The following is a 65,786-nucleotide window of genomic DNA, read 5'->3' as shown; positions in this document are numbered from 1 at the left end:
GGTAAGGGGTGTTTACGCTAAAGCGGAGATGATATTAACATCGCCGTTATTGTGTTTATCTCTTGTTACCGTTTGAGATATGGTTTCCACAGGATTCAGTTTTTGTGTGATTAAGGCATGACGTTTCGTACCTTAAGTGTCATTTAACTTTCTATAAAACGGTTTTACGAAGGTAACAGAGAAGCATCAGAAAGGAATAAGGCTCTCTGCTATCATCATCATCTTCTTGTTCTTTGGTTCTGTTTGTATGATTTTCTTCTCTTATAATATTTTATCAAGGCAATCGGCAAAGATAAGTGAGTTCGAAAGACTTTCGTCAAAGTGGGGGTGAGATTTGCCTAAAGGACAATGAATACAGATTCATGCCCCAAGTTGATTATTGACTTCTTCTCTGTTTATGTTTTGATTACAGTTCTATTCATGCGAAATTATTGCATCTGTTGATTGTGATTTCATCATCTGCGGCTCTATTACATTACGGAATATTTCTAATCCCAAAAGTACAGTTTACCTACATCAATTCCACCATTTGTTTCCATACATTTGAGTGATTGCACTATTTCCACCGAAGTTTCCAACAGAAACAGAAACGAAAATTTAAAATCTTAACTCGGGGAGAGTCAAAGGAGTTTTGCTCGACTTTATAGGAAAAAAAATGCAAACTAAAGACAAGAAAGAGGCCAAGGTAAAAGGGAGTCAACTTGGGTCAGTGGCCGATGATGTGGGGGAGTTTTGAAACTAAGAGTAGGGTGTCAAAGGGTTGGATCCGATGTCAACCATAGCCACTCTACAAAAATTTAAGTTTCAAGCCTGAGAAGCTGACAATCCTACTGATTTATAAACATACTAATGAAGATCTGGTTGAGATTGGGCTTTACAAGAATCGGACTTAATGATCTCAAGTTCTCAACATATGTAGTGTTGTCTGAATCTCAAGAACCTTGTGAGAAAAAACCCGGCAAAAAGATTTCAGTCCACCAGAAAATATTTCTTCATTGATATTTTGAAGTCATCTACATTAAGAATAAGGGGAAATCCAATTGTCCTCACGATTTCAAAAGATAAACTCAGCATAAGTATAGTTGATAAGAAACAAAGCTCCCAACAAGATGAAATGAAATACCGGGATCCCAATATATAGTGAAAAAGATGAAAATAAATTAATTCAAGATGTCCACAGAAAGAACGACATACAGAAAAATGATAGAAAGCAGAGGGTATAGTGAAATGGGTTGGTAGTTAAAAGTTACCAATGGAAAGTCTTGAGTGGTTCGATGAGGAGGACGAGATTGGCGAATCCTTCGATGAGTTCTTCTATTCTTTCTGGTGGGATTTCTTCCTTGAACTTTGCTATCACAAGATGCTTCACCACCTCTTTTGGCCCTTCCATTCTCTCTCTCTCTCTGAAGCCTAAACATGACATAACGAGGCACAGTTATAATTAGGACTTGGGAGATACCTTGTGAAAGGTTAGGAAAGATTCCTAGTGGCGGCGGTCTGTCAGCTAGTATAGATGGGCCCATTCTAATCTAGAAGGATGTCTAGTACTGGGTTGTAGGCTCCACCTTTGGTTGATCTGAAACCGTTCATCTTATATGCGTCATGTTTGGTAGTCCCAATACCTAATAAATCATATTTTACTATTTTAGTCTAGTGAGAAGAGTACATGTGGGGACCACATGTTCACTCCAAACGTTTATTTGTTGGACCCATTATGCCTCCAGAATCTCAACCGTGAACAATTTTACACTCCCATTTGTTAGAAAGTTTTCTTGCTGACTGTGAACCATTGCCTCTTTGTTTTCTCTATCCAAAGAAGGGTCATTTGGGATAGGGTCCATCAGTTTCTGGGACCCACAAATGAATGGCTTAGATCATCTATTAGGTGGGTCCCCCACACTTTAGTACTAAAGCTTTAGACAAAATAATACAACGAGTTTAGGAGCTTGCGGGCCATGAGTCCGCGATCTCTTTCTCAGTCCAAATCCACCATGAGGAGGCCAGAGGGTAGCTGCCGGCGGGCGGGCGTGTAATTCTTCTTCTTTTCATCTATATCATAAACAGAAAGCGGATACATTTGGTGTAGTCAAATTGCAATCGGGTTCAATATTGTGACTCAGATCACACAATGTTCTTGCATATCTTATAATTGTTTCTTCTGTACACTATTTGAATTTGCTTGAGTCTGTTTCTGAATCTTGAGTCTTTACAGTTGGACTTCTTGAAATGGAACACTTAGGAGGAAAAACAAATATTCCCAAACGTTGCAAGGGAAAAAAGCTAACCAAGGTTTGAAACTCCTAACATATTTGAAGAAGACTACTACCTTGTCCTTTATTATTTAACCAGCAGCCAAATGATATTAGAATTCCTGTTAGGGAAATGATATATTCACCCCTATTTACTTGGGTCGACATTCCCCTCTAGTGTAAAAGATTAGTCATAAATAGACTAGAAGGGGTTGTTCCAAGTAAAAAAAGGACCAATATATCATTTCCCCTCTCAGCAGCCAATTAGAAAAGATAAGGTGAGTTTTTCTCCTTATGAAGACATGGCACTGCAAATATCAGTAACCTATAAAAATAAAAAATATTTAAATTCATGATTCTGATGCATCATGAGTCAAGATCACTGAAAATTCGCTTCTTTGTCTTTGATTTTTAATCCTCTGTACATTTGTTGACCTCCTCGGTATAGAGGCTCAGCCAGCCCCTCCTTTTTAATAATATACTTTTGCAACCCTTCAAAAAAAGTCAATAGGCAAAATGTGTAATGTGCCTTCCTGCAACACCTAAATGATGCACTTAAATCCATATAAGAGTTTTCAGATGAATTGTTAGAGACAAATCCTTCTTTTCAGTCTCAGTTCAGTTGTAGGAGAGTTCAATGTTAAAGGTGGATAGAATCTGTAGGCAAGTGAGTATTACGTTTGTAAATGGTGTCAAGAGAGTCTGTGCCTGACCATTTTTCGGATGATCTCTGACTTCCAGCCCCTGGCCTGAGCTCCAGCATACCTCTAGTGGGCTGATGCACATGCCAACAACTAGCGAAGAGAAGGGAGTTCGAGTATCTTCTCAAATAGTCAAATATAATTGACCCTACCTCACATTTTTTTATATGTTAGTGTCAGCTTTTAAGGAATTTTAAGTAATCAGCCGTATAGGTTCTATCTACTTATGTTGAACACAATTAGGGTTTAGGGTTAGAAAAAAGAGACCCACAAATCGCCATCGATTTTGAGATGCAAAATAAAATATTATTTGCGATTTTGAGAAAGTATTTTGAATGTTACTAAGATAGCCCTCTTAGATGGACATAAGTGAATGAAAAAATATGAAAGATCTTTTTGTACATGACAACCTCCTTTCGGATCTTGGCCTCTCCATCAGATCTTTTAGCTACGTCTAGGTTACCATGTCACGATCCGAAATAATTTCGATTCATAGGATATGGATCCTATGGAGGCAATCAGATCGTGGTACTGATCCAAAATCCTGTCCATCAACGCTCTATTAGGATATGTGAGATCCGACTATTGGATTGGGTGTAGATCTCATCGTTAGATGAGTTGGTGGATGAGGAAGGTAGGCTAGAGTAGGGAACGAGCTAAATTTAGGATTATCTTCCTAAATCTTGTTGTTTATCTCTAATTAAGTGTTTTATATGAGCATTGATTACGTTCAGATCATTTGGATTTGTGGGCTTCGGGCTGATTGACAACCATATTCCTCGTCTTATAAATGTATTTAGGCTATTGATATCTGCACGACCATGGTTCGGTAATTGGACGACTTCTTTGTTTTTCATTTCCCACTTTGGCCATTGAGAGGTTTTTTCTGGAATTATAGTCTTTGACAGCTGGTTGATATTTTCACTTCTGTTGGTCTTTTCCTAAAAACGAATTCGTATTTATTTCCTTTTGTCTTTTCTGAAAATGACATTATTTTCAGTAAAAAAAAAAGTACAAATGGGTTTGGCAATATCATTCCCTTTGGACAGGATACGATACTTTATCCTTTCAAATTTAGCATGATGAAAGGAAACTGACATCCCACACAATCACATACCATATATTTGACAATCAAAATACGGTGCCTATTTAAGACATGATAAATGCTAATTAAGACATAAAGGTTGTGACTACTTAGGACATGATACCATTTGTTAGGCCAAAAATCGGTAACAGGTACGGCAGTGACGTAAGAGCTGAGCTGGATGACCAGAGGAACTGAGTCCTAAAGGACCGGAGTGAAGAGACTGAATCCTGCTGAGAGAGCTGAGTCCTGCACAAAGGCAAGCGAGGTCAGAAGACCAACCCGGGTGTTACTCTGGACAGGCCCTTCGATACTCAAGTCAGCATAAGCAGGAGTGCAGAGCTAGTTTAAGAGTTTTAGGTGGAGAGGAGGTTTTTCATTACCCTTGGTTTGAGCTTTGAACTCCCTTTTATAGAGGGAGAGTTGGTGACGTGGGGATTACCTGCTCTAGGACAGGTGGCAGCCTGCTATAGGCTGGAGTTCACCTACTCCAGGACAGGTGGTGGTCTGTGATAGGCTTGAGCTCGCCTACTCCAGGACAGGTGGCAGCCTGCTATAGACTGGAGTCCACCTACTCCAGGACAGGTGGTGGCCTGTGATAGGCTTGATTTCACCTACTCCAAGACAGGTGACAGCCTGCTATAGGCTGGAGTTTACCTACTCCAGGACAGGTGGTGGCCTGTGATAGGCTTGAGTTTTTACACCCCATCACCATCTTTTGAATTCTGATACACACAATCATTGAGTTTTTATATGATGCCTGACTGTGAAAAATTACAAGGGCAGGGTTTTGAAACCATGCAAACCCTGCCCTTGATTTTTAACCTTGTCAAATCACCTTTTTTAACTACCCACTTGGATCAAAAATCAAAGGAGCAAGGTTTTGACACCCTTTCACAGTCAGCCGCCATATAAATTCTCTCAAGAAGTAAATGATTTATCCTATTATCAGAACATGGTTGTGCCTATTTAAGACATAATGAATGCTATTGAATATAGGCACGCACTACCATATTTTGCGTCGATATATTTCTTGGGAAATGGCATCAAGAAAGACAGCTGGATTTGTTCAAATACCAAAATATGGTTGTGCTGATAACATTTCCCTATTTTTGAGCTCTTCTATTTTTATCATATAAAAATTTAGAGAAAGTCTAGACTCATTTGAGCCCTTGCGGAATAAAGTGGAAAGGAGACCTCATTATGCTATACTCCCTTGCGGAATAAAGTGGAAAGGGGACCCCATTAAGCTCTACTTTGCATAAAAATACTTGTACATATGGATCAAAGGATTTGTTAGGGACCATCACAGAAGGCATTTTGGGGGCCAGCTGTTGCATGAGAGAGCAGCCACATAGGCTCACTTTTTCAAAAAAATATGTGTCTTATTTGATTTATTTTATTTCATAATAATCTTTTTCTTATAATACTATAATGCTATTTGCAAATATTCCACAAAAACCCATACAAGAAACAAAGGAAAAGAAAGAAAAGGGTACACTATCATTTATATATCAATCCTTTTTCCACAAACAAACCATATGTACCCTGACCCAACTTTCAAATACTCTATTATTTACTGTTAGAAATAGACGCGCGCGTGAGATTTAGCAGAGTCCTCAAGCAGCAGACGGGGCCGTTATGTAGTTAACGACTCCACCTTCGGTCATGGCGGCTAGGAACGCAGGCAAATCTCCACCGTTGGCTGGTTTATAATCCAACGACTCATCGTTGTACACGTCCCACCACTTTTTCACCAACACCTTTATATCTTCTCTCTGCATGTTCTCTTCCTTCCCCGTGTACCTCCATGGCTTCGAGCCCTACACACAATGGTAATCTCGTAATTATCAGCACCATTTGATAAAATGACCATTTTAACCCTGAAATTTAATGGGATTTTTATTAGCTCTTAGGTGGCCTTCTCTTTCTATTTTTTTATTCTTTTTCCCCTTAAAATGGGGTTTTACTAGAAGATATTTTTCAGCATCAGACAAGATAACGACGACCTTATTACCTCACATCGTTTATTTGGGTTATTTCCACCCATAATTTTGGAAGAAGTGGCTTTCTCATTCTCATTTATCCCTAAATTAATGGGCTTTCCTTTTCATAAAGATATTTATGAGAGATTAATTAATTAACAAACTCACCGCAGCACAGTAGTGCACGACTTTGACCTTGTCGAGCTCTACGTTCTCAGGGTGACGCCATAACATTGCTAGAACCAGGTTGAAGATGAGAGGGATAGGCTTGTAAATATCTTTAAAGAACATGTTCAAAAAGTCCTGCAAAACGAAAATTAAAAATACCCATATCATTTTCTTTTCATTCTAAACAAAACCCTATAGCTTAACTTTTATGCTTACCCTTATCTTTTACTCGACAAGATTTTACCCTCTGTTGAGGAGATTATACCTGCTCGGCAAAAGGCGTGGGTGGAGTGATCTGGAGAGTGTGAAGGAGGGCATTGCAGGTCTTTTCGCTAGGCTCAAAGACGAACATTCCTGCGTTGAAGTAGAGGGAGGGAGGTGGGCCCATCTCGGTAGGCCACGTCACCTTATCAGGGCACTGCTGGCAGTAGCCAATCTGATACTGACGCGTGTGGCTCCACGTCTTCTCGCAAAAGCAATCCATCACGGCATAAAAATGGCCGTCCGGATAATCAAAGAGGTAGTCAATGTTATCATACACTTGGATGTCTGCGTCTAAATATATCATTTTTGAGTATTCTTCAAACTGCATTAAAAATAAGACTCGTCTGTCAGAAGCTGTCAAATGACTAAAATGCCCTCTAATTACTAAAAAAAATATGCTTCAATCCTCAGACTGCATGAAAAGTAAGGGCTCGTTTATCAGAAGCTATCAAATGACTAAAAAGCCCTCTAATTACTAAAAAGACCCAATTCACATATTCCTCAGACTGCATGAAAAGTTAAAAAAAGACTAGTCTATCAGAAACTTCTCGATCAAAGGCTGTAAATGACTAAAATGCCCTCCAATGACTAGAATATGGAGACAGAGATTCATCAAACTGCATGAAAAAAAGGAGATCTCATATGACGTGTGCGCGTTAAGTGCAGTAGTTTTCAGAATAAAGTGGGGCCCACTTCTTAGGATGATCTAAACCGTTCATTTGATGGGCCAAAACTATTTATCCCATAAATCATCTCTATAGGATGATCCCAGCCCACCAATACTTAGAGGTTTCTATAAGGTACAGTCCCATTACAGATCTGAGGGGGTTAAGATCATTCATTCTATATAGATGATTTACATGATACAGTTTTGATCAACTATCAAATGAACGGTTCTCATATGATCCTACGAAGTAGATCAAATGAACGGTACTCATACAGGTTTCTACGTACATCCTGAAAAAATCCCTACTTCAAACGCCCACATAATATAGAATCTCTAAAAAAAGATTCATCATTCAGAAACTTCTACGCCAAAGATTGTGATATTGTATAGAACTAAAGGCCCTGGAATTACTAACAAAATAAAAGGACTTGTAACACTGCATGCATATAGATTTTGATACGTACAGCCCATATCCTAAGCTTAGAGTAGTTGATGACGTAATAGGCCATGGCAAACTGAGTGTGGTTTTCCGGCGGGTAGACGGGCTCTATCTCTCTGACAATACAGCCCTGAGATTTCAAAATCCGGCGGTGTTCCTCCGGCACGTCAGGCAAAACCGCCACCACTAACGGATAAGCGGTTTTGACTTTCCTCAGCCCTTTTGCAAGCCCCACCGCTCCTTTTATATAGTCACCATTACCAGCCAAGAAAGTCACGTAAGCCTTTCTCGGGAAACCGCTTACCGGTTTTTCCAGAAGGTCGGTTTTGCTGCTCAAGATTTCTAAAGCCATTTGAGTTGTAAAAGTAAGAAGGGATTTCGAATGAGGAGAAAAATGAAGCAATGGAATTCTTTGGAAATGTAGTGAATTGGAAGGATGGAGGGTTCGTGGCCTTAAATAAGCGCCAAATGACAGTGAAATGAAGCTAAATGACGGGGATGTGAATTTGGAGGGGATTGATCTCTGGTATTTTGACGACGCGTGGATTTTAGTGGTGATCGAACGGTTATTACTTATTAGGAGGGTGTTTGGGAAAGTTCTGGCCGGACAGCGAGTCATACAGAAGATGGTAGAAGGACTTGGGATCGGCGAGTAATTCAATTCATCGCCTACTCGTGAATCTTTTGAAAGAAAAAAAAAAGACGATTATTGGTACTTCTTTCCTTACCATCACGTTTGGGGCCCATATGAATCGTCTGAGCTCTGATCTGATAACCACACGACCTTAATATATTATTCAATGTTAGAGAATTTATATGGTTTGATTTTTCTAAGCTTTTTTAGTAGTATTGATCTCAACGGTGATGATGATAAGGCTATATGAGTGTAGTCGTGGTGGGCTAATCTCAGCCGCACCCAGAGAGAGAAGAATATAAAAAAGGCAAAAGGTAACTCGACAAAAGGAGAACATGAATTTCACAAACTAGTCGCTGTCCCTTCCATAATAGAAAAAGGAAAGATTTTATACGGTGTGGTCATAAAAGGAAAGATCTCCTGAAATATTTTTTCAGAGAGTACAGTTGCGGCAGGGCCTCACGGATGATCCAAACCGTTCATTTGTCGGGCTAGAACGAACTAGACGGATCGTACATTGTGTAAACTTCTATAGATCAGGGGATTATGATCATTTCCTCTTTAAAATTCCTTCTTTCATAAAGCCTTTTATTTCTAGAGAGAGAAAGAGAGAAAAAAAAAAAAAAAAAAGGAGATTCCTACGGATATAGTGGAAGGGTTAATGAAGGTAGAGATTTGAGGGATTTGCTTAATATAATTAAGGGTGAAATAGGTAGTGAAAACAAGTTAAAAGCTACTTAAGGCACGTGATGATTTTATTGGTAGTTTAAAAAAAAAATTTGGGGGATTCATGTTCTAATTTAGGGGGTTTTTAGTAGTTTTCCCTAACATAAATTCGGAGATAAAAATAGAAAGTTACATTGATAAGTATGGATAGAGAATATCGTAATCGAACATAGTTGTGTAATCCATCCATCTTGGTTACCTAGTCTAACCTACTTGCCTCATCTACCACCCAAAAAATTCAACAGTAAGTTATTACCAAATGTTATATAAATAAAAGATGAATGATAGATGCAAGGGAGCCCTTGCATAAAGAGCTAAAATAGGGTTCTTGATTGGTTCCACATCATTGAGTGTAACCGTTTAAAATCAGTTGAAAAAGTAAATTCGGTTACACGACGTGGAACCAATCACGGGCCCTTTTCTTTTACGGCTCTTTATGCAAGGGCTCCCTTGCATCTATCATTGCTCTAAATAAAATGACAAAAAATAATGTAAAACTTTGTAAAGAGAATTCTTGCCTGATAGACCGTGACCATTATTAGGGAACTAGCTGAGTTGACCCGGTTGGCTCGAGAAAAAGCCAGTGGGTGAAATCCAACCTGATTTTCAGAATTAGCCAAGTAGATGATGACTGAGGTTGAGTTAAATTAGTCAATTTTGTTAGATTAGGATTGTCTCTCTTTAAGTTTTATTTTTCATCCATTTTCTTGTTTGTTCTTGTAAGAGGTTTGTATAAGCACTATTTAGGCCCTCTTTGTTTTAGATTGTGGAGTCCCCAACCAATTAATTGCACTAAATTTGAGTCCAATAATCAGCTGAGGACTCCACAATCGGTTGTCATAATCTAAAACAAACAGGCCCTAAGGTTCAGTGTTAGTAATCCGAGATTAGCAAAAGTCTTTTCATATAAGATGGTATCCGTCAAGGTTAATCGGACCATGCCATGGACCCTGGTCACAAATATTAGTGAGCCGGTCCGACGGCAGAGATCCAGCTAAGTTTTAAATGAGGAGAATTAAGAAGAATACATTATAAGATAAAGAGAAGATCTCGAGTGTATTTCTGTCTACTCACTGTAAGAGGGTGGCCATTGGAAGAAAAGGGAGCGAATATCTCATTTCCCAATTCATTTACTTTTTTTGTGAAATGGTAAAATTTCCTTTGATGGCCTCTCCGGTTTACTTATCGTACGTCCATTTAAAAGGCCATTGATTAGATGATTTCTGGGTCCTGAATGATGAATAGTAATACTGACTTTTACACTCCTTCCTTAAAGGCATATGTTGGGCCCCACTTCTCCCTTCGTTTGTGCACTCAAATAGGTTGACTCGAATGGATGATGTTGAGAACACCTGATGAGGTGATCCTAGCCGCTTGATCCATCAAGACTCATCTAAGGATCTTCCAGTCCAAGATAAACCGTTGATTTTTCATATCCCTTTATCTATGCATGGGATATCCATTCATGTAGGGGCAAAGACCATGTGAGTCATCTCGTGATGTTCTACAAGATCAACGGTCTTGATCTCTCATACACCTCCACAATCCCTTATGTTCCCTTGTGGTATCTAAAAATTGCCTTTTACCATTGTAAGAACTCTAAACTGAAGGGCGCCCTCTCAAAATTCCAGCTATAAGGCGCTCGATTGGACCATCTCATCAAATCACATTTATCTATTTTCTGTGCTTTAGTGAGATGATTAATGGGGGCGTTCTTGTAGGTGCTTTTTTGCAAAGGCGTCCTTCATTTTAGCATTTCACATACTATGATTGCAAAAGTGACTTTCTGCGTGAATCCCGTAAGATTCAAATATGCCCAAAATTTACTTTTGGAGTAATGCTAGGGAGACCCAGAGTCGGACCGAACAAATTATTTCACGCCACAACATCACTAGTGACGTGAGCAATCCCTTAACTTTAGGAAAATAATAAAAAAGTAAAATTTTCTTTTAACACATGGCATATTTTCATTGCAGGTCCCGTTTTAGGTCCTACTCTAGGTCTCCACCTCATTTTCCTTACTTTTTTCAAGCTATTGTATTTCCTTAAAAAATATAAGCTTGCCAAAAAAAGAACGACAGGTTGGGAAGAATGACAGGATATGGAAATATCAATTAAGAGTAGTGCAAATATCATAACAAGGGAATGCGAATATCAATTTCGTTGAACATATTTCATATTTGTGCTGAAAACGAGGTGGATAAGCCTTTGAACATCCGACATGTGTCCCATCATCTTATCTTTTAGAGGCTATCCCATTGCCACGTGGCATTTCAACATTTTCCTCGAAGCACCTCGGGGAACACTTTTTTCCTTTCTTCCACTCTCTCTTCTACACTTGTCAAACGGAGGCAAAAGAAGGCAAAATACAACAACATATTTTCGGCCCATTTTCTTCCATTGGCCAACCCATTTTAGTGCATTTATGACCACTTTTTTACAATAGAAGGGGGTGGCTCGGCTAAGAAAAGAGAGCCCCTATTTTGTCTTTATTATTACCGTGGGACCATCTTCGTGGCCATAGTTTGAGTCACGAAACGTTCTTTCCAAAAATTTCCAATTTCCTATAGCAATCCACCGTCAAAAAATAATAATTAACAATTAGGCCGACTAAAGTCTGAGAAAGATCTACAAGTGGCAAATATTTAATTAGAGAAACGTGAAGGTGCACATATTTTTTAAAAATACAACGGGCCCCACATTTTTCTAAGATCTAAACCATTCAGCTGTTGGGCCCAGACGTAAACAGGTCGTACCTTGCAAATCATCTACAGATTGGATGGTCGGGATCATCTTATTGAGATTATATTTGGAGACCAATCTATTTACATAGAGGCCCGACAAATGAATGGTTAGGATGTTTGAACAAGCTGGGCCCCACTTCTTTTTCGAAAAATATTCGCTCCTGAATGAACCCAATCACTAGATCGACACTTTACTCGTAAAAGAGTGGGCCCTATTGAAGATAGAGATTGATGCAGGTGATAATTTTGGTTGCAGTCGCAAGTGACCTTAGCTTTTCCATAGAAGATACGTCGGTAGTTAGTTGTTACCGACCTAGCTGTGTGGAAAGATAATCTTTTTTAATGTACTCGTATCTTCGTACATCTTTTCTTTTCAACTGTTTCATCATTCTACTATAGAAGATAATCCTTTTTAATGTAGTCAAATGAATCTTCCCCAGTCTTCTTTTCTTTCCATTTTCTCTTTTTGGAAGTTTCTAAGCAATTCCCCAAAACATTTTAGCAGGAGAAGAAGTGCCACCTCACATGAATTCAATTAATAAGACAAATTAAGATATGAGGTGGCTCTTTTGCTTGAAAAAGAGCAGTTTCAACTTGAGTAATGCTAGGGAAACCAAGAGTAGGGGACTTGATTCACGCCACACTAGGGGTGTCAATTTTGGCTCGGGCTCGGAAGCTCGCTCGAGCTCGGCTCGAAAAAAGCTCGGCTCGAGCTCGGCTCGAATTCTTAACGAGCCGAGCCGAGCCGGCTTGCCAGGCTCGTTAAGCTTAACGAGCCGAGCCCGATTTAGGCCAGGCTCGGCTCGGCTCGGCTCGGCTCGTTAAGGCTCGTATAAAAATATATAGTAATTTTTTTCCGTAATAAATATAATACAGTAGTAGTAAACAGTAGTAGGAAACAGTAGGAAACATCTGTGACAGCGCATAATCATGACTTTTGTCTACTTTTTTAGTAATTGTAATAACTTGCAAACTTTTGTTCGTATTTTTTTCCTAATTGTCATAACTTGCCAACTTTTATTCGTAATTTTTCATTTAAAACTTTAGCTATTTTACTTTTTCAGTAATGATTACTTTTTTTCTTTTTCGTTTTGCTAGCGAACTTTTCCGGAGACACCTTTTTCTTTTTAAAATAACCCAACCACTTTTTTCTTTTTGCTAGCGGCCTTTGCGAGACATCTTTTTCTTTTTAAAATAGCCAACCAGCCAAGCTCGATAAGGCTAGCGAGCGGCTCGCGAGCCTAGCCGAGCCTGGCCGAGCCGAGCCGAGCCGAGCCTGGTTCGAGCCCGAGCCCAAGCCGAGCCTAACATTTTAGCTTAACGAGCCAGGCTCGGCTCGGCTCGGCTCGGCTCGTTTACACCCCTACGCCACACCATCATAAGTGACGTGAGATTTCCCTTAAGTTTAGGAAAATCAATACATTTTTTTTTAACCCATGGCATCTTCTTCTAACTGCGGGTCGGTGCTAGGTGGTACTATAGTAGGTCTCATATCATTTTCCTTTCAAATTTGATTTTGTTCCGAGTTGGTTTGGCACTTCATTTTTTTAATCTTCGAAAGTATTCCCTTTTCTTCTTCCCTCCTCCCCAATTCCCATTACCAAATTTGCTTTTGAACTTCCCATTTCTTTTTCTTTTTTTGTCCCTATTTCTTTCCGTATCTAACTCCTGAATATTTTTTACACGTGTCCGATGAGTCATGACAATACAATAGGGCCCACCACAAAGAACTCTAACAACTAACATCATGTGTTGTGGGCTCCATTTGTACAACACTAATTATAATTCATTTCGGGGTGATGATTTTTTCACCCCCTTTAGGATTATGCGCCCCTTTGTAAAGTGAACTGTGGAAAACTTTAACGTTTTTTTATGCCAAATCAGGTTACAAAGGAGGTGCATAATACTACGCCGGGGGTTAAAAAATCATCTTTGTACATTTCATTTATCAAATTTATTTAATGGATTATGCCCAGCTGAAATGATATTGGCACTCCCCCAGAGGAGGGGTATTTACGTCATTTTATTAGAAGCCAGATTCCGTGACTGTTTGAACCATTTTATTTGTCGTGTTATGCACGTGTCATAGTTTTGAGCGTTTGTCTCTTTAAGAAATGGGTCCTGTCTTCCAAGTCTGATGCCACGTGGCACGCCCCACACTTTCCTCGAAGGAACAGTGGGATAGACCTCGATCCTGTTTGAGATTTGCGGTGGGACCCACCCGTATGGATATGAAAAAGGGCCGGCCACCATCCCTTTTCTTGAACAGTCATCTTCTTCTTTCATTTGCCAACTCTATGACATTTATTCCAACCCAATCCTGAAATTTTGCCTCTCCACCGACTAAATTAAATTACTACATTGCCTTGACCGTCTATGAAGACTACAAGTAGTAGATGTGAATATTTCTTTAATTACTTAAAGATGAAGTTGACCCACCCTAATTTTCACGGAACACGTTCCTACCTTATATTGGGACCTCTAGCGAATACTTCTTATTCATTTGATCTGGGGCTCATAAGCCATAGTTTTCATTTCGGCAAATATCTCAATTTTGGCCTTTGTAGATACCTAATTTAGGGAAATGATATATCCGCCCCTTTTGATCACCAGGAATGTCACGCCCCAAACCGAGTTTTCGGTCTAGGCACACAACAGCGCCACATATTCATTAACTACGAATATGCAATGCATTCATACTAGAACCATGAAATAAACAGAGCTACTAAAATTAACTAATTAATTATCTGTCAGAGTAGTCAATGCGGAAACTAAATATCTTTGTCCGACGGACTACATCAATTTAAACCAAATTAAATAACTAATTGTTCATTCCAACTAAAGCTACTGTTTCAATAACTGAAAATAATAAATCCTAAACTGTCGCCCTTGCTCACCACCAAGCCCACGAAATCAAGCATCTACTGTTCTCCACATGTAACATACAATGCGTGGAAATAGCTAATGCCCAGTGAAATAAACATGTCTACACTAATAACATAATACTAATTAATAAAAACAGAGTAATTGGCAATGTATGTAATTCTGTAATTGGTATAACAATCTAGCTAGCAAAACTGTATAGCTGGCATAACCATGCATAACTGTATCTGTAACTGTATCTTTTAACTGTGCCTGACGCCTAGTGTAGTGAGACTGGTACTGCTAGATTACGTAGTCAATGGAACCTGCCTACTAACTTGTAGAAAGCCGAATTCCAACGATTTCGTACAGGATTTCACCCTTGAAAATACTGCGAAAGGTAATACTGCGGCTTGATCCGTGACTTTCCTTCGACGGCCTAGAAAAAGTCTCATGCACTAGTAATCATGCAAACAACTTCGTCTCAATAGACGTTAACTGTTGCATCCTCACTTGGACTACACAATATCCCGATGCAAAAACTGTGACTATAAAATCCAACTGGCACATACGTGCATATGGTAGATCTGAATTAGGAGTCAATACCACACTATAAATATTGACTCTCGTGTACACTAACACAGTCAGTATCAATCAGAAACATGCATAAACTTGCATAAATAATCATATTCAACATATATAATAACTGTGGTAGAACAAGTCTACTCACATGTGGTACTCGTGTGAATCGTTTTCCATGAACAAGATCTTTAAATCAGTGGGTAGTATCACCTACAATTCACATTAATCCTTAATTAACACTTTGGATTAATATCAAGGTCTCACGGAACAAATCTGTGTCATCCAAAACTTATTGGAAAACATTCCAAAAATCGACCCAAAAATAGTGTGTTTGGGCGTCCAAGACTCGCGATTTAGGTTTTCCCAATTCGCGTAAGAACACTAGTTTCCTTTGATTTTCTACGTAAAAACCCTTTTTTCTCCTTTCTTTAAGCATATTAAAATATCTTAATAAATTCCTTTTTGATTTCCTCAATCGATTAGGGCATGAAACGCGGAAAGTCGCGAAGATCTTCTGGAAAAACCAATTTTCCTCAATCCTAATCAATGATTATTTACTCGAGGAACACAGAATTTTCACCTCGAATCTATGGTTGTTATTTTCAAATCCAACAACCCTAGATTAAACTTTTAATCTTCTCTTCAAGAGATCTTGAATCTCGGTGGAGAATAGAATTAATTATAAAATTAAGTTTTGCATACCTTTGTTGGTGATTTCCTCAAGAATTCGTTACGCTCTTCTTCCTCCAAGAGTCCCACACGTTCTCTTTCTCTCTTTAGGGTTAAAATTCTGAAATCTATGGCGTAAGTCTGTTTTTTTTTTTTTAATAGATTCTTGTTTTTTTAAGAGCACTAAGGTTGTCTTTTAGAAACCCTAACCTATTCTAATTAGGAAACTAGTTTATCCCTCTTTAAAAAAAAAACTAATTAAAGTTTAATTATAATTTTTGGGACAAAAATACCCCCTCCAAACGTTACATTTTGGGGTATTTCAAGGAACACCCCCTGTCAGTGTATAATGACTAAAGAGGGGCTATTGTACTTATGTCAGAAAAATTCAATGCCCCTGATTGCCACAAACACTGATATGGGGTGTTCCCGGTGATCAAAATGGGCGGATATATCACTTCCCATAATTTATACTCTTCTATTTCTAATACTTAATACAAAAGTGGTGATATAAGATATAAGAGAGTACCTTAGGAACTGACGTAAGTACATGTGATATGTAAGTACATACTTTATGTTCGTACACATGAAACGTTCATCAATCTCGTTGTTGGAATCTACATTAGTGATCATGATATTCATGAACTCTAGCATGACAGGGACAGTGGCATCTATGGCTGATACATGCAGGGACAGTGGCAATAACAATGAGAGGTCACCGAGTTTTCCTATTGACAGACATATATGTATGAAACATGGTGCACAAGAAACGTGAGTAAATTAAGGAGAAGAGTTGACGAAGTCCAGCATGGCTAGGGACAACGGATAGGAGTGATCGATGAGACCTATCTGATGATTAATAGTCTCCAAGAACTGAAATAAAATGCGGTCACTAGTAATATTAATTATTATAGCATCGACTGTATTTATATTGACTATTACAGATCAAATGACCCAATAGATCAGTCGATAAATATTTGTTTGATAGGTTACAACAAAATGATTTGCTGTGCAGAAAATTCATGCAAAAAGTACATGCCCTGTGACTAAATTTTTATAGAGACAAATCCTTTAATTTAAGGTATTTAAAGCTGTAAAGAAATTTACACTTGTAAATTATTTAAATGGTAAAAAAGGAATTTACATGTAATGAACATTTAACAATTATAAAGAATTTTACATTTATAAGGTATATAATAGTTAAAAGGAAATTTATATTTCCCAAAGTTTCCTATTGCTATAAATTAATCGGTATTTATAAGGTATTTAATAGCTTATGGAATTTGCATTTTGGAATTGTAGTTGGGTCGACTGGAAATTAAGAGTTGTTGGTGAACGCACATGTTAAATGTACACCATTTTCCATTCTGCTATGTAGTAATAGATAGATCTATGTTAACAAAAAATATTTATTCTTTCAAAGTCTACATTTTATTTTTTGGAACTTTGTTTTCTTGGGTTTTCAAAAAATAAAATAAAATAAAATCAAGTGGACCGGTGTCCCTCCCTTCAAAATTTATTTTCTCCTTCTCTCTACTTATTTTTCTTTTTTGTTTCTCATTAATCTTTCCATTAGGTTCATTTTCTTTGTCAAATTCTAATTAAATCTTGGAAACTAAGTGCTTTTAAACTCATCTTCAGGTATTCTGTAAAGTCTAATGTGTACTGAACCTACATAATCTGAATTAGTATCTACTCATATATAATCTAATTCATTATTTACGATTGATTCACAACTTTTATGGTGTTAATTTCTGTTTTTTTTTTGAAAAAGACGCTTGGAGGTGGTCTCTTTTGACTTTGGTGTAGGGAATAGTCTGGTTATCTTCATGGAGAAGATTAAAAGTGAAATAAACAAGATGGAAAAACAAGAAGGGAAGTCTCAGTGCAAATCCTACCCAACTACAGGCCAACACCTGTCTAAAGGCACAGGGAAGAGACAAAGTTTAACCCAATCAGAGGCTGGCACCTGTCCACAGGGGTAAAACGGTAAACCCATACCCAAGCCTCCATTACTATTCATAGTATTTACATCAGCATTACATCATCTGTTGCAGTCACTGACTTAAGCATCGGTGGGCCTTCCCAGAGAAACCACTCGGAGTTGGCCATCTGACCGTCAGTTACTTTGTGCAGAGTACAGCACATCATAGCTACCTTGCCTCCACATCAGCTCTTCTGAAGCGACATTAGCAGATCACCAATTTTGACCGCAACAGTCATCATTATCATTACATGCATATTCCTAGTTACATCTTTATGATCACTCAAAGCTGAAAATAACAAATAGTTGTCTCCATCCCTGCCCTGAATAGATGTTTTAGCTAAGTTTAAGGTGAAGCGGAGCACTACGGAGATTATGTAAACCTAGATCTATTAAAATTATATTAATCTAACCATGCAAACACTAGAATACAAAAGGGATTAAAAACTCAACTCAATCAGCCATGACTGTTGATCGATCTGGGCTAGATCTTGTACCTCCTCTCTCAGATGACCTGATCTATGATGGAAAAGATCTCCTTATGGTCAGTCAGATAACAGCAGAGATCAACCCCTCATAGCAAAACATATCAAATGAATCAAAAGCAGAACCCACTATACCTTAGTGGACATTCCTCATTCTAGTGCTATATCATGACACCATTCCTCCGTAGTGAGTTGTGAGATATGACTAGCAAGAGTTGCATCTTGATGAACCAACGGCCGTGATCCAAATGTCTATTTGATCTAATGGTGAGTATTTCCCATCTACTTTGATCTTATTGGACCATGGTCTACAGTGGGAGTGAGGTAGATGAATGGTCTGGATATCACAATTCTTGCATCCACTACGCACCCTCTCAAACCTTATCTCACCCAAAATTAGTAAAAAAGAAAATCCACCAAATGAACAAAACAGAGGCTTGTATCCACCTCTCCCTCTCTCGGAGAGTCTTGTTTGGATAAGTTTTTTATCTCTGAAAATGGGGACTTTAGCACATCAGTTCGCAGGCCTAAAATGCCCACCTCTATCATCTTATTCACCTCTCTCAAAGCCCACCTCTGCTAAGCCCCAAAAGGTGTCCTTCTCTCCCATAATCTCTGCACTGGCAATCTCCAATGCCCAAACGAGAGAGCGTCAAAAGCTCAAGGAAATCTTCGAAGAAGCCTACGAGCGATGCAGAACGGCCCCCATGGAAGGAATTTCTTTCACCGTTGAAGATTTCCACGCCGCCCTCGATAAGTACGACTTCGATTCCGAAATTGGCACCAAGGTTACACCTTTCCCTTCTATTTTCAATTTCTACAACTCAAAATTCATTTTCCTATTAAACTTCTCAACCTTAAATCCGACGACTTACCATTTTTTCAAACTTTGCCTCTCTCAAGCAATTTCACAAACACATTGTGTTCGGAACTCGGATGTTCTGATACTACTTGTTGCTGCAAGAACCTACAGCTAGAAATCTTTTTACCGGCAACTACTTAAAGCAAAAACAACAAATAGCCACTGGTAACCCACGGAAAAGGGCCAAACAAGTTTGTGCAACACTTTCTTATCCTTGACTTGGAGCTTTTGTTATGGATATCTTTTCTCCCAATGATGAAAAAATAACAAAATTGTGACCAATCCAAAAAAACAAAAACAGCAAAATTGTATAAATTGGTTCTTGTGTTTGAGCTGGGTTGAGTATTTGTTGTTGAATTGGACTGATTTGTCGACTCATATGCCTGAATTTTTCTTCTTCAATTGAGAGAAATAAGGAGAAGGATATAGATCGTTATGGCTATATGTTTCAGTGAGAAATTGTTGCTGAATTGAGTCAATTCATTTACCCATTTCCAAACTTTTAGTTATTGTTTTCAAATTTTGATCTAGAAGCAAAGAAAATGTGTCACGAATTGAAATCGGTTCTCAATGTGATTGATCTTCTTAGAGGGAAGATCAGCCTCTTGACCCACTTCGAGGGAAGGCTCAGTCCTCCTTTATGTGTAAAGACATAACTATCGGGATAAATTTTGTTCATTCATTTGAAAAAAGACTACTTACATGTTATTTATACCAAATAAAAAACCCACTTGGCATCCACTTGTAGACCACTTTATCTAAAGTTCCTGCCCAACCCAATCTAGATGCTGTAATCCTTATCTCTGAGACTCCTACTCATACCAAACACTATAGCGCAAACTCCACATGATACAAAAATTTAAACTAATTTATTCCACCCTGAGGACCCATCTAGGCACGTAACATTCCACCCCCTTTGTGGCTCTTTGGCTTAAAGTCATGAGTATGATCCCCAGTGACGAGAGTTCAAATCCCCCTATAGTAAAACCGATGCGCGTTGTTTACGACCCCCCCCCCCCCCCCCCCCCCAAAAAAAAAAAAAAAAAAAAAAAAAATAGAGAAAAAGAAAAAGAAAATAAAAATGGGGTGGGGATACCCTATGTCATAAAAAAAACATTCCATCCCCTTTGAAATCAACCACGTCCACAAGGTTGGAGATTAAGCTTTGTCCAATTGTTAAGGAGTTCATAGAGTCTTTATCTTGGTTAAGATATTTCTCAATGTCACAATGGACACCCCAATTCATATGCCCCCAAGCAGTGATCCCAAAATCCTTTTGACTCCAACTTGAGGTGATGTTCTTGTGCAAAACTTTCCAAAATTCTTCCCTCTTCCGTCTTTTCTTTTTCTTTTTCCCTCCGACTTCATTTCTTTTTCCCTCTCACTTCATTTATTTTTTATCACTTAGTCGCCATTATCCTTTTCTTACAATTAGTCGCCATTTCGCATGCCGTCATCAAGGGTTGAGGCAGCTCCATTTTCAAGCTGATGTCATTTTGTTGTTCATCAATTCATCAAAGCTGCTTTGCTATGCTTTATTTGGAATGATTGAGATTTAGACAAGCAGACGGTTGTGGGTGAGGATCTTCTTGATCACGTTGGACAATTTGAGATGAATAACAGATTTTCTAGAGACAACCTTGTCAAAATTGAGAAAGCTTAAAACCGTCAATTCCTATATTTTCTGTTTTCTTTTCTTTTCTTCTATTTGCTTTCTCTCTCTCTTCTTTTCTCCACTTTTTCTATTTCGTCTTTTCTTTTTCGTTGTGCAAGCCTTCTTGATGGTGCTCTCGCCGAACTCTCCACTTCACTTCTTCATAAATGGAGGTTCTTCTAACTTTGTTCTAAGCGACAATGCTATCTTGTTGAACTTGGCATTCATATAAGCTAGATACCTTTTGATCTCTCTCGTTGGCTTCTCCCAATGATCCCGATTTGCTTCTATCCGAGATTGTGCTGCTCTGATACCTAGGGGTGTTCATTCTGTTATAACTGAACCGAATAGACCGAAATTTGATAACCGAAATAATTTCGGTTATCAAATTTCGATCTCCGAAACCGAACCGAAATTTTTAAAAACCGAACCGATTAAAAATTTGGTTATTCGGTTATAACCGAATAGTGGGAGAAAAAGAGGGAAAAAAGCAGAATCTTGGTTTGGATTGGAGGGCTAGGATTATCCTATCGAAATGATTTGTTGAGCACAACCTAATTAAGTTGTGATCAATCAAATTGACGGTTTTGATCATCCTACAGAGTGCCCATATAGCACTTTTTTTTTGGAAAAATAATGGTTTTTATCCATAATTTCGGTTATTTGGTGAGCCGATTTTTTTTGGAGATAACTGAACCCGAACTGAAATAACCGAATTTCCAAAAAAAAAAACCGAAACCGAACCGAAAAGGGAAAAAATCAAACCAATTCGGTTCGGTTCGGTTATTCGGTTATAACTGAATAATGAACACCCCTACTACCAATTGTTACGAACCCAAAACAGTTCATAACGTGATTGATCTTCTTATAGGAAAGATTAGCCTTTTGACCCAATTCGAGGAAAGGTTCGTTCCTCCTTTGTGTGCAAAGATACAATAACAGATAAATTTCTTCATTCATTTGAAAAAAGGCTACTTACATGTTATTTATGCCAAATGAGAAACCCACTTGGCAGCCACTTGATAACTTCATCAAAAACTACTACCCAAGCCAAATCTAGGCACCGTAACACTTATCTCTGAGACTCCTACTCATACCAAACACTACAGAGCAAACTCCACAAGATACAAAACTCTAAACTAATTTATCCCACCTTGAGTGGGACCCATCTAGGCATGTAATAAAATGATACAAACCAGGGAGTTGAATGACTAATTCTCACTATATTGGGCTGATTCATCAATCCAAATTCCTCGCTTCTGTTCTTTAGATGAGAAAGCAACTATCTAAACTGGTGGTGGATTTGCTTGCCGATCATTGTTTGGTGTTGGTCTTTGATTTGCTGTGTCCCTTAACAACTTAATTAGGTGTTTAGACTTGAGAGGATGGTTTACTTGTTTTGTCATTTCAATTGAAATCTGGTGTGATTTATCTTGGTTCTTCCTTTCTGTTCTTTTCTTTTTTTCCTATGGTCAGAGTATTTAAAAAATGGTTATGTTTATCAGTTCATGTCAGCCATTGTTTGCATGGATTAGTCTAGGATTTCCTTACAAACTTGTCGTGCATAGTGGACTTGGAATTGATAACTCAAGTATTTCCTGTTGGCCACGAAGTCTTTATAGAGGAAGCAATTTGTTAAGGTCTTGGTAAGCTTTGTGTCATTTACTGGTTAACTATGAGGCATTTCCTTGAAGTGTCCCGCTATCATTGTCACACTCCATATGCTGCTGTATCCCTAAGTACCCTAACAGGGTTTCATTTTGAAACCTTTGTGTTTCAATGCCCAACTCACCAGTTGTTTTTTTTTATTATTGCTAATTTTTTTTTGTTGACTAAGCATTTCCATGTTTAATGCAAAATCTGCATGCATACCTTCCCTGGCATAGGAGTTGCTTGTTAGCTATTCTGTCTCTTCAGTCACCCTTTTAAAATCTTTTCCTTTTAGTAGGTGGAGATTGGTAGGCTGAGAAAAAGAAGGATCTCATGTACAGTAAAACCACAAAATTTTAATTCAAAACTCTTTTTTCTGGTGATTGCATGTTCTGTGGTGTAATTGAGTTTGCATGCCAGCCACACAACATTTGCAGTTGTTCTAATTCAATGGCCAACATATAGAGTACTGTTCTTACCAGAATAAGCTGTGGCATGAGAATAATTTATTAATTTTAACCATTGTTAATTTTAAGCGATGTAAGTCACATGCTTTTGTTTTTCTTGAATCGAGAATAATTTATTAAAAAGAGCATGTACTGAGATGGATGTAGATCACATGCCTTACCTCCACACAATTCACAGCTGCAATTTCCATGACGTAATTGATGCTGCCACACGCTTTTCTCCCCACGGACCATATGAATCTGTATATTTTTCCTTGGATGTCTTGTATAATTTCTGGGTAGAGTGGTTTAATATATAATTTTGGTTCAGGTCAAAGGAACAGTTTTCTGCATAGAAAACAATGGAGCACTTATTGATATTACGGCAAAATCATCAGCATACTTACCTGTCCAAGAAGCATGTATCCACAGAATTAAGAATGTAAAAGAGGCAGGCATATTTCCAGGTTTACAAGAAGAGTTTGTAGTTATTGGTGAGAATGATTATGATGATAGCTTGATTTTGAGCCTACGGTCAATTCAATATGACCTTGCGTGGGAGAGGTGTAGACAGCTTCAGGGGGAGGATGTAGTCGTCAAGGGTAAGGTAGGTTATCACACATTAATCCTGCTAGTTTTGGTTTCTTGGCTCCTTGTTAAACATTGAATCATTTATTGATTTGTATTGTTCTCCCTCAGCATTTCTTGCTACCAAATTTGGGTATCATCCATTGCAAAATGCCTGTTTGTTTGCTAGTTGGGTGATTGATTTATTTACCTCCCCACACTGATCACATTCTTGTAGTTTTTCAATTCCAATTACAGAAATAATGCTTAACAACTTACATGTAGCCGTCAAATTTCAAAAGTACCTGTTTGAGCCTTACCTGCTTACGATTGATATTAGCCTATTATCTAAATGACATTTTCACGAGTCACTATCACTTGAGCATTTGGACATGACTACATAATATACCTTAGTGTTTTCATCAGCATTGCATTGAGCAGGGATGTAATGTTTATGATTGGCAAAATGTGAGAAGTTTGAGACTAATTCCTTCTTTAGTTGACTAAATTTGATTAATCTGTTCGCAAAATGTGAGAGGTTTGAGACTAATTCCTTCCTTAATTGGCTAAATTTGATTAATCTGTTCACAGGTTCAAGTAGCATGTGTCTCAGTTAACACGCTCTGGCTATGGAATCTGAGGGTTTTAAATTATAAATCTTGGCACTTTGTCTTACATAATTTCATTTATATTTGGCTTAACTGACATTTGTTTACTATGCATGTCCTGCAGACCATATGTGATTCCAACTCGTGTTGATCTCTTATTCTACCCATCTCTTTAATATCTTAATTTTTATATCCGATTCATTTGTGTTGATATGACTGATTCTAGTTCCCTTTATCTTATCAGATTTTATCTGGTTTAAGTCGTCTCCTTTTTTTTTCTCTTATGTTCGAGTAGATAAGCTTGCAATCAAACTGCAACCTCAAGGTTCTTACTTAGAATAAAGTCCAATTGGCTGGTCATCATCAAGATCTTTTTGGGTTTGGCAGTCAATATTTTATATAGTAATTCTATTTTCTTTGTCAGGATTCATTTTGTACTCAAAATAAGATTAGCCAAACAGTTTGTCTCAGAATAATACAAAACATTTGTAAATCAATGTGGCTAGATCCAAGGATATAACTGAATCTATCATGGAAACTGGGAAGTTACACATTGAGGTTTCTCAATTTATATAAGCTGCTTATGTCCTGATTGTAAATACCTTACTTTATTTTAAATAATGCTATAGAGAAAATTCAAAAGAAACAGCCTTTATTTCAAGTATTATAGTGCATACAAGTTGGTAGTTCGTATTAGTTAGTACTACTCAGTAGTAGGAGTCGAAGTAGTAGCAGACTTCTCTTCTGTACATGTATAAAACACCATCATTCAATATGTAGCACGAACACTTGGGGAAAACCAAACCATTATTAGAGACTTTAGACATGCGTGACTTTGAAAAGCAATTTTTATAGATTATGCTGGACATTTGTACCAACTATGGTTTTAACTTTCGGTCTGAAATTTTGGATTTCAGTTGGGACCTGAAATTTCCGATTTCTCCGAAATCTGAAAATTTTGAATTTCGGTTTGGATTTCGGCCGAGATTTGGTCATTTTGACCGTAATTGTAAAAATTTCGGCTTAAATGACCGAAATATGAAAAATAAATAAATTCGGTTTCGGCGAAACCGAAATTTAAATCCATGGTACCAAGATGCATGTTAATAGTGTTTCCTGGACAATGAGAGCCATGTTTTGATCTGTAAGGCAGGATCTGGAATCCAAACACATTGACATATTTGTAGCAAAACTTGAAAGAAAGTTATTGAAGTGTTCAAGCAGAATTTTAACAAAAAATAGAAAAAGTTTTTTTTTATGGTGACAAAAAAAAAAAGAAGTGAAAATTAAATGTATTAAACTAGAACAAATTCACGAAAACTAAAAGTTCTCTATAGATCCTGAAAGGGCCACTTCATAAGTGTTAAAACCTCGCCATGTTTCAGTTGTCCTCATTTGCTGACACATTAAGGACCCTACTTTTAAACTGTCCATCTTACACAGCGTACACGACACTTTGTAACATTGACATGAGCGACAACCGACAATCTACTCTCTGTGTGTTATCTTCCACTACTAATTTTTGTTTCTAGTGCAATAACATTTCTGTATTTGTTGTACTATACATAGTATATATGTTCTAAATTCTAAACACCGTATCTGGTGATCTTACATTTCTCGCCGCACTTCTTATTTATCACACGATGAAATTCTTCAATATTCTAAAAAGTTTGAGCAAATGTACAGATTGTTGGGGCGAACAAAGGAGGAGTGGTGGCTGTTGTGGAGGGCCTTCGTGGATTTATTCCATTTTCACAGATATCAACAGTTGGTTCCTCAACTTGGCTTTTGCATGTCTTGTTTCTATTATGGGTGTTATAAACACGTCAAATTAATGTACTGCATAAAATTGCCTGGCAAATCCCATAAAAGGCAATTTAATCAACACCTAAATATAATTTATTTGTTCAGTGATAACTGGATTTCTCTATATGCCTACCAGAAATCAGCTGCGGAAGACCTCCTTGATAAGGAGCTACCACTGAAATTTGTTGAGGTCGATGAAGACCAGTCCAGGCTTATTCTCAGTAACCGGAAGGCCGTGGCTGACAGTCAGGCTCAGCTTGGAATTGGGTCGGTCGTCACTGGAACCGTTCAGAGTCTGAAACCATATGGTGCCTTTATTGACATTGGTGGAATTAACGGCCTTCTCCATGTTAGTCAGATCAGTCATGACCGTGTTTCGGACATAGGGACTGTCCTACAGCCTGGTGACATTCTCAAGGTATAAGTTTCAATTGTTTTACCCGTAAAAAATTCAGGACATTCATTTCTGATATCTAATAAATGGAGCCTTCTCATTGAAAAGGTGATGATACTGAGCCATGACCGTGAGAGAGGACGAGTGAGTCTCTCCACGAAAAAGCTAGAGCCAACACCTGGTGATATGATTCGCAATCCAAAGCTTGTTTTTGAGAAGGTAATTCTTGTAGCGGAGTCTGTTCTCCCCCATTGGGATTTGCCAAACCAGAAATCTAAATATATTATTTCCTGATCGTGTTATTACAGGCGGATGAGATGGCACAGACATTCAGGCAGAGAATAGCTCAAGCAGAAGCAATGGCCCGTGCTGACATGCTGAGGTTTCAGCCCGAGGTATTTATTCATTATTAAGCTTATAGTTATGCCTTTCCATTGAAGAAGCCCATGGATTTTTTCTCTTTTTTCTGTTTACGCCAAGTTAAAAAATCAGCACTCCTTAAGCAAACAAAAAAAAGAAGCCCATGGATGCTCTGTCTGTTCTTGTGCAGTCAGCACTCTTTAGGCAAACAGAGAATTCATGCATTTTTTTTTTCTTTTTTCTTTCTGTTAAGGCCATAATCACGCATTTTGCACAAACTAGTATTAGCTAGAAGCATTGACATGCCTTTGGATCATTTATTTATTAAATGAATTTAATCATCAAAGATATTCATGGAAACATCAATATTGTTTGCTTATATACAGGTAAATGATATCCACACTTAATTGTTTTTATAATGTCATTCCTCACTTCATAATAAAAACTTCTTTGATTCGCTGTTGGTAGCCTTTTGGGATTTGCAACTGCCTCTGACAGCTGACCATTAAAATGTAAAAAAAGAGAGGGTTGCCTTCATAAAATATGGTGTGTGGATGCCATTTTCCTACATATATACCCATGTTAATATCAACTGTCTAATCTTAAGCAAGTCAATTTAGCAGCATGTTGCTTGCATTTAGTGTCATCTTTAGAAATATCTTAGAATTTTTAATCTGAATATTGAAGCTTTGAGTTGCTTGAGTTCTTATAGCTGTTTAGCATTAATGTTTTATATCTTGGGTCTGATCTTATTTTGGGTCTGAGCTTATTGTACCGATCTTAACTTGGATGCCATTTTTAGGCTGTTAGCCTCATTTTCATTTTTTTTGTGTTCCACAGAGTGGATTAACTCTCAGCTCTGAGGGGATCTTAGGGCCTCTTACGCCAGACTTACCTGTTGATGGACTAGATTTAGGAGACATCCCTCCAGCTGAAGAGATATAAATGTGGAGTGCTATCCAGGTAAATTAGATTGCTTCCTCTATGTAATCTTGCACGCAATGGTGCTTAATCATTTCTGAAATGATGAGATTATTTTTCTCTTCGCCATTGGATTGTGTTTTAATTGAAATATGTTCATAAGAAATTTCATATGGCGATAATTTTGTCAATCAGTAACAATAACCAACTACCATATCGAAAAAGGAAAAACCAACACAGCATGTATTTGACATAGCTCAAGACTCAAGAGTGATGAAATGCTCAACCACTGGCGGACTTGTATATTTGACAGGGTAAACATGGGTGAGACAATGATCTTAATCTTCTCAGACTGAGAGCTTTTGAAGCCAGAAATGTGGGTCATCAAACTCAACGGATTCAGCTTGTCAAAACACTGGAACAGGGTTGCTCTTGATATAGCGAATATATAGATTGCAATAGCTTCAGTTACATATACAAACAGTATCATTCCAATTCGCAATGTTCTTCATAAACTAAATCTATAGAATTATCAATGCATCAGTGTTGGAGGAAGATGCAAAGGAGCTGGAAAAAGATTTTATGGGATCTCTCACCAAGGGCCATTACTCAGTGGAACTGTTGGGAGGAGCATGCAAAACTAGTAGAAAATGCCTGTGTCCTGATGCAACCATGGGAAGTTAAAAGAAGATCCAAAATCCTCCATCCTGCAAAAAGGCTTAGACCCATTTCTACAGAATTGTGGATCTAAACTAATTATTCTTTATAAGGAATCATGCAAGATCAAATGGTAATGGTGAATTTGGATATACAACATAAATTGCAATTTGGGTCTACATCCAAATGCACTCTAAGACTGCCTAGCAAGCAGGTCATCTACTCCTACGTCCTAAGTTCCATGGTTTTCAATTTCGTTCGGACCGAAAGCGAAATTGCTAATACTCAAAACGTTACTTTATTTCAACCTGTTTTTCCCCCCAAGCTTGATGCCATTTAAAGATACATCTGTGATTCTGATAAGGGGGTCAATTGTTTCTTGTCATGGGAGATGAGGTTGAGTGGTAGTTTTAAGATCGGCTGTATGATTTGTTCCTCAAATCCAGGCCACTTAAGCAGTATAATTAGAATTGAAATAACTAAACTAACAATTACCACCATCCAACTAGTTGGTGGGTGAATGGCATGCGAGTCAAATGCTGGAGGTGGCTTCTTATTCCAATTCCATCCAATTTTGGCATTTGGTTTTGATAAATGAATGGAGAAGGTTTCTCTTTATCTAATAAACCGGTAGGGGTCACCCTTTTCTCTTGACCCTATGTCCCTACGCCCTCTCTGCGTTGTTGCTGTTGAAATAGACCGTGACGGAGATGTAGGAAGGATCCGATGAATGTTAGATAAGAACTTTGAATGGAACGTGACCAAGAAAGAGCATAGGTAGGAGGTGTATCCATCCATACATCCATCCATCCGAAGGATACTATGATGACCCCTTGACATCCCATAGTAAAGGGGTTTTGGCAGAGCTGACCACCTCACTAAAACAAAAATATATGAAATAAAGAGTGCGGATATCATTTCCTAACTCTCAAATAATGAAACAGCCCCGTATATTATGGGCGCTGATATTCCCCTGCCCCCCGCTTGACGTTAAACGTGAGGATTTAACGTATATGTCACTTCCCACCATTTGACCTCTCTCTCTCTCTCTTCACACACACAACAGGAACAGTTGGTGGGCCCAACAAAACCGTTGGTGGAATGGTGGGCCCATCTTTGAACAAAGTAGGCCCCGCCCCATACCACACCATAGGATAATCCAAACCGTCCATTTGATGGGCCATAAACGTAAATAGGTTGCGTCCCAAAATATCATTTCCATAAGATCATCCTAGCCCTCCGATCTAAAAAGAAACTCCATCTTATGCAACCTCTATAGATTGTAGGGTTGTGATCATCCTATGGAAATGATTTTTGGGGCACAACCTATTTACATTATGGCCCATCAAATGAATGGTTTGGATCATTCTATGGAGTTGGTCGTAAAGTAACATTAAGGCCCGTCCACAACATAGGACGATCCAAGCCGTCCATGGTTTGGATAATCCTATGGAGTTGGTCGTGCAGTAACATTAAGGCCCAATCGTAGGCCCCACAGATATTTTCTCAAATTGAAGCGTACTGTTCACAACATAGGATGATCCAAGCCGTCCATGGTTTGGATCATCCTACGGTGTGGTTCGTACAGTAACATTAAGGCCCAATTTAGGCCCCACCTATATTTTTGAAAATGAAGTGTACCGTCCAGACCATAGGATGATCCGAGCCGTCCATTTGATGGGCCACAATGTAAATAGGTTGTGCCCCAAAAATCATTTCCATAGGATGATCACAACCCTACAATCTATAGAGGTTGCATAAGATGTAGTTTCTATTTAGATCGGAGGGCTAAGATCAGCCTATGAAAATAATATTTTGGGAAGCAACCTATTTACGTTTATGGCCCATCAAATGGACGGTTTGGATTATCCTATGGTGTGGTATGGGCGGGGCCTACGTTGTTCAAAGATGGGCCCACCATTCCACCAACGGTTTCTGTTGGCCCCACCAACTGTTCCTGTTGTGTGTGTGTGGAGAGAGACAAATGGTGGGAAAACGTTAGCCAGCCGGCCTTAGGGGGGCGGGGTGGGGAGAGGGGAATATCAGCGCCCTATATTATATATTGACGGGTAGGAATTGTTGTGATGAAAGAAAGTGGTAGGTCCCTGAGAGATGAAAGTGAGTTTGAGAATCCGATCCAGATAGAGCCAAGATCTTCTTCGTCTCCAAATGGATCTAAACTCGGTAATCTCTCTCTCTCCTTTTCATCTGTTACTTCGTTTGAATTTCGATTCCATCTTCGTCAGATCTAGTTTCTTCGGGTTAGGGAAAAATGTCGTTCATTCTTCTTCAATTCGGCGATTAATGGTAATTTTTTCCTCCAGATTTCTATCTTTACTCTCGTATCCGATCTGGATTTTATCTTTTAGGGAATTTCACGGCAAATCTCACTCCAATTGATTAGTTATCTATTATTTCCCTCAAATTTCGATTCCACCTTCGTTAGATTTAGTTTCTTAGGGTTAGGGAAAGATGTCATTGATTTTACTTCGATTCGAAGATTACTGGTAATTTTTTTGTACAGATTTCTATCTTTGCTTTCCTATCCGATCTGGATTTTATCTGTTTGGGGATTTCACGGCAAATCTCGCTCCAATTGGTTTTTGATTACTGAATTATATTTTGAAAATTTAGAATTTTACGATATTTTCTTACTATGGAAATTTCTCTGTTAATAGATCCAAATGATGTTCTTTTTTTCCTTTTTTTTTTTATATATATATTTTGTACACGGCAAATATCGCTTCAATTGATTTATGATTATCCTGAATTATATTTTGGAATTTCACGATATGCTCTTACTATGAAAATTTCTCTGTTAATAGATCCAAATGATCTTTATTTTTGCAATTTTGTTTTTGTACATTTCGTATTTTTAAAATTAATTTAGGTGTGATTGTGTTGAATTTTGATCTTATTTATTGGTAGGTTCGATTTTTTTTTCTTTTTAATTAACATAATTTGGTGAGAAAATTCAAATCAAGCATTTGATCTCGATAGTCTGTTAGAATTTAAGACAACTATGCATTAGGTTTGCATTATTGTGGATGGATGATGCTCTCTTAATTTTAAATTTAATGAAATTCATTTTACTATGTATTTGGATGCTGTTTTGTATAAAGCTTATGTATAACATTTACTATTCTAAATTTAAATATTGTCTACAAGAAAGAACACGCTTATCTATTTCGGAAAAAAAATTGAATATTTTTCGGTAAAAAACTGATCTGGTTCTTTCTCTGCCTCCTGAATTCCTTCTTCTGAGCTAAATATTTAATAACTGCTTGCAGACAACAGTGGAAAATTACGCCAACCCAAAGACATGTTTTTTTCATGTTCTCTTCAAGGTCTAGTATTTTGCTATCCCGTGTATTTCCTATTTTGCCTAGTTACACCTGTTTGAGTATATCACTTTCTTTCTTTTGGCCTTTTCAGGCTGCAGCTTTGGCGTTCTATATTCTTTCGGCCCTTTTTGTTAATAGCTTTGTTATCATCTTCGTGGTTACTGTTCTTCTGGCTGCTCTTGATTTTTGGGTGGTCAAAAATGTCAGTGGACGGATTTTGGTTGGCTTAAGGTGGTGGAATGAAATAGATGAGCAAGGGGAGAGTGTCTGGAAATTTGAATGCCTTGATCAAGAGGTTCCTTTGTTTTTATAATATGCACTCATCCTTTTCAAGCTGTTAACTTTGCTTTGGAAGCCCTACTAGACAGCGTATCTAATTTTAATGTTTGCAGTTTATTTTATTGATTATTCATATGCATTTGACCCGAGGATTTCATTGCATCTCATGTTTTTTTTTTTTTTTTGGTTTCTTTTCTCTGTAGTCCCTTGCCAGGATGAACAAGAAGGATTCATGGCTCTTCTGGTGGACCCTTTACCTTACAGTAAGTCCATTGATTAACATACACTAAGATTTAGCTTAATAAGGCAGATAAATCATGATAGCCATGACACAATTGTGCCTAGTAATATCCATGTCCTCTTTGTTCTTAGTCTTACTGATAATATTCACTACAGTCAATGGTGACCTACACCGAACAATTATATTTTATTTTATTTTATTCTGAAGTAATAAATCTCACATTGTTTTTAATTGTTATGCTTTAGTTTGATTCACATGCTTGTCTTGTAAATTCGTCTTGTAAATTCGTCTTGTCATGATTGAAATGAACATTATAATATATGAGTGTGTGCACAAATCAAATGATAGATGTATGTATTTGTACAGAGGTTCACATATAGAATGCACTAATCACTGTAATACACATGTACACATGTATATATTTGTTTATCCATGTAGATGTGTCAATGTGTCCAGCCAAACAAAGAAGGATCATAGTGTAGTCAGGTTTAATTCACTAAGGGCCATACCTCATACATATGCAGGAAATGACCGCAGTGTATATCAGTTATACATTCTAAGACAGCATGCTTCTCACTGTGCAGGCAGTCGCATGGATATTCCTTGGAATATTTTCTCTCTTAAGATTTCAAGCTGATTTTCTCCTCGTGATCGGAGTTTGTTTGAGTCTAAGCATTGCGAACATTGTTGGTTTCACTAAATGCCGCAAAGGTATGCAACCATTTCGTTCTAACCCTTTTAGAAGTAATGAGGCTTGTAATTTTCACAAAGTAATAACAGGATTCTTCTAACAATGCATGTTTGTTTTATTGTTGCTAATTTGTTTTGATTTTTTTTAAAAAATGTCTCAATAGCTTTTCTTTTTCAGCGAATAACACATTAATTTCATTACATGCTGCTGGGCATGGATGTGTCATCTTTGTATTGGCAGTGTTTGAGCTTGCTAGGAGATATAGTGCTGTAGGATGATTTGTGAGTTTTTTTTTTGGGGGGGACTGGAAAATTGCAGAATCTGAACTTAGGAAAATAACTGGTTGTAGGCAATCATTTGGTAAAAAGCTAGGTTCATTTTTTTATAGGACTTAGGATATGGTATAATGACTGATAAAACTTATTAAGATATATTCTAGAAGCTTGAAAGTACCCTAGAATGGTCGAACAGATCTAGCAGTCCAGATCTGATTCAGAACAACACAAGGACTTATGTAGGGATTAACAAGAAGAAATAACAGAAAATTCAGGGTTTGGATTGTTTGTAACTTTTGAAGCTGATCTGCAACAATTTGTGAGGTTGGAAAAGAATAAAGAACAGCAGTTCAAGATGATCTGAAAAGAGGAAACTGAAAATCTATTGGAGAAATAAGGATGGGAAACCTTATCCTCTTTCCAGCTCGACTGTAAACTTGGCCCTTGCTAGAAAATTTTCTCTAATACGACAAATTGACCACCATGCACTTGAGTCTTCTCCTACCTTACTCTCTCCCATTACCAACCCTCCGAACGTTTCCCATTCTTTCCTAAAATGATCTTCCTCCATAAGACTTCTTTTTCTTCACCAAATTTCCATAGCCATGCCTACTTCAACACCAATTGTGAAGGTAGGCTGCAAATCTCTTTACGATTGCAAACTTCCTCTCACTTCACAATGTGTCTGACCCTTTTCTCATTTCCATGAATGGTCTCTTAGAATGTTATGGATTTTTTTTTTTTTTTTTGTGAAATGTGAGTTGCTCAATCTTCTCGGCTACCTTCAGTGCGGTTGTTCTCCACGAAGATAGAAATCCTTAGATAAGTTGCTTCTGGGATTGGGTACCATGCTTGGATAATTTCATCTTTAATAAATCTATGCGATTCACTACCCCATGGGTTTAACTTTCGGCCGAAATGTTTTAACTTTCGGCCGAAATATTTCGTTTCAGCCCAAATATTTTGATTTTTGCTGCTACCAAAATGAAATCCACTTAGATTTGGAAAAATATCAGATTTTACTCGAAATTTCAGGATTTTGTTAATGTTTCGGTCGAAATATGAGAAACATGCAACTTTTTAGATTAAAAAACAAAGTTTCGACGGAAACATTGACAAAAATAAACTTCACTTGCAAAAAAGAGAACCATGATCGTACCGAAATGTTTGGTGATTTTACAAGATTTTGGCCGAAGTTTAGTATCGAAACCGAAATGTTCCTGTTTCACTGATTACCGAAATCGAAATTGATAACCTTGAGTTACCCTGCTTGTATGGGTTACCCTCCCCACTGGGCCTGGATGTGAACAACCATTGGGATTTTGAAAAGAGGTATAAGTATGAGGGTTATCTCTTTTCCAAAAGAAAGGTAGCTTTTCTTCTAATGCACCGATTTCTCTCTACATTCCACCATGGGACTCCATGATGCCTTTGAAGAAGTGCCCAAACCAAGAGGGAGCTGAAGGTATAAGTTATTGGTAAGCTTTCCACTTTGCAACAAAAGATAACTGCTAATTTAGCTAACCTCTCTTTTTTTTACCTCATCTCCTGCTAAGGTGTTTGTTCTCATCAGTTCAAAAAAGAGGTGTTTGTTCTCATATTTATCTTCAACCGGAACACCAGTTCAATTCATCGAATAATATTCGTCAGATTCTTTATTTGAGCCTGACAATTCTCACAAAACTCCAAATGTTAGAAAATTGGAGACGAGTTTAGGTCAGAGTCAGGGGCGACGGCACTTGTAAGGGAAGGGGGGCAATTGCCCCCTTAATTTTTTGGGAAAGAACAAATATACCTTTATTGGTGAATGTCACCGAATGCAGAAAACAGATGAAAGGGCGCCCCATTGGTGAATGTCACCGAATCCATTTATTGTTCTTTGACTTATACAAGTTATAAATGCACATTGGTCCCGTTCCACCAGTGGGGTTTGCAAGAGAATTTAACATTCTACTTTTTGACGAATGATAGACTGAAGGGCGCCCTTGCAAAAACAAGCTCCAAGGGCGTCCCCATTGGTCCAATCTTAAGAAAGTGATCCACTTTCTCACTTTCTTAAGATTGGACCAATGGGGGCGCCCTTGTAGCTGGTTTTTGTATGCCGCACTTCATTCTATCATTCCTCACTTGAATATGTTTTGTTCTCCGGAACAAGATTGAAATATATAGCCAAGGGCATTTTAGCCGAAGTGATGTTTACGCCGTTGGTGATGGAATATATAGAGGGTTTTTTTTGGAAACTATAATATTACTTTCATTTGTTTGGAGAAAAAAAATTACTATAATTTTGCCCCCCTTGTGCAAAATTTCTGGCATCGCCTCTGGTCAGAGTGATTTGCTTGGTTGAAACCTTCTAATTGACCCTCTCTCCTCTGCCCCTTCATCATCTTATGCCTCTTGACTGCACTCTCATTTTCAAGGATAAAAAACACAGAGAAGATGTACAACCCATTTTGCAATTGCTTCTTTGATCACTATAGCCCATTTTGCCCATTATGTAGTTCACACATTTTTGAAAATGTATGCAGTTCACACATTACAATCCAAAAATGACCTCTCCCAACCATAGTTTTATATTTCCACCGAAACTGACACAAAATGACCAAAATGATTTTGTTTTCATCCCCACCAAAAGATATACCGAAACCGAAATGCATAACAAAACCAAACCCTTAGGGTGCATTTCGATTGTCGGAATTAGGAATCAGAATAGACATTGCATTCCATTCATATTCCAATTCCTCTTGTAAACAAAATCTCCATTCACATTCTAATGTTTGGATAAGCGTTAGGGTTCATCAAAGGAATTAGTTAAGATGTGACGGTTCCTCAAGGTTTCTCAAAGGCGGAGAGTGGAGGAAGAGGATGATGATGCCGGCAAAGATTAAGGACCAGAAGGTGAGCTATGCGAAGGACGAATGCCAACGGAGGCTGTGGATGTAGGATGATTTCTCCAGCTTAAATTTTCCGGGTGTTGGGGAAATGCTATCCAGATGAGAAACCGGCTGGGATTGGGGATTTTCCAAGAGTATCATTCGCTGAGAGAGAGAGAGAGAGAGAGAGAGAGAGAGAGAGAGAGAGAGAATCTCTAGAGAGATTTTCTCCGCTAGAGATTTTTTGCATCTGAATCACATAATACCGCTTACCGGGTGGTAATATAATCTGCCCAAAATTTTGCTATTAATTCTGCTTGTGTCTTTCATTCCACTAAGTTATTTGAACAAATGCTAGAATTCGGAGTGACATATCTGATTCTTGATTCTGGCAATCCAAATGCAACCTTAGTGTATTGGTGGTATACTATGTCAATATGTGTTACATAATTATATTTATATGTATTGCATATGAAATGTGGTGTATGTAATATGTATAAATATTACATGAATTACATGTGAAATGTGGTAAAATTTAGACATGCACAATAGGTGTTCGATGTTGTTAAAATATTATGGGTGGTTTTTGCGTATCTGATTAATTTTTACTATGTTTTTCTACTTATTCTAGCACTTTATCAGTTGAAAAAAAAAACCCCTTTATTCTAGCACTTCATGAAGTTTCATCTTAAATGCCCATCAATGGCATATATTTTCATACGCTTCTGTAGTCTTTTCATTGAAATTTTCATCCCACATTTTTGTTTTGAACGGGCGAAGAAAAGAATTATATTCCGTTCCCTCGGTTTTTTATTTGCTCATACTGTATCTCTTCTCGCTCAAAAAGAATGTTAATACTTCGTACCGAAATCGCATACCGAATCCGAAGCCTGAAACCTTGGTCTTTAGTCCTAACCCCTTAGGCCCTCTTTGTTTAAGATTATGAGAGCCGATTGTGAGTGCCAAAAATTGGAGTCAAAATTACGTTTAAATTTGAGTCCAATAATCGGTTTGGCACTCACAATCGGCTGTCATATTTTTAAAGGAACAAGGCCTTAATCTTCTCACAATAGATTTTGTAGAGGTGGCTCCTCATAAGAGATCATTGACTTCTATGCTCCTTGGGGATGAGGGTAATGAAAGTAGTATTTGCCTCTTCTTTAATAATATGGAAGATCTGGAAGGAAAGAAATTTTCGAATATTTGATGAATCTTCTAAAACTGTGGATTGGATCGCGCTGGAGATTAAAATTGAGCTAATTAAATGGGTCAAGAAGAGACGCGGGACCAATTATGGAATTACCGAGACATTGCGAAACTAGAATGCGATATTATGGGAGAGGAAGATGGTGGAAAAGATAACACCAAAATGGAAGGCCTCACCGAGGGGTTGGCTTAAGTTAAACTTTGATGGCAGCGACGCAAACGAAGCTGAAGTTAGAGCATTACTCTGTGGCATCAAATGGTATATGGCAAACCGTTGTCAACCGCTAATCGTTGAAGGTGATTCTTCCGATACAATAGCGTGGGCAACTAGCCTAGCCAAAGTACAGTGGAGACTTTGCAACTATAAAGCGGAAATCAAAGATTTAGTGCACTCGACCTGCCCAGTGATCGAACATCAGTGGAGATCGGCAAATGAAATGGCGGATCAACTCGCAAAGGCAGGGGTGCTACAGGAATCAATGATAATCTCAACTGATGTTGATGGCGAGGGGACTGGATTTGCAATGCACTAGTTATACTTTGTATGTTGTATTTGAATTTTAATTAATGTAGCCCATGTGGCGGGATGATGCACTCTCTGGGGACATCTTGTCCCCTATTGTATTTCTCTTTTGGTAATAATAGTCATCTTTCAAAAAAAATAAAAATAAATAAGAGGCCTCTTTCATTGAACTCTATAATCCTCATAATCTCAGACTTAAAACTTCACTTTTTATATTGGCTACTTCTGCAACATTTTCCATGTATTTTTACCATGGGTTGATATCTGTTATCTTTCTCGAAAAAAAAAAAAAAACCTTCACTGTTTATATTGGCTACTTCAACCAACTACATTTTCCATGTATTTTTACCATGTACTGATCTCTGTTTCTGAGTCTTGGAAGTTCACTGACTCTGTTTTGCCTCGTGGAACGATGGAAAGAACAGGATTTGGTCATAGATGCATCTTTTATACGATGGATCACATACCTCATTCTCCTGTCCAAGTACATGAATTTCACCTATTGATATTTTGAGTTTGCTTGCAACTATCTGGTATGGGCTTGCTGGGTAGCTGTTTTCAGATTTCTGTTGCAAGAAGTGGGTAGTTGGAGTGTATTTTCTCGGAGTGTATTTTCTCCATCACAACACAAACTTTAGCCAGATACTGACCCCAAAGATATTAATCCCTAAAGTCAGCATTAGGTTCCAATGCTTTTCTTATACTAGTCTGGCATGCCCTTACATAGAATATGATATGCACAAAAAACTAATATTCGATGTTGTTTGACCATTTCTAGACATTATTCTGATCGTAGCATTTGCAATATGAAAGTAGTATTGAATATGCATTCTCATTTATAGCTCATTGTTCTTGTTCTTTAAAGGGTTACCTTCACCAAGCTTTTCCTGACTCATTTATCCAAATTGTACTGCTTCCCATTTTATACAAGAAGTTAAATGTCTTATTACTTAATTTCACAGTCATACCCTCTTCTTTTGTATTACAGATGCCAAGAAACAGATTCAGCAATTTGCTTCACAGACTATTGCTTCTCGTGTTTCATCGACAATACAGTCGGCTTTCAGTGTCGTCTGAGTCTGTAATACCAAAACAATGGACACATCAAATGCATGCTACATATGCTCCGTACCAAGGGGATATCTGATTTTGGTCTCTCTGGATTATTGGGCTCTGGTTGATTCTGGACTTTTTTTTTTTTTTTTTCTCGAGAATTTGATTCTGGACTTTGTCAGCCAATTTTTGTAGAGTATAACTAAATGTTGAATGTAGACCGGTTGGAAACAAGTAGGAAATCTTTGTTTAGAAATTTCTTCTCAAAATGAATGAATTGTTCCTTATTTTACAGTGTTGAACATATTGTAGGATGGAGTTGTTGAAACTCTTCCCACACTGGTTCAGGGTTGTCCAAATGTTCTTCATTTGACTAGATTCCATCTAGTTCATATTGAGTCATTGGATTGGATTTCATCTACTTTACTAGTGGCTGAAGATTGTTGGGATAGTAGTTAAAGCTGTATAATTAGTGGTTGAAAAGGTATCAATAGTGATTGTAACAATGTCAATAGTGGTTAGTGTGCATCAGGAGTTGTTCAAACTCTTCCCACACTGGTTCATGGTTGTCCAAATGTTCTTCATTGGATTGGATTTCATCTACTTTACTAGTGGTTGATGATTGTTGGAATAATAGTTAAAGCTTAGTGGTTGAAAGGGTATCAATAGTGGTTGCAACACTGTCAATAGTGGTTAAATCTGTGTATTTAGTGGTTTTTTTGAGGAAAAAATGAACAGTAGCTGACTCCCATTCGCTTCTTTATTAGAGAAGAAAACGAAGAAAACCTACTGTTTAACTTAGAGTCGACTCCGGAGTCGACCTTCAACCTATTGTTTACATTAGAGTCGACTCCGGAGTCTACTTTGACTCTACTGTGTTTTTACAAAAAAAATACACTTTAAATTCTGTCCGGATTACATTATACAAAGTGATTCGTTTGCAAGGTCAGTTACATTTCCTAATTATGATGCATTTGATATGCGTGAGAAGAAAAAAATTGAACTTTACATTAAAAAACGTAGATAAGTAGTTTAATTACATCAAACAATGAACCATAGGTTCAAAAAATAACAAATAGCCCAAGGTTGGCAAAGTCTTATACATTGACACGCCCATACACACCCTCCAAGAATTCATCGAGAAGAGTTCTTCTCATGGCAATAATATCAGCCTGTCAGAAGTCCAAAGCTAAAACAGATTTCAGCCACTATTTCAGCCATTTCAACCAATTTCAACCACTAAAACAGATTTCAAACGATATGTCAACAATTTCAACAACTAAAACAAATTTCAACTACTATTTCAATCAATTTCGAACGAGTAAAACATATTTCAACCACTATGTCAACAATTTCAACAACTAAAACAGATGCCAACCACTATTTCAACCAGTTTTAACCTAAATTTACAGATTTAAACCACTAATTCATTACTAGAACAGTGTGATTTGCAAAACTAACTAAAAGACACTTTCACTAACTAAGAAGACACTTTGAACAACTAAAACAGATTTCAACCAAATTCAACCAAAATTTCAAGCCAATTTCAAACAATAAGTACAGAGTACAGATTTCAACTACTATTTCAACCACTAAAATAGATTTCAACCACTATTTCAACCAATTTCAATCATTAAAATAAATTTCAACCACTATTTCAACAACTAGAACAGTTTTCAACCACTAATTCAACCAATTGCAACCACTAAAAAAGATTTCAACTACTATTTCGACCAATTTCAACCAGTTAAACAGAATTCAATCACTATTTCAACACATCTCAACCACTACAACAGATTTCAAACACTAATTCCTCATTACAAACCACTAATTGAACTCAATCTTCACAGAGAAATTTTTTAACAAAGCTTTTGCAAAACCCTATCAAAACCATAAAGGAATAGTACTCGAAATTGTATTTCAAAAACCCTAAGTACTCAAAACTGATTTTGGAAAACCCTAACAAAACCCTAAAATAATGATGAAAATTAGTTTAGCAAAACCCTAACAGAATAGTGGTTGAAATGAGTTTAGCAAAATCCTAAATAGTGGTTGAAATTGGTTTAACAAAACCCTATGAAAAAAGATTTGCAAAAACAATGAAAGATGAGAAAAGAAATGGAGCAATGTGTTTTCAATCTCTCACATCTGAAAAACCTATTGCTTCAATGGGTTTTGCATATGTTAAATATCTTAAAAAAAAATGAGAATACAACCTACTTCAAGTTCCTTCAACTACGACAGCTGATCTCTAACGGGATTCACCGGCATGCAAAAGCAGTTCAACTGCGTGAATAAAGCTTTTGCGGAGTGAAGGATTCACCGGCGTGCAAATAACGGGGGATTCACCGACGTGGTGAAGATGTTTTCTTCTTCGTCGAAGGGGATTCACCGGCTTTAGACCTGTCAAGAAGTAACCCGGACCCGCGGGTCGACCCGGCCCGCTCGTATTTTCCGGGGTCCGGAGTGACCCATTTGAAAATGACCCTCAGGTCCACCCGGCTCCTGATGGGCCGATCCGGGTGGACCCGCAGGTGCCCGTAGATAAGCGAAACAGGTTTTCTTTTGGCATGTTTTCCGCAATTGTCATACTTTTTTGCATTTTCTTTGTAGTTTTTTTCGTAATTGTCATATTTTGGTATTCTTTTGGAAAAAAAATACCGTAGTTTTTCTACTTTGTTCCCCTTTTCCCGTAAATCTCTCAGAAAGTCAACATAAATGGCTAACATGATCACATGCAATTGCAAAGATGTGACGTAACTTTCAAAAGTAAAAAAAAAATATTTGTTTATTCGAATGGGGTGAAGGGCAATTCGGTCATGAAAAATGGGTGAACAGTGAAAAGCACTCTTTTTTGTTCATTTTCAACTTCCCACTGCTTTTTCAATAATAGTAAAAAGACAGTTTTTTTTTGGTCATTTTCCCTCACCATGAAATTTGATCTCACACGCAAAACAAAAGCTACTGTATATGTTTAAAATAATGCATGGAATGTGGTATTGTTTGCTCCACGTAGGCTATGCTGCCGTTTTTATCTATCCAATCTCCAAAGAGCAATTTTCAACTTCTTTCAAACATAGGATCAACTTCTTTCAAACATTCCTACGGTAAGTGATGATACCGCGTGCTGCTTAACTTGGTACAATCAATGGGTCTAGTGCGCCATAAGAAATTCTCCTCATAATTGAAAATTCTCTAATTTTTTGTGTGCATTTTGAATTTAAAAGAAAATTCTAAATAATTAAAATTTCTTACATTTTTCAAATTAAATTGAAAATTTGTTAATTAAAAAGAATTTAATGAATAATTTGTCAATTTCTCTTATATGGGATTTGCTAGGGTTCATCGCAAAAAACCATTTCGTGGCTGGTCTGTCGCATGTCAGACCAACCACCTTGTGAATGGTCTAACATGCGACAGACCAGCCGCGAAATGCCTATTGCGATGGATGTTAGCAATTCCCTATATGTAAATCTCATTAGAAATTCAAAAATCATTGTCAAAGGCATTGTAGTAAAAAAAGGGATCACAACCTACAACCGAATCTAATAGAAGGATGTACTTATATAATCACCCTGGTTGGGTTGGTAAACAAAGAAAAGAAATTCCGTGTTTAAAATAGGATTTCTGTTTTCCAGATTTTCCAACCCCATCCAATGTTCTCCTCACTCACCATCCCCCTCAAATCCATCTCGCTCTCTCACCTCCTCACTCCCCTCTTACATTAAACAAATATTACAAGAAATACTTTTTCATGGTTACCAAACATTCCCTCAGGCTCTGTTCACTTATTTTCTAGCTGCAAGAAAAGAATCTGACGTGGAAAATTGGAAAAGAAAGGAAAGAAACTGTGAGAAAATTCCGTTGTTCAGTCGGCCGAGAAAGGAAAAGAAAGTACGCAGGTAAAGTGGTTTTCTCAGGAAAGTGATTTTCTCATCCTTTTGGTGAGAAATTTAGAGGGGAGTGCAAGAAAGTTGGTTTTCCACGTCTGTGTAATTCTGCTTTTCCGAGAAAACGAGTAAACGGCAGAAAATGTCAAATCATGTCCAATCACGAGAAAATTTAGCTTACTTTCTTCTCCTCTGTGTGCCATTAGTTGTTTGGATATTATCTTCATGTAAAAGTGGACAAGGCATCCACTGTCAAGCTCCATCTCACAAAGTGCAGACCAAACATGTCATACGTCACCAACTAGTCTCTAAAACGTGGCAATTTCGTCATGCCGCATTGTATCAAATCGACTCGTATATTGCGTATAAAGTTGTGTTTCTTTCAACGTAAAATAAACCCATTTTTTAACTTAGAAATGGATATGTAAATTTTATTATTTTAAATGACTCTAAAACAGGAGATTTTGTATGCCTAGAGTCCCACGAAACTATGTACACCATTGTGCCTCGTGGTCTATTGAGTGCGTAAGCTAGACGCCACGCCACTACATTTACTATTTTAAACTTGGCTTTAGTAGTTAAACCCTTGATTTTTGACGACCTTAAATAGAAAATTCTTAAGGAGGTAGACCCTTTTTAAAAAGTGAAGTTGAAGCATTGTAAATGGCAATGTATCTAGACAACCCCATCTCATTTTTCTATAATATATTCCTCTCTTAATTCTTATCTTCCATTCCTTTCTCTTTTGATTTGTATGCATACATCACTATCTATTGTCTTTTCACTTTCACTATACTTCCTCATAACCATTGCTATCATCATCTTCATCATGTGCATCATCTCCGTTACCATCATAAAATTACTAATAATAGTAATAAAAATCTACTAAGCATATATTGATTATTAAGGGCTTGTTTGGATGACATCAAATTTGATCTTTATTTCTGTAATTATTATAAATATTACTTCCAAACAGTCATATTCAACTCCGAAACCTTTTGTACGTATATAAGATTATATTCAAACAAGTTTTATAGATTTCCAAAGAGGCCCTAAATGCATACACCTAAGGGTGCATTTGGATTACTGGAATCAAGAATCAGAATCAAAATCCAATTACAATTCCACCCTTTGGTTTAAAAAATGAACGGAATCAGGACGGCAGAAATGACATTGGTTTAGAATTGAAGGGAGGAAATGTCGGAATTTGTTTTCTGTCCCAAGAGATGGTATTCTGATTACGCCTGTTAGAATGATTTTTTTTTTTTTTTTTCGATTTTTAAAATTTTTATTTTTCCATTCTACTTACAAGGGAATCGGAATAGATTGTTGAGTTTAATTCCTTATTCCTTATTTTCACCTCGGTCACGACTATATATGTGCATCACCCAGAAATCAGCCTTTTCACTTTTTTGTGAAAGGGATGAGATTAAAAAACATGTGTTTTAGTGAGATTAATCTTACAGAAAGTGAAAGGCTAATTCCTGGGTGACGAAAGTGACGCACTTCGTCACGAAGAAAGTGTAACAGTCTCCAAAATAACACCCTGATAGCTATGTTGGGAAGTCACCAACATGAAAACGTAATCTTGGAGATCTGAAGATTCAAGAGACCCCCCTACACTTTTGTGATCTTCTACCTCTTCCTCGATCTTCTTCCCTCTTTTCTTCGGACTTTTGACACATGTTTTCCTAACACAATGCGAATCAAAGGCCACACAAACAATTGCAGTTGGACCCTAGATCGGTGAATTGCCATCCGATAAGAGAATGAGTCATTAACCAAATAAGCTATTCCAACGACTCAAAAAAGTCACAGATTAGACCCTTCATAGATCACTAACTCAATTGGATCGCTCTCTGGGTACGTATCTTTCCATTACAAGTGTCAACGTCACCACTTATCAGGCTGAGATGTGTTGCCCTGCCACGCAAGCGAACCTGCCACGTGGCTCCACATCGGGGGCACACATCTTCCTCCCCTTGTACAAGGGAGATGAACTAGAAAAGGTACACAGAACAAAACAGAAGGAATGTGATAGATGTGAGCAATCCCCATCCATACAAGCATCAAATAATTAAACAAGCTGGGTAAGCTTATCATGAAACTTGCCTAGTGCTGGCAAAACATGCGCAAATAAAATAACATATACCGAAGTTTTATGTATATAATATAACATACGACCAACACAATCACGTTTACATTACTACTTGCGAGGACGAAAAGAGACAAAGATTACATATTTTAAAACCAAAATATCGAAGTGCAAGAACATTGCACTGGAGCTCAGTGTTTAAACTAAGGAAAATGCCATGCCGACTTCCAAGAGTTTCGGCTCTGGATCGGTTTCGGGACTACCCATGTGGTAAATGTGAGCCATTGATTTGGTGGGCAACAGTCTATTTCTGGAAAAATTAGACCGTCGGTTTTTGGATGGTTTTGAGTACATTTAGGTACGATTTGGAGCGTATAATCCATGGTTCATTTTACAAAATACAATAAATTATTCAGAAATTGAATCTCGACCATCTAAATTGTGCACATGGCAATCAATCTTGGTGGGTCATAGCTGAATTGGATTTTTAATCTTTTTTTCCCCAGGTAATTTTGAAAGGGTGGAAATATTAAAAGAAAGGGAATGAGAGAGATTTGGGCAGTCCCCATCCGTAGAAGCATCATATAATTAAAAAAAGGTAAATAAGGTTATCATGATTCATGAAACTTGCGGAGTGGTGGCACAACATGCACATATAAAATAACATATATCGCAGAGTTAGAGAGCAGCATAATCATAATGAGGTGAGACAAAGAGACAAAGATTACATATGTTTAAACAAAGAGTTCAAACTGTATTAAAAATGCACTTGATTTCATTGCTTAGACTGTGTCAAATGCTATGCCGACTGCCAGGGAGTTTCGGCTTTGGATCTTATTCTGGACCGCCCACGTGGCAAATCTGAGCCACCGTCTATTTATCTAAAAAGTTTTGACTCTGGTTTTTTCATGCTTTCGTGTACATTTGGAAACTCAATTTAGACCATCTAGTCTCATAATTTTCTTTACTGCATGCTTTCGTCATTTGATCCATGTTTATGTTCTTTGTTTTGAAATAATCAAATCCAGACTAATTTTTGGCAACGATCCATGGATTGCACGGTCTACATCTTTTGATTTTAGGTTAATTGTTACAGAAGAATCCATTGATCATGCGCACCACCCCCTCCCAATACAAATTTTGGGTCATATCCTGAGCCAAAACCCAACCAATCAATTGGGCTGCCGGGATTAATACCCACATCCATCATACATCAAATTTGGATGTATATCATGAGTTTTTATATGGTGCCCCACCAAAACGGTACCGCCCTTGATATTTGATCCAACAGCAGCCCACCTTTTCAGATGCTGCTCTCGGCTCAAATATCAAGGGTGGCACTGTTGAAGTACCACCTTCATGTGACTTGACGGTCGGGCATCATATAATTTCTCGTATATCATCGTAGCCTCATTTTCTTTCAAAATTAAAGAGTGTGGATTGAATTCGAGAGTAGCCACCAACGGCATTGATGAGCTTATTATACACCAAATCTCTTCTATTAGCCTACTACCATGGGAGCTCTCTCTGTTTTACACATTGGAAAACATGGATTGAATTTGGTTGTTTGTTGAAACGCGTGCTTCTAATGGCTAATGCATCCTTTGGCGACTGTTTGCATATTAGAATACTCCTTTTGAAGCTTCTTTCACGATAAGGACGATTGGAAATTGAATAGTTTTATACGGCAGAGAAATGAGAACCTCAGAGAGGAATAAAATAGCACAAGAGCAAGCAAATAAAATTAAGGGGAAGATATATATTTGCCCCTTTTCTTACCTGAGCCAGCCCCCTATAGTAGTGTATTTATGACCACGTTTTTTACACTAGAATAGAAGGGAGTGGCCCTGCAGGTAATAAAAGGAGCCAATAAATCAATTCCCCCTACAAAAAACTAAAAAAACTGAGTTTGAGTCAAAGACGCTACGGGGAGTAGGGATAGAGATGTTTTTCTTCTCAGCACCATCCTTGGAAATGAAGGTAGAAAGCAAGGCCCTCAAAACCTGAATCTGCTTTTGACCAAGAAAACCGACCGCCATTTCACTTAGCTTTTGAATAAGTGGCATGGATTTAATTTGCAAAATGTCCAGCTCGCCTCAATCCTAACCCACCTCCAGGAAATGCCAACCCAACTTTCGATCCCGTCTTATTAGGACTCTACCAAATCCCTATATCATTTTATCTCAAAACAAGCACTAGAAATTGAGAAAAGGGATGGAAATGTTGAGAAAAAAGGTTGGAAATATGAGGGGTAGGGCCTCTAGTTCAATCGTACGTTGAGGCTTTGTTTCTTAACATTACATTGAGGTCGCAGCTTCCATCTCAGCTTACCAACCAAAAACAGGGTTGGAAATATCATTTTCAAAGAAAAAACATGGCTAGGTTTAGTATGGAGAAATTCAACAATCATTTTATCTGCAAAAATATCTCATCTTGAGAAATGAAAGCGAGCATGAGTGAGTAAACATGTGGCATATGTGCTGATAAGTCATCACATTCACAAGATTGAGGCGTACAAAAATTAATGACTTAAAAACATGTTACACGACATCCTTTTCATTCTACTGTTTTTTTTTTTGTTTTTCCACTCCATCATGAGTTAACCGGTCTGCCTCTCCGAACACGCTCATATCCAAAATCTCATTCCTTTTCATTATACTTGATCAAAGGTTTAGAATCATCCAATTATGAAGGTGAGAGACCTAACACAGTAGGCCGGATCTGTGATTGACAACAATTTTCATAGACCATTCACCCTACATTTGGCAGTGGATCCAATATGGCCACGTTTGGATACCCACAAGATTTAGATTTGGATTTCTCACATTTGCAATCGAGATTTGCTCAATCAGGACCGCACATGCCAATTAGGTACACACTGCATGTGCGGTCCTGATTGAGCTGAGGATTATGCATACTGCTGACTATTCAATAAGGGGATAGCAATCCTGGGTCAAGTTGCTATTGTGACTGGCTATCCTGCTGGGCGAAAGAAAAGATTCCTGATTGAGCTGAGGATTATGCATACTGCTGACTATTCAATAAGGGGATAGCAATCCTGGGTCAAGTTGCTATTGTGACTGGCTATCCTGCTGGGCGAAAGCAAAGATCCCACATCGGGAAAGTGAAAGAGATGTGGATGGGCTCGTTAAGGGCTTGGGGCACCTTCCACATTACGAGTGGCTTTTAAGGGTGACTTCTACTTGGGTCCTAACAATATGTAACACATTTTTGTTCTAATAATATTTTAATCCAAGGATATAGGTCTATGTAAACAGAGGATAGGAAGAAGTCTACGAAAAGATGAAATAAACACCAACTTGCTATCACCATGGTGAACAGAAAATAGGAATTGATCCAATAACTTGCGTCACATAATGGAATATTCGGTGTATACTCTACCATTGGTTGGGCCAACAGAAAAACCACCATTTCAAGCATAGGACAGATCCTAGCCATAAGAATCATGTGATCTATATCAACAATGGCAAATTGTGCTAGACAGAAATTCTTGGATATGCTCTTCTCGGGGTTGGTTATCCGTCTGGAAAGAGTTTTATCTTTGGAATTTTCTAGTCCACAGTTCATCAATTTTGTTCTAGTAATACGTTTACCAAGATAGTAATACTTTTACCAAGATACTATATATACTACATGAACATCAACATAGGTTAGCAAGTCTGTTTTGCGGCACTGCTAGAATTCCAATCACCGCTAACCACTCAAAGCAAACAATAACAAATGGCCATCGGTAACCCACAGAATTAGCCCAGACGAGTGTGTGCAAAAAATCAATTGTGTAGTAAAATAAAGAAAGAAAACAATGAAGCAAGATATACAAGAGATTTACGCAGTTCGGCACTTTACTTACCCCATTAGCAATCCGAGAAGTAGAAATTCACTAACAATGATGGGAAATTACAACAAGAATGAAAAACCTTAGCTCTCAAACAATGGTGAAAACCCTACCAACACCATTCTTCTTGTAATCCAAGCAACAAACTCAACTCTTTTGGCAATGTCTTCACAAGCCAGAAAATACCAAAAACACCTAATAACCTTGGATCAAAGCTCTTGCAAGAGAAGGAGAATAAAACCCTTGGAGAGAAAAAAAACCCTCTTTTCTTGAATAGAAAAGCCCTAAATGCCTGCTTTGAGAATAAAGCCACCACTAAAGATAAAACCCTCTTTAATCACTTATAATAAGCACATTCTAAGAATACCCTTCATAGAGGAAAATAATTCCAAGTATTTTATATCACTAATCCAACAGTCCGTCCAATGAAAAATAAACACGGGCTTGCTATACACAAAATGAACAGCCCCAGTAGAAAATCAGAATAGAATTTAGACCTATAGACCCATATTCAGTGTGTTGGCCACAAAAAGAGAAGGATATACGTGCTCCGCCACAATGGTAAAATCCACCGATAAAACCATTCTCTCCAACCTTTTATGTAGCCATAATATAACCTCCAAAGTCTCTACACCAAGTATATGGAAAAACCCTCACATCCCACTTAAACGGGCCAAGTGAAATAGAATCACAATCTCCCCTCCACCAACCTGGACAGTCTCACCCCTCAAGCTAGCCACTAGAGGGAGGGTGCTCATTCCCTAATAACCCATGCCCATCCATTCCACTTATCCGATGTGCTTTTGGGTGGAACCCCAACGTAGTGTCTGCAAATTTGTTAAAGAAAGCAGAAAAGGAGAAAAAAAATGAAAAAGGAACGGCTTTGAGGGAAAGAGAGGGTAGAAAGTCAAACTTCAAACTCTCTTACGCTGCTTATAATGACACGTTTTAACTAATATAATCTTCTTTGCGGCGTGTTCTCTCACATGCTTTTTTTCTCTTCATTAACATCCCTCTATAAATACCTCACCTCTCTCTTCCCTATAATAATTCAAATCTATCTCCCTTTCTCCTCGATCTATATCTGTCTATCTATCTAATTTCTCTATCAATCTCTATTTTTTAAGCAATGGAGAATAATGAGAGAGGTTGTAACTTTGCAACTCAAAGTGAAGAAGAGATGGATTTGAGAAGAGGACCATGGACCATTGAAGAAGATCTCATCCTTGTCAATTACATTGCAACTCACGGCGAGGGGCGATGGAACTCGCTCGCTCGATGCGCAGGTATGAAGATCATCCAAACTCTTTCTCATGATGCTAGATTTCAAACCCAAACCTAATTCCAACTTGAACCAATTAGCCTACTACTAGAATTTTTAAAATTAAGAGTGAAAGTTTGGGGTTGTCTAAGAGATTTGCATAGTTAGGAAGTGGGTTGCTTCTTGAAATGATTATTTGAATGAAAATCATTTCTATTGGGTTTTTCTTTAATGAACTTTGATGAAAAAAGCAAAGCTTTTGTAGGAAATAATCATATAAAGTGAGTTTCAGAGGATTTTATTGAAGTTAAAGTTTTGGTTTTTTCTGCAAATGGATATTAATTAACATGTCAAAAACAAGAAAAGCAGAAGAAATACATAACAGAATCTACCTAAACTCCTCAATAAAGAGATTTATCCAAAATTTTACTGAAATCATCAAGATGGGTTTTCTTCCTATAGAATTCTTCTTTCACAATAAGAGATTTTAACCAGAAATTTCTCAAAAACAGGTCTCAAACGAACCGGAAAGAGCTGCAGGCTAAGATGGCTAAATTACTTACGCCCTGACGTCAGGCGAGGAAATATCACCCCAGAAGAACAACTCTTGATCCTTGAACTCCATTCTCGTTGGGGAAACCGGTAAAAATCAAAACTCTCTCTCTCTCTCTGTTTGGATCTGTTTGGATTGCAAGAAAAACATTTCTTAGAGAAAAAAATTTCTTGGATTATTTTTCCCTTCCATAATATGATTATAGTTATTTTAAAGTGATATTATCATTCATTGAAGGTCTCTCTAAGTAAAAATTGATTAGGAATGGTTCATGTCATCTTTTTTAGTAAGTAAAAATATGTAAGAAATCCTAGGGGTCGTTTGGATATGTGGATTTTCGAATCCTCAATTTCTTCAAAATTATAGATGGGAGATGAGAGAAGAAAGAGACCGGCCATCGTTTTCTGATTTTTCGCCCTTCTTTCCGACAGCAGGAGAGCAGCAGATCGTCCCATGTTTCCAGGTTTTAGGAATCTCAGAATGTGGGAGAGATTTCTAAACCCTGGATTTCTTACTTAAAATCCAAGAAACGCTGTCACGACAGCATACAACAGCTTGATCATGAACCCTCTTTTACACTGTTTTTAAACTAAAACCTTGATTCTAAAATCCGCGTATCCAAACGCCCCTTAGAAATATTTTCCATTCCAAACTTTTCCATATTCCTACAATCCAAATAGGGTCTCTTTTTTTCATCTAACTCTTCTTCTCTGATAAAATTTCGTCTATTTAATTGTTGTCAGATGGTCGAAAATCGCTCAACATCTACCAGGAAGAACAGATAATGAAATTAAAAATTACTGGCGAACGAGGGTTCAAAAACACGCAAAACAATTACACTGTGATGTGAACAGCAAGATGTTCAAAGACTCTATGCGTTATGTCTGGATGCCGAGACTGGCCGAAAAAATCCAGGCGGCAGCAACCGGTTCGGGCAACACCAGCAACAATAGCAACAGCCATCCTAACTTGACCGCCGATCAGAAGGCCCCACTGGAATACTATACCCATCTTCACCATGCATCTCACTCTCTCAATAAGTATGACTTCGATGGGGATTCGCAGAATAAGAAGAATTTCACACCAGAGAATTCTAGTACCACCACCACAACGCAAGTCGTCTCCCCTGTATCCGACCTGACGGATTACACTTTTCCGGCCAATAGTAGCGACTTCCAATCGGCCCCATTTCAATTTGAGGAATCCCTAATCAGTCCCTTGGGTTACTTTAACCATGGTTTGGTAGAGGAGAAGGGGTGGTTAGATGGGGACATATCAGAGAATACATGGATCATGGAGGATATTTGGTGTTTTCAGCAGCAGTTCTGCAACAGTATTTAGAAATGCAGATACGAGGAAAAAGGCTATGTAGAAAGGGAAGTGATACATAGGCCCCCTTTTCTTCCCTCGCCCACTCCTCTCTAGTGTATTTATGAGCTATGCCTACATTTTTTTTATACTACAAGGGGTTGGCCAGAGGAAGAATAAGGGACGAAGATCTGATTTTCCATGTAGAAATGTGAAAATAGATGCAGTGAAAAAAAAAAAACAAAAAAACAAAGAAGGGACAAAGAGAAAATGGGACAGAAACAGGTAGAAATTTGTAAAGAAAAAGGAAGAAAGATAAGCTAATTCTTCTTTTCTTATATTTATTTTTTCTTTTTTCTTTTTTTGAAGATTGTGACTTGGGATTATTTTTAGTGACCCCTTTTTTTTACTTGACATGTACCTATTTCACCTTGAATGTTGGTTTTTTATTTATTGCAATTGTGAATTATTGGCTCCATCTCGAATTATGTGTTTCTTATTTACTTATGTATTGTAGGTAAATATGTTTTTATCCCTTTAATGGTCATGGGAATTTGAAAATGTGGGGGGAGAGAGAGAGAGAGAGAGGTAGAAATTTGCGTAGAAAAGAAAAGAAAAAGGTAAGCCAATTGGGCTTTTCTTATTTTTACCTTTCCTTCTTTGTAGTTCATCTCTTTTTCTCATCATGTGCTTTTGAAAGCAGTCAGTAATTGAAACCAAGACCTACGACTCTTGTTTTCCTCACTAATTTCAAGCTTTCAGCCGCAACCTTAGATTAAATAAATAGTATTAAATTACAGGAATTTGAGAAGGAATCGATGCTGACACGTGGCCTGTGATTATTGGCCGAGGTGTGGTCTAATCACCTTATATGATGGCTTTCAAAAGCTAGTTTGATCCTTATCAGCTATGAGTTGCGCCTGTCATTGCTTACGTATGAACGTCGACAAGGGTGTGCGTAATGTTCCACCGTGATTCTTCATTCTATGTGGATTGAAGTATGATAAATGATATCTGCAATCCCTTACTTTATGTTCACTTTATTTACCCGTCCCGACTTTAAAAAAACATGGGACGGGTTTAGAAATCATGGGTCTTGGGTAGGATTAGAATTTAAATTAGAAAACTCGGCACAATCTTAAGTAAGTAAGGCGGGGTTTAAAAAAAATCGAAACCCAAAAACCGACCCGACTCATATGGGTGTACTGTGACTTTCTTAAATATCTCTTAAATAACATACCAAATTATTTTTCAATATATTTATACAGTTGTTTTCATTGAGGTGATAATGTCTGTTATTTGAAAATATTGTCCTTAAATTTATACATGTTGACATAAATTTAGAGTTTTTTGGTGTGAAGATATGTTTTTCTTTTCTACAGTCTATAAAAGTAGTCACTATCCTATGCTTAGGACTGTCAATCGGGCCGAGCTTGGGCTGGCCTGAGGTGCTCAAGCTCAGCCCATGTCTACACAACGGGCTTCGGGCCTGACTAAATTAGAAATTTGCTTGCCCAAACTCAGCCCAAACTCCACAACGGGCTTTGGGCCGAGTTCGGGCTTGCCCATCACCTCTAATTTTCTACACGAGAAAAGACTAAGCCAAGTATAGAAAAGCCAATTTCATAGAAAGCCATTAAACTTGTTGGCTTTGGGATGTGAGAAAAGCCACACCGATTGATTTTTTTGCCAGATTTTGTCTTATTTATTTAATAAATCTGAGGTCGAACTATAGCCTATAGGATATGATGATCCAAACCGTTCATATGGAGTGGGTTGTGGGCTGTTTAATGTCGAACTATAGCCTATAGGATATTAATGTTTAAGTAACCTATTAAATTAATATCTACTGATTTTTAAGGGCATAAAAAGTCTTTAAAAATTATATAGTAAATATATTATCGGGCCCGGGCCTATAACGGGCTGGACGACCCTTGATCAAGCTCAGCCCAAATTAGAGTTCGAGCTTCAACTTTTGACCAAGCTTGGTTTGGCTTGTTCTCATTTTAATTATGGGCGGGCTTTTAGCGGGCCGAACGGGCGGGCTTCGAGCTTGTCCATCCCGATTGACAGTCCTACCTACGCTTAAGAAATGAAAACCTAACCAACCCGAAAAACTATCTTGGGTAGGGTCGGGTTTTCGAATCTTGGGTTTTCCTATAAAGAATTAGACCCAACATGACCCGAAATAATTCTCGAGTAGGGTACGATTTTGGGAAACCCAACCCGCCCAACCCGAGTTGCAAACCTACATTTTGTCGGCAGTTAATATAATTTTGAGAATTATAATAGTTTTTTTTTTTTTGTAGCAAAATAGAAAAGTGTAAATTAAAAAGTGGAGCCTTTATTAGCACGGGGGAGTCCGGATTTCATTTCCCTAAAACAAGCCCATTAAATTTACTAAAAATTAGTCTAAGATAGAGATATTTTATGGTGTGTGGAAGTGTGAAGTCTAATATTTTTTTCAAAAAGCTCATTGGGGCCCATTTTACGTGCCTAATTGGCTGTAAGAGAAATAAACAAAACAGAAAGATAGAAAAGAGATTGATTTGAGGCAACTAGACCTCCTAACGCATCAATTCGAGAGGAGGCATAACGTACTCTCCAAAAGAAAGCTTGTTCTGTTGCTGTAATATTTTTTTTCTCTTACTTCATCGAATTACTACTACATAAATAAAAGCAAGAGGGAGTGACACACCACAAATAACTAACTCCACAACCCTAAACTATGTACCGATAACTACATTCATAGGATGATTCCAACAAAAAATCATTTACATATGACGATCCTAACTCTCTGATTAGATCGGTGGGTTAGGATGATCCTACGGAGATGATTATCCAAAGAAGCATGCCCAATGTATTTTTTGAAAATTACTATGATATGAAAGAAGTCCCATTGCTTTCAAAAAGCCATTTCATTGGTGTGATTGGCGCATTGCAAAAGGCAGTGCATTTAGTCATTTACGCACCTTTTCAAAAAAATGAGAGCGGAAATGTAGTTGAGAAAAAAAGAGGAGGACAAAGGGAAGGGCGGCTGCCACGTACGAATAGAGGACAAAAAGAATCGGAACATGTGAGTGAGGAATTTTAATAGTGACGTCAAGTGCGACGTGTCAATTTGGGAAGCTCAGTAAGTGGTCCCGTAAAAGACCCGTTTACTTTGTGCCACGTGTCCCTTTAAAAAAAGGATTATGGTATGGTTAGGCTCCCTGGACTGAAGCATCCGTCTAGCCACTGAAAGACGCCGCGTGGAAGGAATTAGCTGGCTATCACTAAACCCATGATTGGCACGTGACCATGACCGATTGACCATCCATCATCTGCGTTCCCAAATTCGTCATACTTACTAACCATAATGCATGAGAGCAGGTGATGATTAATTTAGAAGAAAGGTTATAAGTTTATAATTCTCACGCCACTGTTTTGATAAGTAACACACACCCCCATCTCTGCTTTTAATAAGAAATGCTGTAGAAAAAGTTTTTTAAAAAAAGTCTCTTCTAGATTCTAATAAGAAATGCTAGCTGTAACTTGGAAGTTTGAACAATTCTTTATCCTTTTCAAATAGTTAAAACCACCACCGACCTTATTCAATTTTTATGATCATCTCTCTAAATTAAACATAATCATATCATTTCCACCTAAATTTCCTCAGAAAAGCTTTCTTCTTGCAACCCAAACAGAATCATATCATTGTACAGATCTATTCATTGCCCTTGCTCCACTCTGTTCTTCATCAACTCATTGCTTTTTACCTTCATCAATCTTGTAAATTAGATATCAACATCGATTCTAGGATAGTTCGGACACCCTACCTGATCAACGTTAGCTCAGTCATGCTCATTTTTGTTCATCTTGCTAGTAGAATAATAATAATAAAATGAGAGAAGTGCTAGATTCACAGGCGCCCTTGCAAAAAAGGGTGTGTTAGACCGAAAATCGGTAACAGGTACAGCAGTGGCGTAAGAACTGAGAGCGAGTGACGAGGGAGGATGAGTATGAGTCCTGTGGTGAGTGCTTAGTCCTGCACAAGGCAAACGAGGTCAGAAGACCAGACCGGATTTTACTCCGGACAGGTCCTTCGACACTCAAGTCAGTATGAGCAAGAGTGAAGGGAAGTCAGAGTTTTTAGGGAGAAGAGGGTTTTTAGCATTACCCATGAGTCTGAGCTTTAGTCCCCTATTTATAGGGAAGATCTGTTGAGGTGTCCTGGACAGGTGTCCAGGACAGGTGGCGGCTTGTGAGAGGCTGGATCTCACCTACTCTGAACAGGTGGCAGCCTGTGAGAGGCTGAGTCTCACCTACTCTGGGACAGGTGGCAGCCTGTGAGAGGCTGAGTCTCACCTACTTTGGGACAGGTGGCAGCCTGTGAGAGGCTGGATCTCACCTGCTCTGGGACAGGTGGCAGCCTGTGAGAGGCTGAGTCTCACCTACTTTGGGACAGGTGGCAGCCTGTGAGAGGCTGGATCTCACCTGCTCTGGGACAGGTGGCAGCCTGTGAGAGGCTGGGTCTCACCTACTCTGGGACAGGTGGCAGCCTGTGAGAGGCTGGTGTTTTCACACCCTATCAGTTGCCCCCCAGTTTTCCAAGTCATTGAAGGACTTGGGAAAGTGTGATCACTCGTTTTTCTGGATGGGGAGACGTTGTTCGGGGGTGAATCGAAGAATTTAGCACGGAGTCCGGAGTTCGCAGTCCGGATTTAGGAGTTCGGAGTTCGCAGTCCGGCGTCCGGAGTACGACTTCAACCGGACTGGCTCCTGGCGCAACACAGAGTCAAATACCCAGTCCGGAGTTCGCAGTCCGGAGTCCGGAGTTGGGAGTTCGCAGTCCGGAGTACGGCTTCAACCGGACTGGCTCCTGGCGCAACACAGAGTCAAATACCCAGTCCGGAGTTCGCAGTCCGGAGTCCGGAGTTGGGAGTTCGCAGTCCGGAGTACCGCTTCAACCGGACTGGCTCCTGGCGCAACACAGAGTCAAATACCCAGTCCGGAGTTCGCAGTCCGGAGTCCGGAGTTGGGAGTTCGCAGTCCGGAGTACGGCTTCAACCGGACTGGCTCCTGGCGCAACACAGAGTCAAATATCCAGTCCGGAGTTCGCAGTCCGGAGTCCGGAGTTGGGAGTTCGCAGTCCGGAGTACGGCTTCAACCGGACTGGTTTTTGTCGTCTTGTGAGAACGCGTTATATCCAGTACGGTTTTTTCCGGACTGAATTTTGTCTTCTAGCGGCCAGTTCGGTGCGGACCGGACTGATTTTTGTCGTCTTGTGAGAACGCGTTATATCCAGTACGGTTTTTTCCGGACTGAATGCGGAGTTCGGAGTGCGGAGTGCGGAGTGCGGAGTGCGGAGTGCGGAGTGCGGAGTGCGGAGTGCGGAGTGCGGAGTGCGGAGATCCATCTTTGGGACGTGAATGTTTACGCGCGTGCTTGATCGTATTGATGGTGGGAGAATGTGTCCGTCATAAATAGGGGACACGTGGCGCAACCCGGATGGCCTCGAGATGCGTGCATCGCATTTATTACCCCACCGCCTCTGAAAAAACTATATAAGGAGGTTTACCCCCCTTCACTTTTTACTTTTTACCCTTCATCTTTTTCCTCTTCTTGCTCTGGGAGTTTCAACTTCTCAGTTCGCAGCTCGCAGTTCGTAGATTGCAGATCGCAGTTCGCAGTTCGCAGTTCGCAGTCGCGTCCCAAGATCAGTTTAAGGGCTCCACTCACCGGTATTCCTCTCAGCCCTTCCTTTTACTATGTCTGGTAGTACTTCCACTTCCGAGTCCGGTACGGGGTCCTCCACTAGCAGTATTTCGGATTTTAGGATGCCTCAGGAGCCTTTTTTGGCTAGTCCGTCTGATAGGATAGACCTTGTAGATAGTGACGATGGAGGGGATAGGGATGAAGTGATCTTAGACCTGAATGCCACTCCTCCCTTGACTGGCAGTCTCCCGCAAGCAGGAGGGAGTGTTGAGAGCGACGTTAATGAAGCGTCCACAACATTCCGTCCTGGCCGGGCGGTGGAGGTGATCGCTAGAGCGCGGATGGATGCCGATCCAAAATACAACTTGCGAGCTCTAGTCGAGGAGAACTACCTCACCAGGTCTATGCTGGGAGATATCAGGGATAAATACTGCGTGCCCCCGAGATTTGAACTGAGGGCAGCTATAGAGGGAGACAGAGCCTGCAACGAGAGCCAGGATCTCTGTATTTATGAGGAGTCACTGAGGGCAGGACTCCGATTTCCGTTGCACCCCTTTTTCTCAGCGGTGCTACGTTACTACGGACTAGCCCCGGCCCAGGTAGCTCCGAACTCATGGAGATTATTAGTTGGGTTTTTATACCTCGTCCACGGTCGGTTAGAGAGGAGTGTGACTTTGTCACTGTTCCGTGCTTGTGCACACCTGAAGAAGCATAAAGAAGGGGGCTGGATCTACATTAGCCAGCGCCCTGAACGGAAGATAATCACTGGCATTCCTTCGTCGATTCACTCGTGGAAGAATAGATTCTTCTATGTTGTGGATCAGGAGGCCAGTGAGCCCTGGTCCGTCCCTCTAGTGTGGGACACTCCAGATACCTCAAAACTGAGTCGAAAGCCGCTCCTCGAAGGTGAGGACAGGATAACATTCGCCTTGATGCGGAAGGAGATCGAGCAATCGGGCCTCATCCGTTGTAAGGAGTTTTCCGAAGAGGCGATTCTGGTCGGGCTAGGCGTGAGTGCCGCGACTCCAGGACGTATGTAGCTAGACTTGTCTATGCAATCTGTTTTTATTTTTTATATACTTGCTTCTGACCGTTGGCTGCTCATTTGTCATGCAGAGATGAAGAAACAATCAACCGTCGAGAAAATCAGGCAGGGAGCTCAGCCGCGGGCACAAGAAGGTGCTCAACAGGCGCAGCAGGAGCGCCAGAAGAGAAAAGCGACTGTGCTGGGGAGTCCGGCCCCGTCGCAGGGCATTCCTCCCCCATCCCAGAAGCCCAAGACTAAGGTGAAGCTAATAGGCCCCTTTGCTCAGGGCGGTGGCTCTTCTAAGTCCGGTGGTGCTTCTACCGGAGCCGGTTCTGGGGCTCGCCCTCCTGCGGGGATTAGTGAGCAAGTCTTTCGACCCAATTGGGCCGTTCTGAAGGATGACACTGCCTTAGGCGAGAGCCGGGTAGCAGCAGAGCTTATGAGCAAGTGTTTGCTGCAGAAGGACAAGCAACAGGTCCTTTACGAGCCGCCAGCTACAGGAGAGGAGGCCGTGTTGTCCTCCGCTTACCAGGTAAGGAAGTAGTGCTTCGATTTGCTAACTTTCTGCTCATTTCTTTCTTTCACCATACTGATGCCTGTTTCTTTCTGTTCTTTCTTCAGATCTTGCTATACTATAATGACCTCAAGGAGAAGAGTAAGAGCTTCTCCCAAGCCATTACTTCATCTGAAGAGGTGAACGGAAAGTTGGCCGTTGAGGTGCAGGAGCTTCAAACGAGCATCGGGCGAATAGAGGAGGAGAGGAAGTTGTTAAAAGAAGATCTGGCCGCAGAGAAGAGGAAACTGGCCAAGGCTGCTGAAGCCATGGAGGCTCAAAGAGGAAGGGCCACTGACAGACAGGAGAAGGCAGTAAAAGAGGCCACAGAGGCAAAGGAGGCTGAACTTTTCAGCCTGTCGAGCGAGGCTTACAGTCTTGGATACTACGACTGCCTCCAGGAGCTCCAGGCCTGCAATCCAAATCTGTTGATGCAGAACATGACTCTCCCTGCCAGGCCGAAGATTACTGATGAGGAGCCAGATACTCCTGCTGATACTCCTGCTGACATCCCCTCTCTTCCAGATGCTTAGATTTTATTTTTCTTTTTTTGTTTTGTTGTGACCTCTTTTTGTAATGGTCCTTGAGACCCTACAGCTCTTACCAGCATGTTTAAAGTGAATTTTGTAATGGCCCTCGAGGCCCCACATATCCTGATCAATGAAATTTGTCTGTCTCTGATACTTCTCAGCTGAGTAATTTGCTTGACTTTGTCTTTTATTTTGATAACCTGTGAGTGAAGCCGTTGATGGTCGAATTGCGACAAACTGGTCTTTTAACAAGTACCCAAGTTTTGTGAACTGGGTTTCCAGTGCGTACCCAAGTTTAAGAACTGGGTTTCCAGTGCGTACCCGAGTTTGAGAACTGGGTTTCCAGTGCGTACCCGAGTTTGAGAACTGGGTTTCCAGTGCGTACCCGAGTTTGAGAACTGGGTTTCCAGTGCGTACCCGAGTTTGAGAACTGGGTTTCCAGTGCGTACCCGAGTTTGAGAACTGGGTTTCCAGTGCGTACCCGAGTTTAAGAACTGGGTTTCCAGTGCGTACCCAAGTTTAAGAACTGGGTTTCCAGTGTGTACCCAAGTTTTAGAACTGGGTTTCCAGTGCGTACCCAAGTTTTGTGAACTGGGTTTCCAGTGCGTACCCAAGTTTTGTGAACTGGGTTTCCAGTGCGTACCCAAGTTTTGTGAACTGGGTTTCCAGTGCGTACCCAAGTTTAAGAACTGGGTTTCCAGTGCGTACCCGAGTTTGAGAACTGGGTTTCCAGTGCGTACCCGAGTTTAAGAACTGGGTTTCCAGTGCGTACCCGAGTTTGAGAACTGGGTTTCCAGTGCGTACCCGAGTTTAAGAACTGGGTTTCCAGTGCGTACCCGAGTTTGAGAACTGGGTTTCCAGTGCGTACCCGAGTTTAAGAACTGGGTTTCCGGATATAAAAATGACACTGAATTTGCAAGAAGATTATTTATTCATAACAACAAATATACAAATATACAACTTTACAAGATCACCTTTTCATGCCGGATAGTTCGACTACTGATAATATTTCCTGAGGTTTTTGGAGTTCCATGCATGAGGTAATAGGTGCTCCTCCAGTGTCTCTAGCCTGTAGCTTCCTGGCCGGATAACTTCCTTCACTCGGTAGGGTCCCTCCCAAGTTGGGGAAAGTTTCCCTACTTTCGTCGGCTGGGAGACGGCTGCCTTTCTTAGGACCAGATCCCCTGTCCTGAATTCTCTGGGGCGGATTTTGGAGTCGTGATAATTCGACACCTTCTGCTTATAAGCGGCGACCCGGATTCGAGATTCCTCCCGGATTTCTTCTAGTAAGTCGAGGTTGGCGCGGAGTCCGTCGCTGTTCAGTTGCTCATGGAAACTGATGACTCTGGGAGATGGGGTGCCTATATCAACAGGTATCACAGCTTCAGTTCCAAAAGAGAGGTTGAATGGTGATTCACCAGTCGTCGTGCGAGGAGTGGTGCGGTAAGCCCACAGAACATGGTAGAGCTCATCTGCCCACCGGCCAGCCTTTTCATCCAGCCTTTTCTTTATCCCTTGAAGCAAGATCCTATTGGTTACTTCCGTTTGCCCATTGGTCTGGGGGTGAGCTACCGAAGTGAATCTCTGTTCAATCTTTAGGTCAGAGCAGAACTTCCGAAAGTTCCGGCAGTCGAACTGTTTGCCGTTATCTGTGATTAAGGCACGGGGAATCCCAAATCTGCAGACCACTGCCTTCCAGAAGAAATTCTGTATATTCTGCTCAGTGATCTGGGCTAGAGGTTCTGCCTCCACCCACTTGGTGAAGTAGTCGATTGCCACTACTACGAATATGCGCTTTCCGGAAGCCGGTGGAAAAGGACCCAGAATGTCCATCCCCCATACTGCAAAAGGGAGTGGACTGATAATCGGAGCCATCGCCACAGCAGGCTGGTGGATGGTGGGGGAGAATTTCTGGCACCTCTCGCACTTTTTAACCAGATTCAGCGCGTCTTGTCGTATGGTGGGCCAATACAATCCTCTGAGGAGTACCTTGATTGCCAGGGCTTTGCCCCCCAGATGTTCTCCACAGATTCCTTCATGAGTCTCTTGCAATGCGTACGCAGCGTCGCTTGGTCCCAGACACTTAAGGTACGGGAGAGTGTAGGACCTTTTATACAAAATGTCACTGCTGAGGGAGAATCGGGCCGCTCTCTGTATCACCTTACGGGCTTCCTTCTTATCTTCGGGAAGCTTTTCGTCCCGTAAGTAGTGAATGATCTCGTCCATCCAGCACGGCTCGTTCTCCACCTGCATTATTTCTGCGGCTTCTCTTTCGATGCTAGATCTTTGTAGGAATTCCATACATATTCTTCCAAGAGTGGTGTACCCAGAGGCAGCCAGCTTCGACAGTACATCTGCTTTGGCATTTTCCGTTCGTGGTACCCTGATGACCTCGAAACTGGCAAACCGACTGGAGAGCTGATGAACCTTGGCAAGATACTTAACCATACGCTCATCTCGTGCTTCGTAGACCCCTTGGATCTGATTTGCTACCAGCTGTGAGTCGCAGTATGCTTTTAATTTCCGGGCGCCTGTCTGAATTGCTAGGTTCATTCCGGCAAGGAGGGCTTCATATTCTGCCTCATTGTTAGACGCGCGGAATCCGAATCTCAGAGCATAATCCGCAGTGAACCCCTCAGGCCCAGTGAGGATGAGGCCTGCTCCACAGCCGTTTTTATTTGAAGAACCGTCGACATATACTTCCCAAGTTGGTGTGCTGGTCATGGAGTCCTGCTCTGCCAGCGGTTGCAAGATTTCTGTCTGAGTTTCTGCTATGCATTCGTCAGGAACCGCTTTCTCTGCAACTGGGAGTTGTACCGTTTCAGGGTCGGCGACTTGCTGGGGGACGGTGCACTCTGCTACGAAATCTGCCAGAACTTGCGCCTTGATGGCTGGCCTTGGAGCGTACTGGATGTCGAACTCGCTCAGCTCTACGGCCCATTTCACAAGTCGTCCGGAGATATCTGGTCGATGGAGTACTTGCCGGAGCGGCTGGTCAGTCAAGACCTTTACAGTATGAGCTTGAAAGTACGGTCTTAATTTTCTTGCAGCCATTACCAGCGCGTAAGCCAATTTCTCGACCCGCTGGTACCTTGTTTCTGCGTCGTGAAGAACCTTGCTGACATAATAGATTGGTTTTTGTTGGCGGTGCTCCTCGCGGACGAGGACAGCTGCCAGTGCCGTGGTGCTAACGGAGAGATATAGAAATAACTCCTCACCTGGCTCCGGCTTTGTTAATAGAGGCGGGGAGGACAGATACCTCTTCAGCTCGTCGAAGGCAATCTGGCATTCTTCCGTCCAGGGCGCAGTTTTGAGGCCCTTAACCGCACTGAAAAAAGGCAGGCATCTCTCCGCCGATTTGGAGATGAAGCGACCCAGCGCCGCTATCATTCCTGTGAGCCGCTGAACTTCTCTGATGGTTCTTGGGGCGGTAAGCTCTATCACAGCTCTGATCTTCTCGGGATTTGCTTCTATCCCTCGCTGACTCACCATGAATCCCAAGAACTTCCCCGAACTGACACCAAAGGTGCACTTGGTGGGGTTGAGTTTCATGTTGTGCTTCTTGAGGACCTGAAATGTTTCTCTGAGATCAGACACGTGGTCCTGTGCGCTTCGACTTTTGACCAGCATATCATCCACATACACTTCCATATTTCGGCCGATCTGGTTCTGAAAAAGTCTGTTCACCAGCCTTTGGTAAGTAGCTCCGGTGTTTTTGAGGCCGAAGGGCATGACTCGGTAGCAATAAGTCCCTTGATCTGTGACGAATGAGGTCTTTGGTATATCCGATTCGTACATCCTGATCTGGTTATATCCGGAGAAGGCGTCCATGAAGCTCAACAGTTCATGACCCGCTGTGGCGTCGATGAGCTGATCGATCTTCGGGAGCGGATAACTGTCCTTGGGACAAGCCTTATTCAGATCAGTAAAATCGACGCAGGTTCTCCACTTTCCATTAGTCTTTTTGACTAGGACTACATTTGCTAGCCAGTCCGGATATCGAATCTCGCGAATGAAGTCAGCCTTCAGAAGCCTCTCCACTTCTTCTTTTATTGCCTGTCGCCTTTCAAAAGCAAAGTGTCTCCTTTTCTGTTTCACCGGTCTGCAGGTTGAATCGACACCAAGCCTATGAGTGCTGATCTCTGGATCGATGCCGGGCATATTGGCAGGAACCCATGCAAAGACATCTGCATTGCCCTGGAGAAACTCGGTGAGTTGATGTTGAAGGCTACTACTAAGGGAGGAACCGATCAGAGCGACTTTCTCACCGTCCTCCGGGCACAGTGGGATGGAGAGTAGGTCCTCAGCGGGTTGAGTACCCCTGAGTTCGTCCCTTACATCAAGCAGTTCGATTGGCAGTGATTCCACTGCGTTTTTTCCTTTCAGTGCCATTGCATAGCACTCCCTTGATTGAGGCTGATCTCCGCGGACTTCCCCCACACCATTAGGGGTTATGAATTTCATTTTTTGGTGGTAGGCTGAGGCGACTGCTCGGATCAGATTCTGGCCAGGCCGTCCCAAGATAGCATTATAGACCGAGGTGGCCTTCACTACCAGGAAGTTAACCATGGCGAACGCTTGACATGGTGAATCTCCGACAAGAACAGGGAGCTCGATCTGCCCTACCACTTTTACGACCTCTCCGGAGAAGCCGAACAAGTCTGAGTTCGCCGGCCTTAGACGGTCGTCGCCTATCATCATTTTCTCGAAGGCATGGTAGTATAGAATATCCGCTGAGCTCCCGTTGTCCACAAGAATCTTCTTTACCTCCCAGTTGGCAACGAGCATGGTTAACACCAATGCATCGTCGTGGGGCAAAATAAGGCTGTCCAGATCTGCGTCTGAGAAGGAGATCTCATTCTCCGTTCTTGACTTTTTGCTGGTTGAGTGAACGGCGTTAACTTGCCGTGCATATGCTTTTCGAGCAGCAGAGGAGGTGCCCCCGGCGGCTGGTCCGCCCATGATTGTATTGATAACCCCCCTTGGTTGAGATCGGGGTGCCTCAGGCTGCGCGTTGGTGACCTGAGAAGTCTTATCCTGAGGAGGCGGCTGCGGTGATCTTCGAGGGCTACGGCCCTGCGGACTCTTTCCTTTGCGCCCTTGGGTGCGGCCGTCATTCTGGATGTATTTTTTCAAATAACCCCGGCTGATCAGCTGCTCAATTTCTCCCTTGAGCTGCCAGCAATCCTCTGTGTCATGGCCGTGGTCCTTGTGGAACCGACAGTACTTTGATGGATCTCTTCTGTTTCCTTTGGAGATCATTCTAGGCGGCCACTTCACAAACTCCTCCTCACTGATCGCTGCCAGTATGTGCTTTCTAGAGGTATTGAGAGGTGTGAAGTTCTCTTCTCTTCTCTGAGGGGGTGGAGACTTCTCTTTCCTGGGAGGTTTATCCTCCCTACGCTGTTTAGGCAGATTCTTCTCTTCAGAGGTTATCCTCCGGTTTGAATTAAGAGCTGCCAGTGTTTCTTCCACTGTTATGTACTCTTCTGCCCCGGCCATGAGATCCGCCAGTGAGTGCGGATTTTGCCGAGCCACCGCTCGACGGAAATCATCAGATCTTGCACCGGTGAGGAGTGCGTTCATAGCCGCTGAGGGATCTAAATTGGGCACCTGTAGTGCCTCCCTGTTGAAGCGGCGGACGAACACCTTCAGGGGCTCATTGTCTTCCTGTCGCAAGGCCATCAGGGAAGCTGTTGTTTTCTTTGGCCTGCGGCTGCTCATGAAGTGGCGGACGAGGTCCTCTCCAAAATCGTCGAAATTGTTGATGGAGTTTGGTTTGATCCTGGAGTACCAGTCTCTTGCCGCGCCAGTGAGCGTCGTTGGGAAGGCTCTGCAGATGAAGCCGTCGGAGGCGCCGTGGAGGAGCATCATTGTTCTAAATGTCTCCAGATGATCCACGGGATCGGTAGTGCCGTCGTACTGAGGGACGGCAGGCATCTTAAATCCTCTGGGTGCTGGGGCACTCAGGACATCCTTAGTGAACGGCGTTCTGCTTGAGAACGCTCTAGAGGCGGGCCGGCTCTGATCCTTCGCCAATTCCTCTATCCGGTGGTTCATCTCCTCCATTCTCTGTAGCAGCGGATCCGTTCTGCGGTCTGGGGACCTGATTCTTCCCACAAATGGGCTTGCCGCAGAACCGGACTGACTTTCCGGACTCCTACGACGAGGTCGAGATTTTGCCGGTGGCAAACGATCTTCGTGAGGCCGGCGCCTCTGCGTGGAGCGAGACCGCGATCTTTCGCGGTGATGAGGTTCTGTCTGGGCGTGCCTCACTATGGGGCGATAAACTTGTCTAGCGGAGTGATGAGTTCTGCCCTCCCCATGACGTGATGACTCTCCCCTGTGGATTCCTTGGGCAGA

General features: G+C 40.0%; 7 protein-coding genes across 11 annotated transcripts in view; 4 read left to right on the top strand and 3 right to left on the bottom strand.

Annotated features, from left to right (window-relative positions):
• Nucleotides 1-3,915, bottom strand: part of HS1 (heat stable protein 1) — a 6,158-nt gene extending 2,243 nt beyond the window's left edge. The window contains exon 1 of the mRNA XM_077384343.1: nt 1,251-3,915. Within this exon, the coding sequence (XP_077240458.1) occupies nt 1,251-1,423 (173 nt within the window). The 5' untranslated portion in view covers nt 1,424-3,915. The remainder of the gene's footprint in view (nt 1-1,250) is intronic.
• Nucleotides 3,916-5,398: 1,483 nt separating this feature from the next.
• On the bottom strand, nt 5,399-8,001 carry LOC143881329 (galactinol synthase 1-like). Its single transcript, XM_077384342.1, has 4 exons — nt 7,583-8,001; nt 6,453-6,773; nt 6,188-6,322; nt 5,399-5,857 (listed from the first exon to the last, which is right to left on the bottom strand). The coding sequence occupies exons 1-4, from the start codon at nt 7,907-7,909 to the stop codon at nt 5,654-5,656; spliced, it is 987 nt and encodes a 328-aa protein (XP_077240457.1). The 5' UTR covers nt 7,910-8,001; the 3' UTR covers nt 5,399-5,653.
• A 10,651-nt stretch (nt 8,002-18,652) lies between these two features.
• On the top strand, nt 18,653-28,305 carry LOC143881328 (small ribosomal subunit protein bS1c-like). 4 transcript variants are annotated; one of them, XM_077384339.1, is made up of 8 exons: nt 18,653-19,031; nt 23,187-23,462; nt 25,717-25,797; nt 25,973-26,254; nt 26,339-26,449; nt 26,539-26,625; nt 27,431-27,553; nt 28,056-28,305. In XM_077384339.1, exons 1-7 carry the CDS (start codon nt 18,741-18,743, stop codon nt 27,533-27,535), a joined length of 1,233 nt encoding a protein of 410 aa, XP_077240454.1. In that variant the 5' UTR covers nt 18,653-18,740; the 3' UTR covers nt 27,536-27,553; nt 28,056-28,305. The 4 variants fall into 4 exon arrangements, with proteins under 4 accessions (XP_077240454.1, XP_077240453.1, XP_077240456.1 ...); XM_077384338.1 differs by lacking the exon at nt 28,056-28,305 and adding an exon at nt 27,825-27,992; XM_077384341.1 differs by lacking the exon at nt 28,056-28,305 and adding an exon at nt 27,707-27,992.
• A 1,905-nt stretch (nt 28,306-30,210) lies between these two features.
• LOC143881326 (golgi apparatus membrane protein-like protein ECHIDNA protein) lies at nt 30,211-38,945 on the top strand. 2 transcript variants are annotated; one of them, XM_077384336.1, is made up of 6 exons: nt 30,211-30,352; nt 31,459-31,515; nt 31,604-31,807; nt 31,995-32,054; nt 32,617-32,743; nt 38,589-38,945. In XM_077384336.1, exons 1-6 carry the CDS (start codon nt 30,338-30,340, stop codon nt 38,675-38,677), a joined length of 552 nt encoding a protein of 183 aa, XP_077240451.1. In that variant the 5' UTR covers nt 30,211-30,337; the 3' UTR covers nt 38,678-38,945. The 2 variants fall into 2 exon arrangements, with proteins under 2 accessions (XP_077240451.1, XP_077240450.1); XM_077384335.1 differs by having other exon boundaries at nt 30,321-30,475.
• Nucleotides 38,946-49,531: 10,586 nt separating this feature from the next.
• LOC143881325 (transcription factor MYB78-like) lies at nt 49,532-52,094 on the top strand. Its single transcript, XM_077384334.1, has 3 exons — nt 49,532-49,780; nt 50,268-50,397; nt 51,052-52,094. The coding sequence occupies exons 1-3, from the start codon at nt 49,624-49,626 to the stop codon at nt 51,647-51,649; spliced, it is 885 nt and encodes a 294-aa protein (XP_077240449.1). The 5' UTR covers nt 49,532-49,623; the 3' UTR covers nt 51,650-52,094.
• A 6,337-nt stretch (nt 52,095-58,431) lies between these two features.
• LOC143881238 (uncharacterized) lies at nt 58,432-59,426 on the top strand. Its single transcript, XM_077384226.1, has 2 exons — nt 58,432-58,872; nt 58,962-59,426. Exons 1-2 carry the CDS (start codon nt 58,432-58,434, stop codon nt 59,424-59,426), a joined length of 906 nt encoding a protein of 301 aa, XP_077240341.1.
• A 1,316-nt stretch (nt 59,427-60,742) lies between these two features.
• On the bottom strand, nt 60,743-61,871 carry LOC143881237 (uncharacterized). Its single transcript, XM_077384225.1, has 2 exons — nt 61,584-61,871; nt 60,743-60,784 (listed from the first exon to the last, which is right to left on the bottom strand). Exons 1-2 carry the CDS (start codon nt 61,869-61,871, stop codon nt 60,743-60,745), a joined length of 330 nt encoding a protein of 109 aa, XP_077240340.1.
• Nucleotides 61,872-65,786: the final 3,915 nt, after the last annotated feature.

Source organism: Tasmannia lanceolata, unplaced genomic scaffold (genome assembly GCF_043159265.1).
Source record: "Tasmannia lanceolata isolate RefF3 unplaced genomic scaffold, GAP_Taslan_0.1 ptg000007l, whole genome shotgun sequence".
Taxonomy (NCBI): Eukaryota; Viridiplantae; Streptophyta; class Magnoliopsida; order Canellales; family Winteraceae; genus Tasmannia; species Tasmannia lanceolata.
Note: the sequence above shows the minus strand (reverse complement) of the source record. Positions and strands in the feature narration are given on the sequence as shown.

Excerpts from the sequence above, each read along its gene's own strand:
- LOC143881237 (XM_077384225.1), bottom strand. The coding sequence starts at position 61,871 with ATGGTTAAGTATCTTGCCAAGGTTCATCAGCTCTCCAGTCGGTTTGCC. Across the intron at positions 60,785-61,583 it reads ATAAGAAGGAAGCCCGTAAG|GCACCCCATCTCCCAGAGTC; the intron begins GTGATACAGAGA and ends CTGTTGATATAG.
- LOC143881329 (XM_077384342.1), bottom strand. The coding sequence starts at position 7,909 with ATGGCTTTAGAAATCTTGAGCAGCAAAACCGACCTTCTGGAAAAACCG. Across the intron at positions 6,323-6,452 it reads CCACGCCTTTTGCCGAGCAG|GACTTTTTGAACATGTTCTT; the intron begins GTATAATCTCCT and ends TTCGTTTTGCAG. Across the intron at positions 5,858-6,187 it reads TCGTGCACTACTGTGCTGCG|GGCTCGAAGCCATGGAGGTA; the intron begins GTGAGTTTGTTA and ends CATTGTGTGTAG.
- LOC143881238 (XM_077384226.1), top strand. The coding sequence starts at position 58,432 with ATGAAGAAACAATCAACCGTCGAGAAAATCAGGCAGGGAGCTCAGCCG. Across the intron at positions 58,873-58,961 it reads TGTTGTCCTCCGCTTACCAG|ATCTTGCTATACTATAATGA; the intron begins GTAAGGAAGTAG and ends TTCTTTCTTCAG.
- LOC143881325 (XM_077384334.1), top strand. The coding sequence starts at position 49,624 with ATGGAGAATAATGAGAGAGGTTGTAACTTTGCAACTCAAAGTGAAGAA. Across the intron at positions 49,781-50,267 it reads CTCGCTCGCTCGATGCGCAG|GTCTCAAACGAACCGGAAAG; the intron begins GTATGAAGATCA and ends TCTCAAAAACAG. Across the intron at positions 50,398-51,051 it reads CATTCTCGTTGGGGAAACCG|ATGGTCGAAAATCGCTCAAC; the intron begins GTAAAAATCAAA and ends AATTGTTGTCAG.
- LOC143881326 (XM_077384335.1), top strand. The coding sequence starts at position 30,338 with ATGGATCTAAACTCGGTAATCTCTCTCTCTCCTTTTCATCTGTTACTT. Across the intron at positions 30,476-31,458 it reads CTTCAATTCGGCGATTAATG|ACAACAGTGGAAAATTACGC; the intron begins GTAATTTTTTCC and ends AACTGCTTGCAG. Across the intron at positions 31,808-31,994 it reads TTGAATGCCTTGATCAAGAG|TCCCTTGCCAGGATGAACAA; the intron begins GTTCCTTTGTTT and ends TTTTCTCTGTAG.
- LOC143881328 (XM_077384339.1), top strand. The coding sequence starts at position 18,741 with ATGGGGACTTTAGCACATCAGTTCGCAGGCCTAAAATGCCCACCTCTA. Across the intron at positions 23,463-25,716 it reads ATGTAGTCGTCAAGGGTAAG|ATTGTTGGGGCGAACAAAGG; the intron begins GTAGGTTATCAC and ends GCAAATGTACAG. Across the intron at positions 26,626-27,430 it reads TGCTGAGGTTTCAGCCCGAG|AGTGGATTAACTCTCAGCTC; the intron begins GTATTTATTCAT and ends TGTGTTCCACAG.